At 34.6% G+C, this 72,089-nt stretch overlaps 3 protein-coding genes and 1 pseudogene across 3 annotated transcripts; 2 read left to right on the top strand and 2 right to left on the bottom strand.

Annotated features, from left to right (window-relative positions):
• Window positions 1–1,548: 1,548 nt before the first annotated feature.
• On the bottom strand, window positions 1,549–13,657 carry LOC128236910 (uncharacterized). Its single transcript, XM_052952043.1, has 3 exons — window positions 13,455–13,657; window positions 9,419–10,053; window positions 1,549–9,152 (listed from the first exon to the last, which is right to left on the bottom strand). The coding sequence occupies exons 1-3, from the start codon at window positions 13,649–13,651 to the stop codon at window positions 7,306–7,308; spliced, it is 2,679 nt and encodes an 892-aa protein (XP_052808003.1). The 5' UTR covers window positions 13,652–13,657; the 3' UTR covers window positions 1,549–7,305.
• An 8,780-nt stretch (window positions 13,658–22,437) lies between these two features.
• Window positions 22,438–24,318, top strand: LOC128237952 (THAP domain-containing protein 1-like). Its single transcript, XM_052953527.1, has 4 exons — window positions 22,438–22,740; window positions 22,916–23,036; window positions 23,748–23,891; window positions 24,233–24,318. Exons 1-4 carry the CDS (start codon window positions 22,438–22,440, stop codon window positions 24,316–24,318), a joined length of 654 nt encoding a protein of 217 aa, XP_052809487.1.
• A 4,592-nt stretch (window positions 24,319–28,910) lies between these two features.
• On the bottom strand, window positions 28,911–30,433 carry LOC128237951 (uncharacterized; annotated as a pseudogene).
• Window positions 30,434–40,194: 9,761 nt separating this feature from the next.
• Window positions 40,195–55,992, top strand: LOC128238754 (uncharacterized). Its single transcript, XM_052954991.1, has 3 exons — window positions 40,195–40,544; window positions 49,131–49,765; window positions 50,370–55,992. Exons 1-3 carry the CDS (start codon window positions 40,339–40,341, stop codon window positions 55,331–55,333), a joined length of 5,805 nt encoding a protein of 1,934 aa, XP_052810951.1. The 5' UTR covers window positions 40,195–40,338; the 3' UTR covers window positions 55,334–55,992.
• Window positions 55,993–72,089: the final 16,097 nt, after the last annotated feature.

The raw sequence follows: 72,089 nt of genomic DNA, 5'->3' as shown, positions 1-72,089 counted from the left end.
AAACAAGGGATACTCAGCAGGGAATTAACATGACAAACACTCCTTAAACTAGGCCTTTAAGATCAAGGTACCAGGACGCATGTATTTTCGTACGTTAAAAAAATCAATCAGCGGATCATGATCATGCTCCCGAGGCGCTGGCATTTCTTGACCAATAATTACGTGCCAAACATGGTTTTTACGTAATTGTGAATAACAGGGTTTGTTTGAGCAGCTTATCAATAAGAATGTCCTCCTACGGACGACAGTGTTTTATATAAAGTTCGAAACTAACTTTTTTGCCAATAGTCTTCAAATAACTTTTCTCTAAAAAAGAAAATAAAGTGTAGCGGCTGAGGTTAGGAAAGGCGATTTGTTATACATATTTTATGTATTATATTTATTCATATTATAGTTTTATCATTCACTATTCAACGTTTTTTCATAATGAAATAAACATGATTTCGTTTTCTTTTCCTTATTTAAGACTTTTTTTCTCTTATAGTACACCAAATTGTGCAATTTCCGCAGTGGAAATTAAAACAAAATCCACATGCGAAAGGGGGTTACCCCCTCACGTACCCACATTCTCAAAAGGTGCGCCTAAAATATTTTCTGGGTAAAGCCCTGTTATGCACTATCCTTTACTTTAAGTGAATTACACTTACCTTTGCCTAGTCATATAAAGAACCTTAATAGATTTCAAACCTTGGCATTCTAGGTAGGGGAGTAGCGCCAGTCCCGATATTACAGACGGGTTAGCGCCGTGTACATTCTGCCACATTCATTAATAGTAACTCTTGTTCGGAATTTCATACTTAATAAGTTTCAATGGTTTGAAACGTCATGAACTGTTTGTGCCAAATATTTGACAATTGTGTGAGTCATTTCCCATGGATGTCCGGCATTGACAATATTTTTCAAACAACTGTTAACTTGTACTGGTCTCTACCTTTTATGGCACACACAGCAAAACGGAGTAATTCTTGTGTGGAATTTCACTATGGTCACATATTTTCATTTCGAGTTCCGTATTTACATTTTACTTTGAATCGTGGGTTAATTTGATACAAACAGTGCAGTATAAATTTCGACCTTTCACCAGATACATTTCCCGATCCGTCATCATTGATATTGCGTTGCATATAGCATTTCTTACCACACGGTTATGATGTAAATCAATTAATTATTCATAATTCAATTTAATTATCCATTGTTATAATCCAGTTGCATGCCTTTAAACCAACTTCGGAAATTTTACGATAATTTGTCGATTCATCCGCCATCTTGAATATTTCTCGAAATCCGGGTCCAAAAAAATGAGTCCAAATCCTTAGAATTTGCAAATGCTAAAAAACGACCGAGAAAGTCAAAGTTGTCGTACTGCAGTAGATATTACCCTTGTAAATTCTTAAATACTGGAGATTCATATTTTCTTACTTAAAACATCTATAATTGGACACAGATATTAAACAATTTCGTTTAAAATTTAAGGAATATATGTATGTTTGATATTGAGAATGAGAAATGAAATATTTCGTTTTAATAACACAATTATCGGTTCACAGTTTTATTCTAGTACAGTTTTAACAAGAAAGTACATACTATACAGACTATACAGTTTTATTAAAAAAGCAAATATGATTACTACAGCACAGTAAAAATCAAGGATACTCGGATATCATCAACAACTTGTACAAAACGATTAAATAGTTTTAAACAATACTGCAATTAGATATGATTAAATGTGATGACAATGATGGAGGCACTAATTAAGTATTTTTATGATTGTTCTTACGAACCTAGACAATCTAAAGTAATATTATTGAATATGGCTGTTAGATGTTGACAATATCTTGCAGTAACAACAACACGAGAATGAATTTATTTATAGATATCAATAGAACAGAACAGAACAAAACATAATTTTATTTGACATATACCCACAAGGTACATTGTCATAGAATATAAAAAGAAATATATAACGGCAATACAACATGTCAGATTAATACAGATTAGATACATGCAATATTAATATATAGATATGAATAATTTGTCACAAGTCAAAAAAAAATATGCAAAAAATAAAATATGACTATGAGCTGATATAATTTTATCATTATATGTAATGGAAGTTCGATGTTCTTTAATATAATTGGATAGATTAAATACAGTATTTTTGTTGTCTGGCTTTAGCATTTCTATAAACTAATACTCGTACATTCTTTCTTTGACATAGAATATTTCCTAAGGTAGTTCCTACTGATATCATTATAACAAAGACATATTAATAATATGAAATGAAATTCATCTTCTAGATCATTGGAAATACAAAAGGTACAATAACGTTCATTTCTAGGAATGTTGTTATTTGTTATTATCTTCGGTGAGGATTCTTAATGAAGGAGCAGACACTCTTTATCTAGTATTACAACATCGTGGTAAAATTTCAGTTATTGTTAAAAGTCTTATGTACCTTTTAAATCATTATACAAGTTTAGAACGTGTCATTACCCCACGTTTGCTTAAATGTATCAATTAATGTTTCTCTGAATAAACTGACTAATGTGTTAACATTATAGAACAGTGGGTTATCAAAATAATATGCAAAGCCATGCTTGCTGAGAATATTTTTACCACCAGAAAATAAATTACGTTTACAATTTTGACAGTCCTTAACAGACATATTATATATTTCCTAGATTATAACATTATCTGTTTCAACAACTTTGAACCAATACTTTAAAATTCTAACATATCGTAATATATACAGTTGATAACGGCCTATTTTCCCATTTATCTTTACCTTTAATATCAGTTTTATACATTTTTAGCCAAAAAGCTTTTCTGTAAATGCTATCAAAAGCCTCTTTAAAATCTACAAATACACAATACAAACGTTTATTTTCGTTATTTTTTTTAATAAAACAAATGTTGTAAATTGTTGATATAGCCTTTCTTAAACCATACTCGGCATCTGACACCCATTTGCTTCATCACAGAAAGATATTATTATTTTGTTAAGTATCGTCGTAAACAGTTTTGACATACAACTAACTATGGTAATGCCTCTATAATTTTTTACGTCAAGTTTAGCTCCCTTTTCATATCAAGGTATAACAATTCATTTAGTCTGGCTATCTGGGAAACAACCAGTGTTGTCATTGTTTAAAATTTCATTTTCATTGTTTAAAATAGCATTAAACATATCACACAGTTGTAAACCCATACGTTCTATGAAATATTCATTTAACAAGGCATCTGGCCCACAAGATTTGATACTATTTAATGTCTTAACAGCTGCTTTTATTTCATCAACGGTTATGTCTCAATTTAAAAACAGTTTAACACTGTCACTTGTATTTGAGAAATCGTTATTTCTAATAAAAACTTCGGCTCCAACATTTTTGGTTTGTAACATATCATCATCTAATTCTGAAAAATATTTAGTAAAATCATGCAACGAAATATCATTACTACTGTTCCGTTTTGCTTTTTAAAATATGTCGAAAAGGCCTTAGTTTAGAAAATCGTAATTGCTCAATTCCTTTGCCTTAAGCAGCTTTAAACAAGTTTCGCTTACGTTTTACGAGCATTTTATAAACACTTTTCAAAGATCACATTTGTATTCTATTTGTGTTCGTTTAACAATGATTATACATGTTCGCAGCATCAAAGTAAATACATTTTGCTGTTATACAATCATCATCAAACCATTGTTGTTTTTACGATATGAAATGTTGACGAAACATGTTTTTTTCTTTATATATATTATCCTTTTCAAACAAGGGATCAGCAATACTGTAAATGGTTTGTGTAAAGTCATGTATTATATTATCAATATCAGATCTATTTTGTACATTTACATTTTCCGCTAATATGTTGAACATTGATAATTTAGATATAAATCCCGCTTTATATTGAGATTTTAATTACCACACCACTGCTTATCAAAATTGCACTGCGTTTTTCTTTTGTCGCAGTAAGAATTGTTTTTATTGAAAAAGCTAGTGGTCAATGAGCACTCCATTTACTTGATGGACACATATAACATCCGATAATATCATCAAAATTAAATTGCTTGCACAACAGGTAATCAATAACAAACGACCCTTTTCGAGATGCAAAGGTTACTGACAATGACAATTAATGACATACAATTATTATCATTGCCAATTCGGCCGTTACAAATACGAAATCCCGTGAATTTTCAAAGATCAAGAAGCCTTAAGCCAAATGTATTGCAATGTTTTTCAACAGAGGCCCGTGCAAGGGGTACATCTGCAACATAGTCATCATTATTAATAGCATTAGTAAATATATCATACATAATAAAATAATTTCTAACCCCAATCACCGACCAAATACACAGTTAAAATTCGGTCAAAGTCATAAATGTAATTTTGTATCAAATTAAAAGGCAATGTTTACTACTTCGTTAGCAGGTAATCCTTCACACCATTAATAAACAGCACACAAATAAACATCAGTTTCTAGATTGTAAATGTAGTTGTCTAGTTTTTACCATATATCAATATTCAAAACTAAAGTACAATTTATCACCTAAGAATTATGTACGATATTGAACATTATGATCAATGTAATTATTATTATCAAGGGGAAATTTATGATCATGTCAATCATGACAAAGAAACAAAACATTGCTTACAATACTATAAGGTAACGTTTGTTTTCAAAATCCAATTAAATTAAAAACATTTAGCAGTTAAACATTCAACAATTTATATATACATTTCTAGGATAGAGCATTTTTCAATCTAAAATTATAATTAACAATAATTTGAAAAGTAAGTTGTGGTGTAATAGTTATTGATTAATCCAATATTAAAAGAATCCATTTCAATCAATTAAAACATAACTCTATAGATTATAATATCATTTTTATTTTGTTAACTGTTGATTACTTTTGACCTCTAAATAGAATATCTACTCCTTACCTAAAAGCCAAATCAAACTGTTTCATTTCCCCTAAAAAACAGTGCATAACAACACCAACAACAACAGTATATGTACTATAAATATAGACAGAGAGAAATACAGGCAGACAGCCAGGCAGGCAGGCAGGTAGGCAGTCAGCAGACAGACAGAAGAGTTCATTTCAAACTTGTACAAAGTGCATCGTCCATAAACATAATTTACATAATACAAATTAATACCAGAATAATAAACCAACACATTAAATCAACATATAAACATTCACGTGTCAAGTGATTTAACATAATTTAAAGAAGAAAGAAAACTAACTTAGAACCCTCTGGCGAATATATATATATAAACTGCACATAGACAAAAATACACCATTTCTCGATAAGTACTCATATCTTTTGAAAATGGATAAATTTGTAATAGTGATTTTATAGCCATATAAGAATATGTTCGAAATTAAAATGTTGCTTTTAAGTTACTGTTAATGTTTCTGAAATTCGAAAATTCTTTTACTCACCCTGCAAAGAAGGGTATACCACTTTCACCATCCATTAGTTTCCTAGCATGATTCTCACATTAAGAGAAAAATACATAATATTGTTCGGATTTCAGTTTAGTGAAACCGAATAATATTTTATACTGTCAAGGGTTCTTGAGTGTAGAGTCTGTTACATGTATACTTCTTAATTAAGATTTTTGAAGAATAATTCGTAAAAGTTATGTGGTCCTGTAATTACGAGTTTTGTATAATGATCTGTGATATCGTCTTTGAATCTGAACGCTACCCCATTTCCATACAAAAGTATGTTCTTTTGTAAACAAACATCATATGAATAACTTAAATTCTTATCTAACAACCTATTCAATAATGGCAATACGTCTTTAAATTTGTTTAAATTCATAAAAAGTGGAAAACTATTCACAATATTTTGATCAATGGCTACATCGAGTCCAATTCTACCAAGGTTTTTTTCACAGCTCTTTAAAATATAAGGTCTTACGGATTCCAACAAATATAAAACAAAATAACTCTAGCGTGGTAATACGGCATGTGCATAATAAGCTCTCTTTTCGATAATATTATGTAAAGGGCATGGAATTTGGGGAATTTGGCCGTCGGACAGTTTGTTTCTTTTTAGTACCACACAAAAAATCCATGTAAATCATTTTTCAATATGACATAAAATATTTCAGGTTGGCACCTTTCTTGGTCACAGAGTATTTCAAAAACAAACTTATAATTCAAAAAGTTGATTTTTAACCAGTAACTTTAAAATCCCCTTTTCAGAATAAGATTGCGATATATTTTGAGTATGTGCACTTTGCAAACAAGTAATAATTGAATATTCACTTTGAGTAAACGCGCGTTTACCTGTGTGGACATTGGTTTTGAAATTATTTAATGAGATGGCAACCCCGTATTGTTTCTTTAGTAGACGAACTGAATATATGATTGGTGTCTGGCCAAACATGTCTTTTCGTTGTATTAAGATGTCAAAATTGCCATAAAGCATGCGTATGATCCAATTAAGCGTGTTAGTATGTCCATTTTGGATAAGGAAATGTAAAGGATTTCTTCCAAAGCCATCATTTAACAAATCCGGAAAACGAGAAATCCACTTAACGATTATAGCCGACAGCGGTTGTTTGGTTGACTCCTTTAATATAAATGGAGATTATTTTATAGCAAACCAAAAAAAAACTTCGTTCTGATTTCAGGTATAATTCCCCCCAGGAACCTGCTCTACAATAAAGACAAACGAAGTTATATTTTGGGAAACGATAGCCGAATGCAAAGGCGTGTATTTGTTGTCACATTTCAGTGCTAATATGTCAATCATTTGGTCAAATACCTGGTGTTGAAGAAACTGAATGTTGCCGCTGCAAGCAGCAAAATGAGCTGGTAAGCACCCGGTTGTAGCTTCGGTAAAGAACTCTAAAGCTTCTTCGTTGTTATCAAATCTTAGATTTTGACCTGCGATGATTTTCTGAAGCCAAAGACTCGATTGACACTCATAACCTTTAAGTAATACTTCACTCTGCTTATTAAGCTGACGTTTATCATTGATACCCGTGGCAATTCCACAGATTCAGTTCACCAAATTGTAATGTTGTTCAATGATATATTTCACAATTTCGCTTCGATCAGTTTAAAATGCTGTAATCAATGTGGTACTTCCTCTTCCATACAGACAGGTCAGTGTTGAGCCTCCATCAGAGGACAGGATAGGTTTCATAATGTCAATGTGATCCCCTCGACTTGCTGCATTAAGTGCACTTTCACATGACAAACTACGCCACACATCAAACAGACTAACTACCTCTACTTCCCTTCCTTGCATTCGGAAAGATCCATTGGGAAGACAAGTCAGCTCTTTATTACACTCCCGGCATTTTTTCGGTTATATTCAATTCATTGACTAAGTACGACATCAAAGCAACATGCCCCCCGTCCGATGCGAAATGAAGACATAGCTCATAGTCAACGATTTCTTTATTGTGTAGATAAAACTCTTTGACAGTCACAACACAACCGTACTTGCACGCAAGATGTACAGGCTTTAAATTGAAGCCATTCAATATGTGATGTGTGTAGTTCCCGAAAATGCTCGTATCTGTCAAAATGAAGTTTACAATATGTACATGCCCATTTTGAGCGGCAATATCGAGTAATCCGTAACCCCACTGTTTAATAAGCGTAGCACTTTGAACGTTTGCACGTTTTGTTCCGTGGTAAGATTTTACTCTAAAATTCACATCAGCCCCATGATCACAAAGACTTTTTAAAGCGGACAATTTCCCCGTAGCAGCTGCAATGTACGCCGCAGTAAAATTCTCGCTACTAAGCTCTTCAGTGTTGTTGTAATAAAAGTACAGAACACTAGGTATATTTGAACAGTCAGTACGTTTCACGCATCGTATCAATGGTGATTCAGAAAAGTTCATTTCCATGTGCCTTCTTTGTTCAAGTGTTATGTTCTTAAATTGATCTATCAATTCATCAAAATTTTCGCTGTTCATTAAATGTATAGCTAAATCGACTATATCAATGACTATATTGCTACCTGTTGCAATTACGCTCAGTAAATACATAGCATTCATCTTATGACCATTTGCTCGACGTATTCTATACGTTTCAGGAGACTTAGTTTCCAACCATTCAACAACAGAGTGGTGATTAAACGAAAATGTATCATTTTCAGTTATAAAAAAATGTTCAACCTTGTCGAATTCATTGTTAAGGCCTCCTTCATCCACTGTTGAAATCTTATTATAATTTGTTATAATTTCGATTATATTGTGTTTTGTTATTGTCCAAAAGGTAGTGGCTGTGACTTCAAGAATAATTCTTGCTAATGCAAATTCCTTTCCAAATATTCTTTCAAACTGGTCATTATAAAATCGGTTAAGATTTCTTAAGTTCCCTTCGGTAAAGTTGTTTGATTCCACCATATACTTCGCTATAATAAAGCTCGCAGTTTGTTCAAGAATCTTGTCATTTGTAATGTTCAAATACGACTGGATGTCTCTCAAATTTCTTTTGTCCATACTTCGCAAATATATCACATCAAAATCAAGTAATAACATTACGTTTTCTTTTGATCTTCGACTGGTCATTAGCAGCTTAATCCAATTTGGAAATAAATAAAATCTCTTCCGAATAACTTCAAAAACAGGATTGTCATTTGTATCTCTGTTATTTGCGCACTCGTCTATGGCATCAATAAGAATCACTTTAACAGCCGAAGGTTTAAAACCGCTTTTATCAAGTTTATCTAAATGATGTATTAAGCAATTCTCAGTACATCCGAGTGGGTCTACATTGCATATTTCGCTCATGCGGTAATGCTCTAAACATTGATCGTCGAACTCCAATTCTGGTATGAAGTGGAAAATCATTGACGTAAGTCTTTGGATAAATAATCCAGGCTTTTTGGTAAGAATAACATCAAATTTGCAAAGATGGAAAGCAACTAACATTTCCCTCAATCGATGACCTTGGCTGTTTTCGCCTGCGCACACAGTATGAGCGACAAACGCGGATTTCCCATAACCCATATCGGCCTCTAGAACAAGACCGTTCTTGGAAGCATTCATATTTTGCAAACTATGTTCAGTCAAATTAAAAAGCCATTCTCGTCCCACTAATTCTTTGTGGCGTTTTAAATAAGTCTCCAGTCTCAAAGGATTTCGAAAATCCCCTTTGATGTCTTCTGGCAAACACTCTGTAAAATGAAAATTTTATTATGTTAATCATTATGTTACATACATGCACTTATGTTTTGAAAGTTTATGTCTGTCTTAACACAGTGGATAAGATCCGGATCCGGATTCATATCCTGCTGCTTGTGGATTTTTTTAATTTTTGTTTCTTTCATATTGTTACTTAGTGCTGGTTTTGTAATGGAGGGCCATAAGAAATAGTTATTTTCAAAAGTTTGAATATCGTAAACTTCGTAGTTACTGACCTAAGAACTACATACAGTCTTACCTCCAATCTCATTCCTCATCCAATTCATCGTCAATATCCCCTGAATTAGGTTTGAATGCGGATAGAAATGTAATTGGTGGAAAACACAAGCAATGTACACTACAAAAAAGGAACAGAAGAGTTTCCACTGTATACTGAATTGTTTGTTGACATCAGTTAATTTTTCTTTTATCTCTTGTAACATTTCTTCTATTTCGTGTTTATACTCGGTTAATTGGTCATTTTCAAGGTCACGAATATGCTCGGAAAGGTCTGCGATATTAGCGATGCCAATATGTTGTGAAAAATCATTGTGGCGAACAAGCGTTTTGATTGTCGTGAACGTTTTAGTCTTCAAGTTATCGTCACAGTCCATTATATTATGGCATAACTTATTTCTACATTTCCTAACAGCATCTGCTATTGGTATCAGACTTCTTGGAAACTCAATACATCGCTTCCAAATGTTGAAGGAAACTGTCACGTCCTGTAGATTGGGGTTTGTTTTGTCGAAGTCCTGAATCATAAACACCTCGGCAATATGTGTTGGGTCGATTGGCCATTCCCATGATTTAAGTTTCGACCATATGATGTTCTGAGGATAAAGATGATATTTCAAGAGTTCAGTCCTCCAATCCTTGCAAGTTTGACACCAACTGCAACGATTACAGTAAGCATTAGTATACGTACGTTTATAACTTTATATTGTTACTGCAAAGGAAGTTAAATTGATAGTCTATTTTGTTTTGAAAAGGGACATATCTGACCCCACAAACCTTTCTTGTTGATAAAAATGATCATATACACCTCAATTACAAGTTAACTTAGTGACATGGTCAATAGGAGATTATTACACAGTTGCTACAAATTACATTTATGTTTTGTACGAAGTCGTACGTGGCTTCATTTCGGTCATTTTGTTACATAAATGTGGATTTGTTTGTTATGTTTTCATCTTTCAGTTATCAACAAATATATTGAAACTAGAGATTGTTTCCTAGCCAAAAACGTGTCTCGCATCACATCCTCATTATGTGAACTGTACAGTAAATTCACAAATATCACAACCCACAATGACTTCTGGCCGGTGGTTGCTGAGAAATAGTTTGGTGGACAGAAAATAACATGAGAAAATATTTTCAAGCTAATTGCTGGTCAAATAATGACCAACAATTATTAAAGGCGCACATAATAGCATGATGCAATTTTTTTTTAAATTTAATGCATGATCGTTTTAACTCATTAGACTTTAATGATAAAAATAAAAAAGATGATTTAAATACAGATTAGAACAATATTATATATTTGTTGGCCCTGTTCAAGTGGGTTATTCGTAGCCTGGTAGCTACTAAGTATTTTGTACCTTAATTATATGTGTTTTGTACCATTTAAGTCAAAATGAGTGTAACATGATAAAGCATTCAAATAAAAACAGAAAATCCTTTTGCATCATTGTGCGCCTTTAAGTCAAAATTGAATATGGCTGCTATACTCGCACATCTTAAAGCACATCAAAACAAATTTTATGTCAAGCACCATGCCTGCTCAACAGTGGCTGTTTTCATATACATTTTTATAGACTTAAACTCAGACTCAGTCTATACTGAGACTATTTTAAAATTCGTATTCACTAACGTTTTATTCTCAGACCCAGCTCGATAATGCAAGCGGTATTTTTATTTATAAGGTCAGCAGGTGCTCGCAGGTATTGTTTACATGTTTGTTTACGCCCATATCATACATTTTTGTATAAATTAATTGACATGCTTATCATAAACTGACCTATTTGATGTTAAGAGTTCTTATTCTCGTAGATACTTTTTAATGTACTGGCAATGTGATAAACTGTGTGTGAAGTTGTGATAATTGTAGGATTTGTTAGCAAACAGTCATCGTTGGATAGAACAGCAGAGGTAAGACTCTGAGAGTTTTCTGTTATGTATGAAGCTGATGCAACATTAACATAAGAAGACGAAAATTAACTGAAAATGTAGGTTGTATTATAAGTTAAACATGAACAAGTTAATACGTTGTTATATATTCTGCATTTTTTTAAACGCTAAACATATACGGGCTCATTGTATTTAGTTAAAGTGGTATTGGGTACGGTCTCTTTTATTCTATTATTTACCACCTTTACTGTATGTATTCAGTTTAAAGCTCTTTTTGTTGTATTGAGAAAAGAAAAACTATACTGTGTCATTGATCTGCATACTCATTTCAGATACTGCCTGTTCATGGAGTGCAGCAATAATACGGGCTTTATGCGCGTGGCTATTGATCCAATTGACTGTTTTCAAGGAGAGCGTGTTGATGCATTTTCAATAATTTTGAATGCAATATATAACTTAAGTTGTTTATAAAACGTTATGCTATGCTATTTGTGTGTAGCGATGACATTCTTAACTCTTCACCACGTCACTTTTATTTTAATTTGTATGGGTTTTTATTATTATTATTATTATTATTAGTCGGTGCTTAGTCCTGGGCGCCGACTATATTTGATATGGCACAAAATGGAGCTTTAACTTACGGACCAGATACAATTTGAGAAGAATGATTTTGATATTTTCCACGTTGCAAGATAAAATGTTAAGTACAGTGTATTTATTTAAAAAAAGTTTTTAATTATAAAGGACCTGAATGTTTTTAAAAAAATATTGATTTCAAAATATATACAAAAAGCTACAGAAACATGCTCAGAAGCAAAAAGTTTAAACATAGAGACATAGAACACAAATTCACAAACAAGAAACATAGAACAGCACACAACTGTTTATCAAGACCAATACCAACTTCTGCTGACTTGATGCTATGTATTATTTTCGTATTACGTTCGTCTTTATGAATATGTTTGTCATAGCTATAGGCATTTATATGCCGCTTTTGCCAATTGAACAATTACCGTGAGTCGCCCATTGGGCTATAATGGAGACCTTTCTGTGTCGATTTATACGCTCTAACGGCCTATAAGAGAGCTCGTTCCGGTTATGCTCCTCTAAGAAGCTGGATGTCTTGTGGACCAAGCTTTTTTTCACGTCAAACATTCCTGAGCGACTATGAGCTTCACCTAGAGCCACCACTTGGGAAACCATCCACCCAATCTCGATTTTGGTTTGGACGACCAATTCGTTTATCCATTTTATTTAGAAAAAAATACAATAATTCTTTATTATGGTTTGTTAATATTGTTTGAGATATACAGGAAGAAAGTTTCTTGCTTCCTCGGCATAAACACCACAAATTAAATAGAAAAAAGATCCGAAGATAATAATAACGTTGAATCAGATCTATCGAAATCGATCGTACACTTGAAGAATGATTTTACCGTAGACAATAAAAAATCAATCTCGCTTATCTGTTTAATATTGCGTATTTTTGTTAAAAAAGGTTTTATAGGATCTCTAATAATATAAACAAAGAAAAGTTATGAATCGATGAAAATATGTGTGACTTAACACGTAATTTGGCGATGTCATTCGAACATACCTAGTTAATATATTAATGGCAGTTCCAGAGGAAGCATTTCGTGTTTGCTGTTGATTAAAAGCATGACGCTGTCAATAAATAGCACACATTCCTAGTTTATGCATCATGTTTAGTACTAACATTGGGGACACAGAAAGTGCCGTCTACGAAAGTACATTAAAACATAAATAAATGTTGTTTTTGCACATACATACACTACGTACGCCAAAGAATAATGTCTGGGTAAAGTTCCGCAATAGAAGTACACGTCCTCACAAATCCCTAAGAAGTTTACATACAGATCAATGACAAACATATGCAGAAGTGGTCATTTTGAGTCAGTTTTTACAGGGTACAAAACAGTTACGTCAACCTCTATCCTCGTGATTGAAAGCATATATAATATCACTACAGCGCTCGTGTATAATAATATCAATAACTCCGGCTCGTTAATTTGTCGTCTCACAGAGATTTTTTTTAGGTGTTTCATTGAATTGCAATCAAACCCATTCCGTTTAGCGGTTATAACTGAAGACTTAAAATTTGAAGAAAAAAAATCAGCAGTCGTTTTTGATTGAAGCATACTTGCCTTCTAAAGTCGTTCTTGTATTGTTGACTGCACTGGTCGATACATGCACGCTGTACTCCTAATGTCTGAGATATCTTCCCGTGTACATCTGTCAGTTTGCTTTCAGTAAATGATCCTACGTGTTTGAAAACTTTGTCTGTAACAATTGAGCATGAAAAGTGATTCCGCTTTCGTTTATTTCTTAAATAATCCCTCATGTTAGCCATTTTGCTTCACTGTTAAAGCGTATATTGAACAGAATTGATAACCTTAACAAACCACAATCGATATTAAAATTTTACAAATATAGCTATCTATACAAATTCTGTCACGTTTATCTGTAATTAAATATCTAAAACTAGTTATCTGATACCCTGTATTCATGAACGAACTGAATTATAATGTGTGTTTAGGTTGCAAAAATCTCCCCATTTTAGGTTACATTTAACTGAGTTATAAATTGTTTAGAAAATGATATAATTTTGCTTTAAATAATATTAAATAATATTCAAATAGTACTTTCATTACTTAAATTAACAATTAAGCGTACTTTGCATTTGAAGTCCAATCTTTACGAGATGAAGTGGTACAGGTAACGTTGGTTGGTGGTGGGATAACGCTAGATCGTGGTTGTAAACACGATCAGGGGAAATAATTTTCATAAAAGTAATCGTGAAATTGAAATGTTTTTAACAAGGATAGATGCAAGATTCTTGTTATAATTGAGGTCATGTATGCATTTGGTTTCCTCTACAGTGTTGCATATTTCCCAATCATTCAGGAAAGACACATGTTACATTAAAAATATGATCCGCGAGCTTTACAAGTTAAAATTAAGCTTTAAAAACAGGACAACAGAATGATAAGACAGTTTTTTCCGTAGAAATATCTTTAAAGTAGCGTATTTTGATAATATTTGGTATAATAAACGTGTAATATTGTAATTGAAGGTGACATTTCAGAAAGTATTGTATTGCTGTACGATGTGATGGACCTTTCAATTTTATTTTTTGAAGCAATACTCAAATGTTTACTATGACACTAAGTCTGAAAATATTTGCTGTATCTAAATTATAGCAGCTTATATAGCAAGCAACATTGTAATAATCTACATTGCGTCAGAAACAAAACAGAAATTTCAGACAATAACATGTTTCTATTGCTGCTTATTGTAGTCTATTACTATTTCTTATAATCTTTTAATTGTTTAACGCTTTAGGCGTTGACCAGTATGTACTGTGAAACTGGAGGCATTCGATGGTTGGTTGATCACTTGCTGAACGTCCCGGACGCTGCTTTAGGCCATGGTTACACTGCTGCGATATACAGCCATGTTTTATAGCACATTTAAAGGTCACTGAAAAAGAAGCTACATACAATAAGTGTATTAATAGGTGATTACTCAAGTAAAAACGGTAGAAAATGCAAGGTCAGAATGTGTCATTGCTTTCAAGATTGGTAATACTATCTTGAAAACACAAACCTTAGAACGGAAGTATATTATCGTAGACATAACTCAAACATCACCCCTTATGTAAATGCAGAAGCCATGTTTATCAATTATCAGAATGTAAACAACTACATTTTTATCTCAAAATTGTATTTACACGTATATGTTTGTGGAGAAGTCCTCGGACAGCATGCTTTGCAGAAAGTTTATGTAACAAACGCAAAGAACAATGCATGGACTTCTGAGTTCGAATGAAATTTTCCAAATGTGAAATTTCTGTTTATTCTATTTTTTCCATATCTCAAGTACTATAAAGTATAAATGATGCTTAAGCAATGAATCTGCATTATGTTGACAACAAATGCCATCTTCAAATTATGTGTTTTATGCATTCTGTACTTAAATTTACTTTTGTATTGTTCATTGACATTATAAACAATTAAGAAGCAAAGCCTCTAATTCATAATGGACAAATACGCCAGTTCTGTGCAAGTTTTCTAAGATATGTTCATAGCAAACCTATTTTATTTCAAATCATGGCTGGTTTTGTTCTAATTCTGTTACAATATTAACACAAAAAATAGTTGGTTGGGTTATGTGGGTTACAGAAGTGTTGGGTTGTGGGAGATACAGAACTTTTGATGTGTGCGGGATACAGATGTGTTATACGGTGAGGGATACAGACGCGTTCGTTTGGGATACAAAAAGTATATGTCGATGTAGGGTACACATTTATTTGTCAGTGTGGGATAGGGAAATGTTGGACGGTATGGGAAAGATATGCGTTGGTCTGTGTGGGCTAGAGACATGGTGGTTGATGTGGGAAAGAGACCTGTTGGCCGGTATGTGATGCAAAGGTGATGGTCGGTGTGGACTAGAGACCTGTTGGTCGGTGTGGGGTAGAGACATGTTTGTCGGTCTGGGAAAGAGACGTGTTGGTCGTTGTGGGATACAATTGTGGTGGTCGGTGCAGGAAAGAGACGTGTTGGTCGGTGTAGGATGGAGACATGTCGATCGGTGTTGGATACAGACGTGTTGGCCGGTGTAGGATAGAGACGTGTTGTTCGGTTTGGGCAAGATACATGTTGGTCGGTGTGGGTTAGATAAATGTTGGTCGGTGTGGAATACAGACATGTTGTTCGGTGTGGGATAGAGACACGTCAGTCGCAGTTGGATACAGACGTGTTGGTCTGTGTGGGAAGGAGATGTGATGGTCGATCTGGAAAACGGACATGTTGGTCAATGTGGGATACAGACGTGTTAGTCGGTATGGGATACATACGTGTTGGTCGGTGTTAGATAAAAGCATGTTGGTCGATGTGGGATAGAGACATGTTGGTCGGTGTGGGATAAAGACATGTTGGTCAATGTGGGATACATAAGTGTTGATCGGTTTGGGATACAGACGTGTTGCGCAGTTCGGGATAGAGACATGTTGGTCGGTGTGGAATAAAGACATGTTGGTCAATGTGGGATACATAAGTGTTGGTCGGTGTTGGAAACAATTGTGTTGGTCGGTGTGGGCTAGAAACGTGTTGTTAAGTGTGGGTCACAAACGTGTTGGTCGGTGTGCAATTCAGATGTGTTGGTCGGTGTGGGATAAAGACATGTTGGTCGTCGTTAATACAGACGTGTTGGTCGGTGTGGGAAACAATTGTGTTGGTGGGTGTGGGCTAGAGACGTGTTTGTCGGTGTGGGTTACTAACGTGTTAGACGGTGTGGAAAACAAACGTGTTGGTCTGTGTGGGGAACAATTGTGTAGGTCGGTGTGGGAAAGAGGCGTGATTGTTGGTGCGGGATACAAACGTGTTAGTCGGTGTTGGATACAAATGGGTTGGTCGGGGTGGGATAGAGACGTGTTGGTCGGTGTTGGATAGAGACGTGTTTGTCGGTGATGGATAGAGACGAGTTGGTCGGTGTAGGAAAGAGACGTGTTGGTCGGTGTGTGAAACAAAGGTGTTGGTTGGTGGGGAAAAGAGACATGTTGGTCGGTGTAGGATACATCCATGTTGGTCGTTGTTGGATACATACATGTTGGTCGGTGTGGAATACAAACGTGTTGATCGTTGCGGGGAAGAGACGTGTTGGTCGGTGTGGGATTTATACATGATGGAAGATGTGCGATACAGACGTGTTGGTCGGTTTGGGATAGAGACATGTTGGTCGGTGCGGTACAGAGACATGTTGGTCGGTGTGGGACAGAGACATGTTGGTCGGTGTGGGATAGACACATGTTGGTCGGGGTCGACAGAGACATGTGGTCGGTGTGGGATAGAGACATGTTCGTCGGTGTGGAATAATGACATGTTGGTTGGTGTAGGATACAGACGTGTTGGTCGGTGTTGGATAAATACATGTTGGCCGGTGTAGGAACGAGACGTGTTGGTCGTTGTGGGATACAGACGTGTTGGTCGATTTGGGGTACGTTTGTGTTTGTCGGTGTGTGATAGAGACATGTTAGATTATCTGGGATAGAGACGAGATGGTCGGTGAAGGAAAGAGACGTGTTGGTCTGTGATGATACAGACGTGTTGGGTTATGTGGGATTCAGAAGTATTGGTTTATGTTTGAAACGGACGTGTTGGTCTATTGGGGCTACATATATTTAGGCTAGGTGTGATACAGAAGTGTTGGATAATAAGCGTTAAAGGAATGTTGGGTTGTTCGGGATACAGAAGTGCTGGGTTAAGTGAAATACAGACGTGTTGGTCTGTGTGGGACATAGACGTTTTGGTTTGTGTGGTAAACCGAAGCGTTTGGCTATTGGGACAATGAAGTGTTGGGTTATATGCGAAACAAAACGGTTGGGTTATGTGGGATACAGACGTGTTGGTCTGTGTGGGACACAGAAGTGTTTGGTTATAAATGATACAGACCTGTTGGATTACTAGTATTTGGGAAGTGTCATTCTGTGTAGTAAACAGAAGTGTTGGAAAATGTAGGATACAGACGTATTGGGATAGGTCTGATACAGACGTGTTGGTCGGTGTGGTATACAGAAGAGTAGGGCTATCTGGGATATATACGTTTTGTTTTATGTTTGATCAGAAGTCTTTGACTATGTGTTGGTTATGTTAGATATAGAAGTATTAGGTTATGTTGGTAATAGACGTGCTGGAATATGGGGATACAGCCGTGTTGGGTTATGTGGTATACAGAAGTTTGTGGTAAGCGGGCTACAGAAGTGTTATGTTAATATGTGGGATACATAAGTAATGGGTAATGTGGGTTACAGTAGTGGTGGGTAATCTGGAATACAGAAGTGTTTGGGAGTGTGGGATAATGACGTATTGGGTAATGTGGGATACAGAAGAGTTAGGTTATGTGGGATACATAAGTGTTGGGTTATGTGAGATTTAGACGTGCTGGGTTATGTGGGATACAGAGGTGTTGGGTTATGTGGGCTTAAGACGTGGTGGGTTATGTGGGATTTAGACGTGCTGGGTTATGTGGGATACAGACGTGTTTGGTAATGTGGGATACAAACGTGTTGGGTTATGTGGGATTTAGACGTGTTGGGTTATGTGGGATTTAGACGTGCTGGGTTATGTGGGATACATACGTGTTGGATTATGTGGGATACAGACGTGTTGGGTAATGTGGGATACAGACGTGTTATGTTATGTGGGATACAGAAGTGTTGGGTTAGGTGGGATACAGAAGTGTTGGGTTATGGGATACAGAAGTGTTGGGTTATGTGGGATTTAGACGTGGTGGGTTATGTGGGATCAAATGTGTTGGGTAATGTGAAATACAGACGTGTTGGATAAGGTAGGATACAGAGGTTTTGGGTGTCGTTAGGTTGTATATAAAAGTGTTGGGTAATGTGATATAAAAAGTGTTGGGTAAAGTGGGATACACAAGTATTGGGTAAAGTGGGATACAAAAGTGTGTGGTTATGTTGTAAACAAATGTGTTGGGTAATTTGGGACACATATGTATAAGGATAATTCGGGTAACAAAAGTGTTGGATAATGTGGGATACAGAAGTGTTGGGTAATGTGGGATACAGAAGTGTTGGGTTATTTGGGATACAGAAGTGTTGGGTCGTCTGGGATACATCCGTTTTGGTTTATGTTTGATCAGAAGTCTTTGACTATGTGTGGGTTATGTTAGATATAGAAGTATTAGGTTATTTTGGTAACGGACGTGCTGGAATATGGGGATACAGCCATGTTGGGTTATGTAATATACAGAAATTTCGGGTTAAGCGGGCTACAGAAGTGTTATGTTAATATGTGGGATACATAAGTGTTGGGTAATGCGGGATACAGAGGTGTTGGGTAATGTGGGATACAGACGTGTTGGGTTATGTAAGTTACAGAAGTGTTGGGTTATGTGGGATAGAGAAGTGTTGGGTAATATGGGTTTTAGTAGTGGTGGGTAATATGGAATACAGAAGTGTTTGGTAGTGTGGGATACAGAAGTATTGGGTAATGTGGGATACAGAAGAGTTGGGTTATGTGGGATACATAAGTGTTGGGTTATGTCGGATTTAGATGTGGTGGGTTATGTGGGATTTAGAGTTGTTGGGAAATGTGGGATACAGACGTGTTGGGTTATGTGGGATACAGAAATGCTGGGTTATTTGGGATAGAGAAGTGTTGGGTTATGTGGGATTTGGATGCGGTGGGTTATGTTGGATACAGAGGTGTTGGGTTATGTTGGATACAGACGTGTTGGGTTATGTGGGATACAGAAGTGTTGGGTTATATGGGATGGAGAAGTATTGGGTAATATGGGTTTTAGTAGTGGTTGGTTATGTGGAATACAGAAGTGTTTGGTAGTGTGGGATACAGAAGTATTGGATAATGTGGGATACAGAAGAGTTATGTTATGTGGGATACAGAAGTGTTGGGTTATGTGGGATTTAGACGTGTTGGGTTATGTGGGATACAGAGGTGTTGGGTAATGTGGGATACAGATGATTGCTTATGTGCGATACAGAAGTGTTGGGTTATTTGGGATACAGACAGGATGAATTATGTGGGATACAGAAGTGTTGGGTTATGTGGGATACAGAAGTGCTGGGTTATGTGGGATAGAGAAGTGTTGGGTTATGTGAGATTTGGATGTGGTGGGTTATGTTGGATACAGAGGTGTTGGGTAATGTGGGATACAGACGTGTTGGGTTATGTGGGATACAGAAGTGTTGGGTTATATGGGATAGAGAAGTATTGGGTAATATGGGTTTTAGTAGTGGTTGGTTATGTGGAATACAGAAGTGTTTGGTAGTGTGGGATACAGAAGTATTGGATAATGTGGGATACAGAAGAGTTATGTTATGCGGAATACAGAAGTGTTGGGTTATGTCGGATTTAGACGTGTTGGGTTATGTGCGATACAGAAGTGTTGGGTTATTTGGGATACAGGCAGGATGAGTTATGTGGGATACAGAAGTGTTGGGTTATGTGAGATAAAGAAGTGGTTGGTTATTTGGAATACAGAAGTGTTGGATTATGTGGGGTACATAAGTGTTGGGTCATGTGGGATACAAAAGTGTTGGATTATGTGGGATACAAAAGTGTGTGGTTATGTTGTATACGAAAGTGTTAGGTAATATGAGATACAGAAGTATTGGGTAATGTGGGATACAGAAGTGTTGGGTTTTGTTATATACAAAGGTGTTGTGTAATGTTGGACACAGAAGTGTTGGGTTATGTCGGATACAGAGGTGTTAGGTTTTAAGGACACAGAAATAGTTGGAAATGTGGGAAACAGAAGTGTTGGGTAAAATGGGATACAAGAGTGATGGGAAATGTGGGATATAGTAGTGTCGCGTTATGTGGGATACAGAAGTATTGGGTAATGAGGGAAACAGAAGTGTTGGGTAATGTGGGATACAGAATTGTTGGGTAATTTGGGATATAAGAGTGATGGGTTATATGGTATACAGAAGTTTTGGGTTAAGCGGACTACAGAAGAGTTAAGTAATGTGGGATATATAAGTGTTGGGAAATGTGGGATACAGTAGTGATGGGGTATGTGTGATACGGAAGTGTCGGGTAATGTGGGATACAGAAGTATTGGGTAATGTGAGATACAGAAGTGTAAGGTTATATTGGATACAGAAGTGTTGGCTTATGTGGAATACAGAAGTTGTGGGTTATGTGGGATACAGATATGTTGGGTAATTTGGGATACAGACGCGTTGGGTTATGTGGGATTCAGAGGTGTTGGGTATTTTGGATACAGTAGTGTTGGATTGTTTGGGTTACAGAGGTGTTGGGTAATGTGGAATACAGAGGTGTTGGATAATGTTGGAAACAGGAGTGTTGGTTAATGTAGTACACAGTAGTATTGGGTTATATGGACACATATGTTTTGGGTTATGTGGGATATAGAGGTGTTGGGTTTTGTGGGATACAGAAGTGTTGGGTTATGTGGGATACAGAAGTATTGGGTTTTGGTTATGTGGGATGCAAAAGTATTTGATAATGTGGGTTACAGAAGTGTTGGGTAATGTGGGATGCAGAAGTATTGGGTAATGTTGGATACAGAAGTGGTGGGTTGTATGGGATACGGAAGTTTTGGACTATGTTGGATACAGAAGGTTTTGTTTATATGAGATACAAAAGTGTTTGGTAATGTGGGATACAGAAGTGTTGGGTAATGTTGGAAACAGAGCCGTGAGGTAATGTGGAATACAGAGGTGTTGGGTAATGTGGGTTACAGAAGTGGGATACAGAATTGTGAGGTTATGTTTCAAACAAAAGTTTATATCAAAGAAACTATATATCAAATAAATGTCAACGTTGTCAATAAATTATCTTTTTAAGTTGTCACATTAACACATCTCTAAAATAGACTTATTGCGCAACAAATTGCATAAATGATTTACAACTGCATATATATATATTCGGAGTCTTTTTGAAAGAAAGATTTTCGACGAATACCCATCTTCATGTGCGAACATGTCAATATCTTCTTCGTTTGTCCGACACCGTGTTGGATATGCCTTTGAGAAACGGCTCTATAAATCATGGTGGCATTACTTTGTTTAGACCTGTGTCAGTTATGTTAAACTATTCAATTGCGTTTACATTTTGTTCAGCAAAAATCTTCCTGGAGTCGTTTAGATAAAGGTAAACACGGTCGGCATCTTGAAACTGGTTCATGTTTTTGGTCACACTATGTAATACAAGAACTTGGCATGGACTCAAATGCGATGACCACTTTTCAAGTCATTTTATTAATAGTTGGAACCCTTTTCATGCGTTGTTTTCACACGTTTAACATGTGTTATTCTTTGCTTTACCTTCTTGTATAAAGAAAGGCGACAATTTAACCTTACCCGAGATAAAATTCACATTGAAAACAACAAGCAGGTTTCAATAATGATATCTGAATGAGCACCGAAGCCAACAAACAGGATGTATCATTTTGAAACTTCAAAGGGGGCATTTGCATCGATGACATGAGCATTGAAGACGAATTGTGCTATGGTAAGTTAATTGTCCTTTTCAACGTAACTGCGGTACTGAACGTAGCGCTTGCACAAAACGTACCAGGGGTGGCAAACGTCATTAACAACAAAAAAACGAAACGTAAAAAATGGTGAAAAGTTGCTCTGTTTTCGGAGGCACACATCGCGCAAATTCTGTGGCGAAAAAGAAAGGAATTCGGTTTTTCAAGTTTCCTAAAGGTTCGCACAAGCGAAGGAGCTGGATTAAAGCCATGAACAGAAAAGACTGGATCCCAAATGGAAACTCGTTCGTCTGTTCAGCACACTTTGTTTATGGGTGGCATAGTTATGAGGCTGGGGATGCAGACTATGCTCCTAGTGTATTTAGCTACAAGGAGACCGCCGTCGACGAGAAGCGCCAGGAAAGGGCATTCAGAAGAGATATATCTATGGTTATTGCTTGATGGTTAAATAAAAACAATTTTTTGCACATCGAAAATGTCATGTTTATTTACATGATATTGTCAATATTGCTCACTTTTATATAGGTATTATTAATGGTAAAAAATAGACAGGATATTACATTGATTTGGTTTTTAAAAAACCCATATTTGAATTATCATACAGACATTTGAAGCTGCTGCAAAGGCCCACAAGGAAAGGGAGGACAGCATTCTGCATATATCAACTGCGATGCACACATACTGTGGAGATGGCAAGAGTGATGTTGACGAAGTTGTCCAGACAGGTTTCATTGAGTACCATGATGATATTTCCATCACATTTACATAAGATAAAGGTGCTTAAATTCACTGCTATTGTTTCATGGATTAATTATACTTTCTGAAAGGATTATTTTATGACATCAGTGTGTTTGATTTCATTAGAATGTGTAAAAAACAAGCGTTTTTGGCCATAATTTGAATCCATTACCATCGCTCATCTCAATGGTTATCCACACTAACATGAAAGCTGCAATGCAGCATGACTGTGTTATGTTGCAAGACATTATATAATTACATTACTTCTTACTTTTTCATTGTCATAAGAAAATGAAGTAATAATAGCTTTAACTTAAATTTCAGTATTTACTCTAAAATGTGTAGTGCATGATTAATTTCATTGCAACATACTGGTTATACATCATTTGTAAAATAATCGGTTTAAAGCTCTCATAGATTTACCATTTTGACTTTTTTATTTTTTGTCTTTGAACGACCATTTTTTAATTGATGTTTTATGCATTTTTCTTTCTAACGGGTTTAGCCATAACACATTAATTTTCGAACAGAAATATGAAAATCTAAGCTCTAATTTTTATGTCAGCAATCTTGTATCATTGGTTTGTAGATATTGTAAAAACTGTGAGAGTGCAGCTTTAAAGCTGCATGTGAATAATAAATAAGCATAGCATTTCAAGTATATACATTTCTTCGAATTAAGTATATATATTCCACAGGCATGCAGTGTGACACAGACTCCCTTATAGAGGAAAACCAACAGCTGAGGGAGGAGAATGAAAGATTGAGGAAAGAGCTGAAGATGATGAAGTGGGGGGTCAACATAATTAAGGATGATGACAATACCACAAGATTTTATTCTGGTCTGCCAACCTTTGCTGTCTTCATGTGCTTATATAGGTAATAAATGAGTCATTCAAAGGAAGCATTACAGCATTTAGTTATCATTCAAGTTATGAATTATCACCCTTTTCTGGTGTGGCTGCTTATGAATTTACTATACAATTGTTGAAAATAATTATTTAACATTATTATACTTAAATTATTATTTTTTAAATATTTTGGTGAATATCGGCTTGCATGCTTGATGTTTTGCTAACATAGGAGTACCAAGCATAACACTGACATTAGCAACTGCCAAGTTAAGCCATCTCATTCAATACAAATATAATGAAATAATGTATAAATTTTCCTTTCACCTAAGGCCAAAAAAATGCAATATTTGAATGGCGCCAAAACCCCAGTGAAGTACAGGCAGAAGCCACAAAGTTCAAGTTTGACTTTGATTGATCAACTGGTTTGCTGTGCTTTTGCGACTGAAAGTTGGACTCTTGGTTCAGGACATTGCTGATAGATTTTCCATATCAAATTCAACTTTTTCAAATATCTTTATAACTTGGATCTGTTTATTACATGAGGAGATGAAAGTTATTAATGTTTTTCCCTCCAGAAATATTATAAATGAAACCATGCCAACAAGTTTTAAGAAATTTCCAAATGTGAGAATTATTTTAGACTACATACAGAAATATTTATCCAACGATCTTCTAGTCTAATTAATCAGAACTTAACTTTTTCAAATTATAAGCATCACAACACTATGAAATTTCTTATTGGCATAACACCTTCAGGTGTGATCTCATTTGTTTCTGAAGCTTGGGGAGGGGGGGGGGGGGGTAGAATTTCTGACCAGCAAATTGTAATAGACAATGGTATACTTGGTTTATTAGAAGCAGGCACTGGCACCGGATTTTCAGACTCAATCATTTTTTTTAAAAATCCAAAAAAATCTCATAATTCCAAACTAAAACCAAACACCGAAAATGTGAAATAATATTGAAAACTATTTTTTTTTTTATAAATATGCACTTTGTACTGTATAATATACTAACATGGTATTGAACATTTCTCTACCCGGGTCACGTAATCATCTGATTACTCAGTTCAAAATAACTTCTGCAGATAAACAGCCATCAGAATTTAAGAATATGATATCCATCTTTCAAATACCCCACCTTAGTCTGCGAACAAATTCGCCGATCATGCGATTTTTTTTTACTTTATTCCAATTTTTCTGTTTTCCTAGTTTTTCTACCACCCTTGACTTCCGGTTTTATTACTGTTTTTCGTCCAGTTTGTAACATGCGATTTGATTGGTCGAATGAAAAGTCCTCATTGGCGGCGTATTTAAAATCTCAAATCGTTAACAAATTCAAATTCTAACATTTTGGCCCTTTTTATCCGTTAACAAGCAAACCATGAATGAAAGTCCACATGAAATATGAAGTTGCAATGATGCAATGCAATGGTTATATTGATTAAGGCATATTTATAACCGAAAACAACGCTCACTTTGCACTCAACATAACAATACAGTTCTTATATATTGCTAAATTTTTACTGTTCGAAACGGAGTAGAATCAATAAATATAATGAAGGAGCTCTGTTGTCCTTGGTATTTGAGTGACTAACCACTAACAGTTAAAGGGGTAGGCATCCGGCGCACCCCCCCCCCCCCCCCACACACACCCCGCAAAAAATAAAAAAAATAAATATATAATAAATAAATTAAAAATAAATACATATTCCTATAATAGGATAAAAAAACGAGAGCATAATCTTCTGATGTCTTTTCCAATGTACTAGTCAAAAAGGGTGAGAGTGGTTTGGTGGATTAAGATGTCTGCCTCAAATCCAAAAGTTATTTGGTTATATTCAACCTAGTGACAAATGGAACATTCTGATGACCTCTTGAACGTACACAGTACTGGTTTCCAGGGGTGTAGCTAGCCCTCTATTCATGTGGATTCATAATTGTGCTGGGGGGGTATGAAAAATTTGAAAGCAATGGAGCAATCTGGTGTATTCTGGACGTTCTTAGCCGCTTTAGGACTGGTTAATGGACAGTTTAAGGATAGTAAATCAACAAATTTATTTCCTCGGCAGATCTTTTCTACAAAATAGCAAACAAATAAGGTTCGATAATGTGAAAAACACTCAGATTGTCTTACAGAAGTCTAATTTTCTGTTCTTTTTGCCATTGAACTGTATAATTTCATACTTGATGACAATGTGCATATGTCTGTTACATCATGTAGTCAAAACAAGCATAGTGATTCTGTAGCTGTGGCTGAACTGTTTTATTTTTGGCAGAAACATGTAGATTCAGCCGTGTATTTCGCGTATAGGCACCCTGATTTCTACATTCCAAGCAGACTTAGACTGTTAAGATATCAACTTTCATCACAATCAAGCAAATTATTTTATATGTTTTCTTAGATAAATCTTGCTATATAGGTTTAAGAAATATTACAACACAACTACATTAACATCAAACATGAACTAGTTATAGTTACTTAAATACGACTAAATTTATCTCATTATTTCATTATTGTATTCTTAAATTCTATGATACTATTGTTTGCAGGCATTAGACTGAACTCAACATATTGATGTTTATCTCACATTTTTTGCAATATTTTCATTTTTTTAATTATATACTTGTCCATATATTTTGTCAATGGAATAACAATTTGCTAATATTGTGCTTCATGTACAACAAAATATTATGTTTTGCACAACAATGTGCTAATTAAATGCAATTTAAGGCTCTTAAAATGCTAAAACCCCATGAGCTTCAGGGGGCTTCGCCGCCTTGGCCTCCACAAGGGCGCCGCCCTGGACCCGTAAGGGGGCCTTTCGCGGTCCACTTAACCCCCCGCGAAAAAGTGGCGACAACTTTTAAGAAGCGAGGGGGAACCCTAAAAAGGTAACAAATCACTTAAAGTTCAATATAGCTAATTTAAAATGACAATACACCACTTAAAGTTCCAATAGAGCTCTATAATGGAGTTTATTCATAAGAAGTTAAAAAAAGCTTTATTTTGCTGAAAAGCATCAGTAATACTTGATACTTTTTAGGGCGCCTCATTTAAAGCAGGGATCTTCAAAGTTGCATTCAAAAAATGATTTTGCTTTTGCTCTATAGTGATTTAAAGCTGCACTATCACAGAGTGAATGTCTGGTAAACAGTGATATAAGACTGCTAACAAAAGATTCGAATGAAGTTTTTCATGTTTTTGTCTGCGTTCAAGAAGTGTTTGAAACAAATGCAATTACACAATTAAGAATTCATGTTGAAAGAAAGATAGGACGTGTAAAAAATTTCCGTTTGTTTGATGGTGTGCTACCTTTATCTCTTGCACCAATAGCCTCAAAATGTTTCCATTTAGCATGTTGGTTAATTTAGATGTTCCAATTGTTGATAAAGACTAAATAAACTAATTAAAATACTTAAAGTGACACTCTACTTCTAAATCAATATATACTGGTTAGCGACCCCTTTTCGGCCGGAAATGGAGGTTTTTCCTATGTTGCTCTTGACACAAGATAGCTATTTCGATAAAACTTTACACTCAGATAGGTCGGCCCTTCTGACAAAAACTGTGTAATTTGTTTTTAAAAATAGCAAGGGATTCCGAATATTCCCACGTGCAAAGTACCCCTATAATTTCGCTAAAATAAGCACCCTACTGTACCAATTATTCGCCCACTCCATAAATTCGCTGTTCATACGATGTTTTCATATATTTCTCTCTAAACTATATCTTTAAACATTTTTATTTTATTTGACAAGTCTAGCGACCGTTTAAAACGACAATTGATCAATAAATATAATATGTTAACTATTACATACTGTTTATGTATGTTTAAAATGATACAGCATCTACTCGGTAAGCCACCTCTTTGCAGAAATTGAAAAAGCTACCGGGATTCCTTCTTAAAACATGACCTACACTACGTATGGTTATTTATAGACTTCCGAAGAGGGACAACGCATGTCCGTACAAGAATGTAATCATTAATTCAAATTTGAGTTGCTTCCCTTAGACGAAAAATTCAGCGATTACTTCACCGTTTTCAGGTTTTACCATTTGCTTTTTCTAAAATTGAACGTAAAATACAGCAATTTTTGGTATTTGTATAATTTAACACCGGTTTTTTACTTTATAATGACAAATCAATAACGTCGTCTGATAGTGCAAGGTATAATGAAAATTAAAAAATCCTTACAGGGCCTCATGCAAATGAGCGCGCGCGTGATGACGTAATCCCCGCATTCAACTTACAAGGTCAGAAGTGTAAACAATGTTTATTTGGGTCAAATTCCCCATACTACTTACATTTGAACGCAAAATACAGCTGATATCTGTCAAAAATGATGCCGCAATGAAACGCCATACTGATTTGTGTAAAATATTTCGTTTTGACTGCTTTTAACTGGGTGGGCGAAAAAGTAGTACGGGCGAATAATAGGTCGCTAACCATGTAAATCACACATAACATTTTGACTGATAACTGATTAAGATTTACTGTGATCTAGTCTTTCTTCAATAAGGTTGGAATAATGTGCTTTCTGCACCGTTATTTCAAATAACACTCAGTATATGTCATCAGAACCATTGTTTTCGATAATATATATCCTTGCTGGTATACTAAAATATTTGAATTAATTGTGGTAAATCTTATTTGGGAGTAAACATGTATCTCTAAGAAAAGAATCTGTATTGCATCATTTTACAAGATCATTTATATGTCAGAAAAATACCGAAGACCTTAAACATGATAATTAGTTACCAACTCACTGTACATTGTTCTTATTTTTAAAAGTATGCATTGACTAACAGAAATGTGTGATATTGTATAGATGATTATTATCTGTGGAATGTGATTCTTTGGAAAGGATTGATTTAATACTTGTTAGTTAATAAACCTGTATGAGAACGGACATGTTTTGAGCAGTTTAAGACATCAAATTACGATGATATTTTCCAAGATGTTATGAAATATTTGGAATGGTAACAAATATAAACAATTCAAATTTATGCTGATGACTTTATAAAGTTATTGTAAAAGCCTCTCAATTTCCTTAACATGTCAGAAACAAAGTTTGAATCAAAGTAAATTCTCTGGACAAATAAATTGTTCTTTTGAGCACCAGTCCACACAACAAAGTCAGACCATGGAAGGCCTGTCACTGCCATCTTCCCCTGCACCTGGGCATAATAATGATGAGTCTTGCAGAGTGCTGGGCCAGAATCTGAACTCTGCATGTAAAAAGATGGAATGCTCAATAATCTTCCACTTCTGACATAAAAATTTCTCTTTTGTCAACACTGTAGGGGCATTTAAGTTCCAAAAACCCTTTCTGGCAATCACAAGGCATTGACTTGTCTACGATAATGTCATCACAGCTGGCCCCGAGATATGTGGCATACGGTATTAAAAGCAGACCGGTTCCCATAACTTCTACTGGAGTCCCTGAAGTCTCCTTGAACTTAATATAATCGGCCCTGGCAGTATCCTCATGGTCTTGGCCCCACTTTACCTGCACAGGAAGATTGCTGTATCTGAAATGCAGGGATTGTTATTTCATTTTTTCTTAATTTGATATTTATAATAACTGAATAGTGGTGGAAACACCTTCATAATGTAAGCACATGCACCAGCATCAATGTCAATTCTTTTCATGCGTGTAGGAATGAATTCCAAAGAAATCAAATTAATTAAAAAACGTATTGGTTCATTTCATAGATGTTAACTTAAATTTGTTTGCTTCAGTTGAAATGGGTAGCATGTTATTTGTTATATATTAAAGACCATTATGTAGCACAAACTTACTTGGTGAGCGATGATCCATTTATTATATCTGCGATAAGGTGATTTGGGGACTTTCCAGCAGCCATTACGCGGCAAAGTTTGAACTTGTAACTCTGTGAAGCAAGCACCACAGTTTGTTTGTCCTCTGCCCCCTTGTTCTAGCTTCAATGGTGACCGCTAGAGAGTCATCAATGACACGAGGTGGCACTGGTAAATAAATAGATACAGTTTTATACAACAAGCTATTACAATAGTACATAATAATTATTACCTTATGGTTAACAATCAATTGAATATTATCAATAAAAATTAATATTAAATGCAGACCATTCATGGTATTTGAATGATATTTCTTTTTACACTACCTCTCCAAAACGTACAATCAACCGATGGTGGAAGCGGATGGACTTAAGAGTGATTACATAAGGATGCAAATTCCTTCACCACTTAGACAAATTAATAAGCTAAGATATATCTGGCGAAGTGAACCAGTCCATTGTGCCCCGTTGTAAATTTGTCATGTTGCTTTATAAAAAGTTTTCAATATTAATTTAAGTTAAAAGCACATATACTTGCAAATGAACTATATGTGTATAGTGTGAGTAAGTTATCTTGAATGCATACTGTTGTCTGGTCAGAATATCATGGCACTGATATTCTCCAAGATGGGATCAGGAGTTGTCTCCACCTCCATCTCCTGTACTGCTGGTGGCGCACTGTCTGGAATTGGTGCCACGTGTGCCATACCTATTGTAAAAATTCAGAATTATTGTCTTTGTAAGAGATGATTTTTCAGAGATTGAATCAATTTAGGAAATATCTCTACCTCAGTGTGTATGTTCTATTAAATTAAGTTTACAATCATGTTGTTTCCATTTTTGGCCTAAAATGTTCAGACAATCAGAGCTATTAATAATGTACACTGCAATTTAATTTGAAATCCTACCAGTTTGGGGAAATACGGTTTTAAGTTCCTTCATCTTCTGCCTGTAAAATTCTGCATCCAGTTCCCTATCAGAAAAGTGTCGGGGATCGAACTCCACACAACCCTTAGTGGAGACAGGATGAGGAGAAGGCAATCTCGGCTTGCTCAAATCCAGTAGGCTGATGCGCTTTGGATCAAGGGTCATCTTTCTAGGCACATTCCATTCCGCCAATTTAGAGGTGCATGCCACGTTTTCTCCATGAAGACTGGCTGTTTGCCTGTAATCTTTAATGGCAAACAGAAGCCCACCAATTCGGCTGCATGATTGCGCTAACCTGAAATTTGCAATTATAATATCCATATTTAATAATGACTGTTACAAGTATAATGTTTCTTTAGTGAAATTCAAATATATGCAAATACAATAGCAAATATGCATCAATTCAGTTACAAACAATAATTGCATGATATGCACATATTTTTTTCTTATAAAAAGTCAAAACGTAGACCTGTCCTTTTTGTCATGTATTTATATTTGTATTCATGCACATGTATACACATGTACATGAAGATTATACAAAAGAATGGCACATACCCTACTGGACACTGTCATAAAGCATGAACTGCTTCTTCGTTCTTGAAGCAAACATACACAGTGTATTGGGTTTTCTTCATGGATGCCAACACCTTGGCCCTTACATACAGGAACTCATGATCTATCTGGAAAGAAACATAAACACAAGTAAAATGACTGGATAATTTAATTATTGTAAACAGACAAGGGACTATGATTATTTTTGCACATACTATAGACTAAACAATTAAATTACAGGTTGGGAAGAGTAACCCTATGTTGGGCTTGAAATAAGTTGAAGTATTGACTTCCTCACATTTTTATACACCTGGTATTTTTCATCATGAATAATAAATATATTTATACATTGAATGAATAATATATATAACACAATATGTATTCCCTTATTTTTTTATATTACCACTGAAAGTTTGATGTCTTGAACATCGCCGGCATGGAAATGGAGAACTGCTCTGTCAAGAGCCTTAAATAATGTTAGGGAAGCCGTCTCCTTTTTTCTTCCGATCATGAAACGATACAACCCGTCGAACTTTATCTCGGGCAACGTAGCGAAGTCAGTCCTGTACATTACTCCATCATATGGTGGTAAATTCTCCTTCCCGGAACAAGTTGGCATTAGCTGATTCTTTGATTCAATAATTATTGTTTACAAAACATCGCGGGCCGCCATATTGTTTTGTATACGTTAGCAACGTTGCCACTCCTAGGCAGTTGTGCGCATGAGTGCATATTTGACTGAAAGAGACTATTGGGAAATTGAGCATGGTGGCTCCACAAACAAGTCTAAGTCCAAGTCTTGTTTGTTTCAATGGACGACGTATAAACTAACAAGAACTTTTTCCGAAAGTTCTTTGCCTCGTTTGAACATTTTACAACAAATATTCGGAAGCCATCTGATCCTGAAATTTATAATGGTTTTTAATCATGTTATAAAAAAAGTCGCAACGGCACACAATAAAAGAGTACACTATTTTTTTAGCTTATCAGTAGGACCACGCATTTCCGCTACATAGGAAATAAACGAATGATTATCTTTTTTCTGAACTAATCGTCAAAGATGCTTACTCAGTTGACAGACGAGTTTTTTGGTATATAGACGCTTCAACTGAGACAATCCAAAAGTCTCTTCTCGACCAAGAGGACTTCCTCAATGACACGATATAGCTTTTACGTTCTATCAGAGTAATTGTAAAAGTATTCCTTAGATTAAAATCTTTTAAAAATAAATATAAAATGACACGATGTGATACGACTATTGAAATGATACATTCAACACATTTTCAAAATGTTGTTAAAAATTATTAATACAAAATTAACTGGGCTATCTAGAGTTGTATACCACTCTTGCTTTAAACAGTAAACTATTCTAGCTTTGAACTAAAAAAACACTCGTTAAAATAACATCTTCAAAAACATCAGCAGAACCACAATCACTCGAAAGCTTTCTTACATTAGCAACCCAGTTATCCTTTAATATTACAATTATGTATGTACAGGGTACTGTATAAAGTCATTTTTGCGGCAGAAACCCATGGCATGCACATCCGATGTCAAATCCTAGATGCACACAACCCCTGATTTCTTTGTACTGAAGAATCTAGATGGGAGAAGGGTTCAATAGTGATGGGAAGTGCCAAAAAAAGTGGGTAGGCAGATCAACCGCACACAAGGCACACGCGCACGACGCCGGTAACAGCAGACGGCAGTTCCTGACTTCGCGGATGGTTGCACATGTAAGATAAATGGGAGCATTTAAACGTATTAGATAATACTCAAGTTAAAACTAATGATAAAGTCTACATATTAATCATTTTTAGGGTAGGCAAACTATAAGCCTTCAGTTTTGGACCTTCAGTTTTACCTAAAGAAATGAAATCCAACGTGAAAAAGCTGAAAGAGTATTTAGGGGAAGGTATTCTGTTTGGAAGAAGCAGAAACTCCCTGCATGAATTTCCTCCCCTATACTAAAATGAAAACCTATCTACCACCTCTCGTACTGATTTCTTTGTCGTTATTTTAATGGTCATCTTCGGGGTTGGTAATCTATCATATTATTTTGGTATCATTTGAAAGGGTTTTGTGTGCAAAAAATGTTCGAAGTTTACCCAAAATAATATAACAAACTTGTTTTGGCCTTAAAATATTGCAAAAGATCGTTAATATCTAATAACAGTTAAAATAAAGAGAAAATTAACAAACTGTAATAATATTATGTAAGATGCACTTTCGATAATTAATTTTACACATAAGTAATCAGCAAGTAAATACATTTCAAATGATATCAACATTGTATAGACTTGTCTCCAGGCATCAACATGTAACATCCATGTTAATGAAGCTTTAAGAATACTAGCTTATTTGTGATTCGGATTCCTCAAGTCATATCTTTCATCATACAGTATTGACTTTGTTCAACGTGTATGTCCGTTTTTCATACTTTGCTCCAATCAGTTGTCATTCAACCAATCAGTTGATTGTAATTTATTAATAAAAAATAAATAATAACACCTGCTTGTATTGTCTAATGGAATAACTGGAACGTTTCCATCAAAATACATCCGAGAGGTTGCATTATTATATAACTAGACTATGCGGGGAAATGGTTTTGCTCCCCCCCCCCCAAAGAGTAACTTTTGTAGACCATAATTTTATGAAAGTGTATCATCTTACAAACGTTTTAAGACATCTTTACTCCTTAACCGTTGAGGCGTTTTGAAATTACAGCATTTTAAAGTTCGTTACCAAATAATTTTAAACTTTCGAACATAGCTTTCACTTGTAAAATACTACCGTTTTATAAAAGAAACAGTGTAAAACTGTTTTAATTCAATAATATATGACGCAATTAAAAACACACCAATAGATTTTCAGCTTAAAAAGAAGATGTTTCATGGCTCACTATACTGTAATATACTTTACTGCAAAACTTGCCATATTTTATGACTAAAAACAAGCATCAAAATAATCTGCACCGATTTGATGAGAAATCTTTAAAAAGACATTAAACTTCAGACAGTACTGATAAATAAGACATACTGCCAATTAAAATTTTCACATTTATATTACGTTGCATCATCAGAAAAGTATGTTGCCTGTTTACACATATTAAATATATAATGCCCACAATGAACATTCATCGTCATTTTGCAATCCTATCTATACAGTGATCCCTGTTCATGGCACAAAAGCAAATTACAAATATTATTCAGAAAAACAATCTCATATTCTGATAATTGCTCATGTAGAATACGTTACGTTATAATAATACGTTACAAATAATTTCTAAGGTACACCGGACTGGATTTATTAACTTCACTCTTTTCACATCACAACTCTAATCTGTTAAGCAAGATTAAATTGGAACAACAAAATGAACGACCTTTAAATCTCAAGATATAGACAAAAAATACTAATCTGCATATAAAATACTTTACTTCAAATATATTTTACTCCTAGATTTTTTTATGTTAATGGACTAGAAATATCAATTATATTCTTAAACGTGAATACGTTTTGTATCTGTCAATTGAAGTTTACGTAACCAATGTTAAAAAGAATATCATTAACCATGCAACGTTAACGGGACTAAATAATTGTAATTGTACACAATATGATTAAAAACACACAGTCTAGAAATTTGCTGTACACCCCCGAAAAAAATGTGCTCCTTTACATGTTGTTCTCTTACATTACATTAAAACAATTTGACATTTGTTAACAGTATGTGTCATATACGTGACAAATTGTTATGCTCATACATCTTACCAATTTCGCATAATTTACAAAAAAAAATCTACAAGTTTTTACAATCATACATTATAGTTATTTTTTGAAAAAACATTCCGCAATCAATAAAGTCAAGTAGCCTCATTTAATGTTCGTAATACTTCTAAAGATGTACTCTTACTCCCATATAAGATTTACCACAAATACTACAAATGTTTTAATAAACCAAAAAGGATGAAGAAATGTCGAAAACAATTGTTCTTATGAAGGCTACCGAGTCTAATCTTGAGTACTCACCAATCTCAGAAAACTGCGTGTTAAGATATCAAATACACTGTTACAATCGTGTTGTCAGTAAATACTATTTTCCCAAAATGCAATATTGAGTAAGTAGTAAAAGGTTTATAATCTATGTTTGTTACCCATTTGTGTGTATTGATTTTGAATAAGAGTGTCACTTTGACCGATATAGCAACATCCTGTTCTAGTCTATATCAGATTTTTTTAAAAATACGACGTCATCGTTTTTTTCCGAGTGACTGTAATTTTCTTCTTCAATAGTACACAAACTTTTAATAACTTCTTGTGAACCAATCTTACCTCATTTCCACACGCTTTCGATCCAACTTGGCCCTTTTATCCAACCACTTCATACCATATCTTGAAGTCGTAGTAGGTCTAGTATTTTCTATGGAAGTGTTGCCAGACGTACAATTAATAGTTGACCTGGTGATCATGTATTTTAAGGGGTGCTCTACAACTCATGTTGATACTGTTATACGAGTCTTGAGAGTAACCTTGAGGATCTAGGTTCTTTTATGCAGAATGTGTCATATCTCAATTTGTTCACCTGTGTATATTTTAGTTTACCAATCAGCAGACAAAGCATTCGACTCCTTCAAGAAGGTGACCAAGTTTAGGCAAAGAAGCTATATGAAATTGGTATAAGTCATTTTCTAGGATTTAAAGGGGCGCCATTGTTGTATCACACCTTGTGAAGCTATGAATGGTTATTATCACTGAACAAATATCTTCTCCTTTGTTTTGATCAATTTCATTTCCATTAAAATATCGCCGATTGTTACCTACACCAGAGTGAAAAAAACATGGAATACCTCGCTCAAACCACTAGCTCATCTGGAGATCTAACAATGGCCGTGTTAATGCCCACCTCTTGTTAGGGTTAAAACAATGCCTCGTGAAATATTTCAACATTGGCACCTTCAAGACTTGTAAGATTTTTACATATTTCTCTTAGAACAACAGGGTCTCAAAACCTTTCTGCAAAGTTGTCAGTTTTCCACTGGTCGAAAGGTAGACAAGACATTTAGGTTATGTCATTATTGCCCGTTAAAGCCATCAAGTCCGTAGGAGTTCTTGTTTCGGGACCAGATATCAAGAATGTTGGCGCAGTTCCTTTTTTGCATTCAACTTACTTGAATAAATCAGGGTAATCAACCAGCTTTCCGAATGTATCAGGTACTAATGGTTGGCTTTGAAGTGTTTCATTGCCGACAAATATATGTGCAACATCCTCACATGGTTTAAAAAGGCTTATATCAGCAGTTTCCAAGGACCATGAAACTTGATCAAAGGAAAAGGGCAGTTTCGTTCACAATTGGATTGTTAATGAACTCTTCCATAGTTGCCTTGCCCGTTCCAAGAGCACAATTCTAAAATCTAATAAACTTATATAACAAAATTTATTTTTTTCACTTATTTATCAATTGATGTTTATGTTTGTAAATTGCATTTTTAATGAATTTTAAGGCTGTATTGAGTATAAATTAAAAATAAATATTTCATATGCCTTTTTACAATTTTGTTGAACAAATACATATGTTTTTTTTTATATTACTGTATTTCAACATTTAATTGTTTGCAACTCTATTTAATCTAACCCATTTTCTACATGAAATTTACCATTAACTTTCAAAAATCTTTTGTCTAAGTAACGTTATTATGGTTACGTAGGTTTTATCACTTGTTCAAATTAGCAATAAAACCAGAATGTATTGTGTGTATTACTAAAGTGATTAATTGTGTAAAGGGTTTTCATAATTTACCAGCATCAATCGCTTTTATGCAAAATATAACTAAAAGTAACGTAAATTACACACGCGTTATCTTCACAATCATAAGAAAGTTTAGGGATATCTTTTTGATGAAATCGTCTAATACGTATTTAAAATATGGCATACCTCTTTCATCAAGCAAAATAACATGACTTTATTTGTATAAGCACTCTGTGTAACATATTATTTCTATAAAAAAGTTGCTTGTTACGATTTATCAGTAACGTAATTTACACCAATTCGCGCGGTATGAATGATAAGCAAGCCTTCATAGAACTTAAGAACGCTGATTTACCAACTTTTATCCCATAACTGATCATTATACATGGAAGAAATAGTAGATATAAAACTTAAAAGTAACTCCTTAGGGTAACGTAGTTTAAAAAATTGTTACTCACTTAAGCCCCCTCCCTTAGAGAGTAAACATATCTTATTTTGTGGCGTTTTCCCCCTGGGGGAAGGGAGCAGGATCAATAGGCAGCTTAAGATCTAAACCTTGTAATAGCCAGCCCCTCATTGGTCCAGACAGCCATCGACGAAGCAAAATATCAATCATATTCACTTTCGTCTTTCTCATAATCTTAATCTAAATATTTATAGAATGTCACTCTATTAATAAATTCATTTATTTATCATTATTTATTGCTAGAGAAATGGTACTCGAGTAATTATTATTGTTTTGCCTTACGTAGATTGTCATGTATTCCGGCTTTGAATAGACGATTGCATGTGTTTGACTTAGTAAGTCGGAATACATGGTTTGCATGTAAGTTTGACCCCAGTATGTTATATACTGGTACTTTACGTTACTTTTCGTAAAAAAAACCTCACTAACATTTTGTGAAAATAGATTATTAGGGTACCAGTTAAGTATGCTGTATCAAATTAATTGCCAATACAAAATGGGCGATAATTCAACTTTAAAAGAAATGAGCGACAAATTCCCTAGGTAAGATGCAATACCAACGATGTCACTGTCAGATATAAGTTCTATGCATCCTTCCATACCCAAGATAAAGTCCTCAAGAACTTTGTCACAAGGCTGATTGAAATATTTGCTTATGAAAGTAAAACTATCAAATAACAATTATAATGGAAGCTTTCGTTTATATTTTGGTGAATTGATTCCATTCATGAGCCAAGTCCTATGCATGCATTTCAATAACTACTTTACAAGCTTCAAATATCTAATAAGAAAAGAAAAGCTTTTGTTCATGTTTGGAGAAATAAAACTACATGGGACGTGTCTTAACTATCAAATTGTTAAAAAACCTTACACACTCACAAAATGTATTTCAATTGTTAATGCGACTCACTGCAAAAAGAATCTAGGGATAAAAAAGAGTTTGTCTACGTCGAGAACACGGTTTATAACCGTGATAGATTTAAATGCCAAAATCAATGAGAAAGAATATATGACATGGCTTATAAAGAAGTTAAAGAATTTAACACCGATTGAATGGCACATTGCAAAGAAGTAGGCAAACAGCGCTACAGAAAGTGAATCAAAAGAAGGATTGAACGTTAAAGGGGAGGTATGGGAGGTTGACTGTGGGTTGGGATAATAAAAGTGTGTGTACTCCTTCTTGCATTTTAAATATCTTGAATATGATCAAATAAATTAATTTATGAAAACAAGTATTAAAACTGTATATACATGTACATTGCTTTTATAAATAGTTTCATTTATTTATCTCTAAGAAGATTAAACTTAATTTTTGAGAGGTATAATGTTTATAGTGTCTGCATCTGAGCGTTTAGCATGGCGCGTCAAGAAATGTGAAGAAATTTTTAAGGGTGTTATATTGAGAAAAAGCAGATATAAATATTACATTTAAGGGAAGCCATAAGATATCTGAAATAATGTCAAACCGATGATTGACCAATGACGGACACATGACGCAAATCATATAGGCCCGGTATCCGTCCGATAGGTTGCCGACAAGATATCGACCCGACTTGATGTGCAAAGCGATATTGGATGTATATCGTTAACGATATCTATCCGATTTATAAAATATATCGGTCCGATATATATCCTATGTGGGATTAGTAACTGGGAGGGTTCAACATTATGATTTGTTGGCCAGTGGTCAGATAAATAAGAAAACGCTTATCACTTCTAAACATTTAGGATGGTAATGTGTACCAAGCACCAGAATGAGCATAGCACTTGATTCGTATTTAAATGCTATAAGTCAAATCCAGACATTGGAAGACTGAAGAAACAGCGTGATATACCAGAGATCCAGGTGCGATACCCTAGCTCTTTGCGAAGATACCTCTTGGTATTAAACGTGCTCGGTGTGAATCACTGATGCACGGGATACAACTTTGCTGGGTTGAACCAGTGCTGAGCGCTCCATTTTCCCAAGTACTACTCTTTCAATGCCAAGCGCTAGACAAGGGAGCTACTGGTACTATTATAACATCTTTCGGTTTGACGCGGCCGGGGTTTGAAAGCCCGACCTTCCGCACGCATAGTGAATGCTCTACGTTTGAGCTATCGGAACGGTCTCTTAATATTAAAAACTATATGTTGATCTATATACCAACGATTTCCATTTTTTATCTAAGAAGTTATTCGTTTAGATATTTTTTTAAAACAAAAGGTCATAATTGCAGTGTTATTTTCATATCTTCTTCAATTGAAAGCTAAATTACATACAACATAAAAAACTAGTACTGACACATGGAACGTAATTTTATATTTCAAAAGGTTATGTATTTCTCTAGTTATTTCTCTAGACTAAAACCCCAAAGATTCCGGCAACTGCTAAGGAACTGTTTGCAAAGCGCTATGCTCCGCCTAATTATCGAAATCATAAGCATTATATTGAGTCAGTGGTCGAGTTAGTACTTCCCTTGGTATTTCTCATCTTTTTCTGTTTGATAAATGATCGTGTGAACCTCGGGGTTTTATCAAGCACTATCTGAGACATTTTCATAGATACATTTTTAATTGTATTTGTTTCCCTAATCATTTACTGGTACTGGGCCTTTAATGTTTAAAATGATGTAATTTGCATTTTGAAATAAGTCCATTGAACATATTGATTCCCAATACAGTATGAATGCATTGATCATTTTAATTGCGAATATCATATTTCAAACGTAGATCCCAATGTTGAAGACATTTTGTCATTTAAACTTTGAAAGAACGTGATAGCATGACAATGGCTCAATACAATAGTTTATATATCCTCAATATAAAAGTATTTGGACTTATTTAAACTTTTTGAACATAAAATTAAAATCTGTCGTGCTCATGATTTTAATCATGTTTGAATGAAACCAAGTCTGGATATAGTTACAGCATACGAACAAACATGGCAACTTTAGACACACTTTTGAAAAATAAACAGAGTAGGAATTCTTTGTCGTGTCTTCTTGTAACTAAAAATGTTGGTAAATCATTGGAACAATTTACCAAGGACAAACTTCAACACATTCATGGACAAATAGTGATAAAATTAGGCGCACAGAATGCGTGCACTGATCAGTGCAGTCAACAGTTCAAAAACAATTTCAACAGGTAAGGCTATACCTTAGCTGCGTGAACTTTTTTAAACTAGCTTGAACGTGACATGATCGATATGTGTTTACTTTTTAATTATATTCTACCATAAAAGCGTTGAGAAATCCCAATTTGCAGTGATACACTTACTGAGTGACATTAAAAAATTTCAAATTTTGTCTTTCAAACACGCACTGAAACAGTACATAGTTTTTAGAATCATTTGATGTCTGTTTTAAAGAGACTCGCTCATGTTTTGCTCCCCCCCCCTCCCGGTTATGCATCTGAAAAACTTATGGTATAACTATTTTACGCTTTGTTTCGGAATTGTTTAACGAAATATACTTTAAATATTACTATTGTATCCAATCGGTACGAGATGAAGTTGTGGAGATAACGATTGTTAGTGGTGGGATAACGCTAGATCATACTGGTAAACACGACTAGAGGTAAGAAATTTCATTGAAGTAATCGAAAAATGGTAATGTCTTTTTATTTGGTTTCCTCTACATATCGCCGTTTCCCCAATAATTTGGAAAAACACGACATTTTATATTGCAAGTATCAACCGCGATCTTTAAAAGTTAAAAACAGCAAAAAAGACCATTAAATGGCTCGACAGCCATATGTATTGTGTGTTTTGATTACGTTTGCTATAATAAACGTATAATATTGTCATTAAGGTTGTCTTTTTTAAACAAATATTGCAACTCTGTAGTACAAAGGTGGTCAGTACGTGGTTAAGATGGTGTAAATTTGTGAAATATGCCACCAACAATGTATTTAACTCATAAACCCACTATATAGTTCAGTTTTGGTTAGTCCATCGAGAAGTCGCAACAGCATTTTCGTCACTAAATCAGTATATAACGCTAGTATCCGGGTAAATTATCGATGCGAATCGTTAAAACTTTACATCAATTGTTAATCACACTAAGCCTGATGCACAAATATTGTCTTAATCCAACACACTAACATAAAATGGTTGAACTAAACAAAACTGGACTAGGTTGTGTGACGATTGTGCAAATATTCGTTAATAAATGTTTTTAAGGTAAATGTTTTGGTAGAGACATTTGTTGGCTATGTAATAATGCTGGTTTTACGGATTGTGTTCTTGAAAAATAGCCTTAATTAAAGTCATGTGGAATACAGACAGTTTTGGAGCTGGAAACCTTGTTAATGTATTATGTTTATAGAGTGGGTTTATGAGTTAAATACATTGTTGGTGTCATATTTCACAACTATACACCATCTAAACAAAGTGCTGGCCACCTTTGTTGTAGGATGTGATGAACCTGTGAGATTCTGCTGGGAAACGCTGGTTGTACGGTGTTTTTGAATTCTTTTTTTTTCAGTTTTCTAACATATTTCGTTCACTAAATCTGTACATTATTGCTCTATACTAGAAGACAATATATTCGCCAAGTGTCCCAGATGTACGCATATAAATGCATGACCTATGTCTATTGCCTGCCCCAATGAAACATTCTTACCCGAATACATGACTTATTTTTAATCATAGAGTTCTTAACTCTCATATTTTTTTAAAAACAAAGTTTTAGTTTAATAATATTTTTATTGATCTTTTCTGTAAACAGTATAAGTTACATACAATTTACCCTTACACTTACAATCAAATCAGACAAAAACAACAAATGGGTTGCACCACAAGTTATTACAAGAAAACAAAGTAAGTCTCATCTTAACACAACACGATGAATCACTTGACTGGAAGACCGTGCCATAGTTATCCGTACCATACATCTGCCGGATCATAGGATTCTCCGCATTGTCATAATTCAAATTGCGTCAGGAACAAACCACATCAATTGAAACCGATCACAATTTCATGTTTTTATTGTTGCTAACGTTAGTATTTTAATATTAAAAATGTTCATTTGTTTACGGTTAAGACTGTGATTAACATTGACAGTGAAACGAATGGCTTTTGGTGGTTGTGAAATGACCTACTCAACGTCCATGATGCTTCTTTGGGCCTTTCATGTACTCCAACATCGGATGCGGTTGTAGATGCAATGTAAACGGATGCAGATATTGACCGTTCCAATGATGCGAGTCAGGAAATACACACACTCAGTTGCTTGAATGGAATGAAATTGTTCCTTTTTTTCTTTAGATCTATCGAAGGGGTCACTCCTAACAACGATATAACATGAAACAACTATGGAAAGATGATATAACCATGCTGATTCACTGACATGTTTTTAAACAGGAAAAAAATGCATGCTACACTGAGTACTCAGTTCCCAGCAAACATCCGACGCTCGACAGGGGTTTCTGGTAATGTCGTCGCCGACCAAAAACGACAAATTCCCACGTCGAGGCGACGTAGTAACCATTAGGCGTAGACGTCCGTCCCAATTTGATTTACGACGTCGTCACGACGTGGGATACTCGTCGTGCGTCTGTCTTAATGAATTTTCATCTGAAAAATATGGTTTCCATAAAACTGAATCGCACTGAATAACCGTATTATTTAGGTTAACATTTTGTGTTCCATAACCTTATATTTATTACCTCCCGTGAGCGTAATTCACATGATTTTACATTCATTTGTTTGAAACTTCCATTTTAAATATCTCAAATATGATAAAATATAGTTTTTTTTTATGAAAACAAATATTAAAACTGTGTATAAGTTGCTTTTGGTAAATAGAGAATCATAATCTAATCATTATATTTGTGGACTTTTCTACGTCAATAACGGTCGTAATTACGAAAACCTCGACGTCGGGTTTGGACACCGTGGAGAACCCACGTGACTTATTTGGTAAAGTGCACGGCAACAAATGTCAACAAGTCAGATTCAGGTAAGGTTTTTAAAGATAACTTTCTTAGTATTTGGAGAAATTTTGTGAAATAAAGACCATACACCCCACATATAAGAGCTCTGTCCACGGTAATAAAGAACTTTCTCTAATATTCTAAAGTTTTCCTGAAAATATTGACCAACTGATTTCTCAGAGTTGAAATCTAAGGCAAAGTACACGGCTTTTGACAAATCTATCGCTTTACTTCATGTTAGCCAAAATAATTCATACACAAATCTTATTTTAAGCAAATTTTATGTATTTCAAAGTTTTCAGCGTGTATTGTTGAACTTCTTATAGTTATTTCAAAGGCGAAAATAAACAAAAACCAAATTGATAAAGTACACGGACATTTTAGGTTTGATAAAGTACACGGTCGTTTACAACCTTCAGTGTATATACTCATTATTTCACTGACTGGTGCTAAAACGAGTTATTTTAAATTTATTTATTATTTCTATTCTTCAAATTCATTATTGAACATTGCTCCATGTTTGAAAAGACGCATTGTAATGGAGTGGCAGTGAAAGAATGAACGCGTTTTAACAGTTAGACCGACGGAGTCGCCTAAATGATGGGCTCATTTTCATGAATCATGGAAACATGTGTTATCACACTAAAATTCAGTCCCGTATTTTAATAATATATTCGCAATTGAAATATAAAGGGGTTGAAGTTTTTGTAAAGGGTGTTCCACTTCTTTTTCGTATCGTATATGTAAAACGTGTTTGTATTAATGGTAAACAGAACACATAACTGCTTAATAACTCTTCATTTTGTCAATTTTGAGAACGAAAAGTGTTTTTGTACTTTTAATGTCTTCGATTGCTAGCTGATTTGATAGACTTATGATTTTGTGACATATGTTTCATTTCAGAATATGAAGACTCCGACTTTATGCAAAGAATGCGGAATGGCATTTCAAAAAAAAACAACATCTAGTAGACCACGATAGAAGGCGTTCTGGTCAATTGCCATCTTTTTGCGGGAAAGTGTTTTCACAGACACAGGTTAGTTTTTAGTTTGTTTGTTTTTTCGCAGAGAAATAAGAATATACTAACAGTCATACTTTTATTATGACTCCCCTCGTGTAGAGGTTAAGATTTGCCGTCGTCTGACTGTTTTCAACGTTTTTTAGGGGTTGCGTTTTTCACATAATAATGTGGTCCGTGTTTTAGTGGACAGGGTCGTTTAGTTTTATGATGCTGATTACACGATCAAACACTCATTGCGTGGCAGTAATATAGTGTTTTTTTTTATAAATTATATTCAAGTACTGACATTGCCAGCATTTCTCGCTAACTTGTGACAGTACATGTCCTTTTTTATAGGTGCAGCAATCACGGTGAGACAAAGTTGCACGTTTGCAAATATTGTGGCAAAACTGCTCTTGCAAGACTTGAAGATACACGAAAGACGCGAAAGCGGCCAATTGAAGCTAACCTGTGAAGTGTGTCGGTTCAAAATGGGTGACACGACCAATCTCAGTGACCAGATTTCTACTAGACACAGGGGAATGACACGTCACAAATGTCTACAGTGTCGCTCAGCATTCAAGTTCAAATCTGGACTCAGCAGGCACGTTAAGGCGAAACACACCTAATCAGGACACATTGAAAGATCACAATGGTCTAGTTAGAAGTGCATTCCAGTATGTTGCCGAGTTAAAATGACGTTTTGATGAGTTTAACATTTTATTAAGATAAATAGCAAAACGTACTCTTACCAAATGGTGCTCTTTCAAAATGTTCGTTTGTCTTACAGTAGTGAAAAAATTGCTGTGTAAAATTAGTATGAACACGGATTGAGCATAAAACATTTTCACAAGGTTCAGAGATGCATTGTTGTCATTTTCCCATTGATGTCCTATAAACACTTAACTGCATGTATCTTATATAATTCAGAAAGCTTTGAAACACAAATATTTTGTAATCACAGTTCAGCCTTTAGTCTAGAACAATCTAATGTTCCATGCTCAGCTCTTATCTGGATGTTCAAGTCTAAGTTGGTAATATAGTGTGCTCTCATTCCTCCTTGCTGTTTCCCATCTAACTCCGAGCCTCCATCTTTACATCTTTACTCCAGAGTTCCTGTCTGTATTGTTCGAACGTCCGCAGTTTTACTGATGTAGATCAGATAATATTTGTTCAGACTGAACCAAATAAAAGTTTCAGCGTTACCTGAGAGGTATGAACAATATGCTTTAAATGTGGAAATACATATAAACTAATTGTGATGTGCCTATTTTATTGTTTTATATCACATCAAAATAGGAACATTCGTGAAATTTATAATCACCACAAACTGGCCGCTAACTACAGAGATGTTTTATTCGCTGTCAGTCCAGATTATAATTTATAAGTAAAACTATCTGATTTTTGAAGAAGTGTATGTATGATTCTGTATTGATCTGCATATTTAAAAGTAATCGAACTTATAATGGCAGACTTTCTCTTAAATTATCCCATAGACTATCTTTCAACTCCTCATTAAATATGATTTCTAAATATTTAGTTATTTAGGTGTGCGTTATAATGCAAAATTTATTGATACAACTTAAATAAAAACTAAACACTATATATACATTCTGGCTTCACGAATAGAAAACGCTTTTATAACTATTAGTTTGTAAACCGCACTCTACTTTCAATCATAAACTAAAATGACCGTGTACTTTATCATCCTAAAATGTCCGTGTACTTTATCAATTTGGTTTTAGTTCATTTTTACCTTTAAAATAACTAGAAATTAAACAAAACACGCTGAAAACTATAAAATACATACAATTTGCTTTAAATAAGATTTGTGTATGAATTATTTACGGCTAACATGAAGTAAAGCGATAGATTTGTCAAAAGCCGTGTACTTTGCCTTAGATTTCAACTCTGAGAAATCAGTTGGTCAATTTTTTCAGGAAAACTTTAGGATATTAGAGAAAGTTCTTTATTACCGTGGATAGAGCTCTTAAATGCGGGGTTTATGATCTTTATTTCACAAAAATTCTCCAAATATTAAGTTATCTTTAAAAACCTTACCTGAATCGAGACTTGTTGACATTTGTTGCCGTGCACTTTACCAAATAAGTCACGTGAGTTCTCCACTGTGTCCAAACCCGACGTCGAGGTTTTCGTAATTACGACCGTTATTGACTAAGAAAAGTCCACAAATATAATGATAAGATTATGATACTCTATTTACCAAAAGCAACTTATACACAGTTTTAATATTTGTTTTCATAAAAAACTATATTTTATCATATTTGAGATATTTAAAATGGAAGTTCCAAACAAATGAACGTAAAATCATGTGAATTACGCTCACGGGAGGTAATAAATATAAGGTTATGGAACACAAAATGTTAACCTAAATAATACGGTTATTCAGTGCGATTCATTTTTATGGAAACCATATTTTTCAGATGAAAATTCATTAAGACAGGCGCACGACGAGTATCCCACGTCGTGACGACGTCGTAAATCAAATTGGGACGGACGTCTACGCCTAATAGTTACTACGTCGCCTCGACGTGGGAATTTGTCGTTTTTGGTCGGCGACGACATTACCAGAAACCCCTGTCGAGCGTCGGATGTTTGCTGGGAACTGAGTACTCAGTGTAGCATGCATTTTTTTCCTGTTTAAAAACATGTCAGTGAATCAGCATGGTTATATCATCTTTCCATAGTTGTTTCATGTTATATCGTTGTTAGGAGTGACCCCTTCGATAGATCTAAAGAAAAAAGGAATAATTTCATTCCATTCAAGAAACTGAGTGTGTGTATTTCCTGACTCGCATCATTGGAACGGTCAATATCTGCATCCGTTTACATTGCATCTACGACCGCATCCGATGTTGGAGTACATGAAAGGCACAAAGAAGCATCCTAGACGTTGAGTAGGTCATTTCACAATTTGTATTCGGGTAATAATGTTTCATATGGACAGGTAATAGACATAGGTCATGCATTTATATGCGTACGTCTGGGACACTTGGCGAATATATTGTCTTCTAGTATAGAGCAATAATGTACATATTTAGTGAACGAAATATGTTAGAAAACTGAAAAAAAAAAGAATTCAAAAACACCGTACAACCAGCGTTTCCCAGCAGAATCTCACAGGCCCATCACATCCTACAACAAAGGTGGCCAGCACTTTGTTTAGATGGTGTATAGTTGTGAAATATGACACCAACAATGTATTTAACTCATAAACCCACTCTATAAACATAATACATTAACAAGGTTTCCAGCTCCAAAACTGTCTGTATTCCACATGACTTTAATTAAGGCTATTTTTCAAAGAACACATTCCGTAAAACTAAGCATTATTACAAAGCCAACAAATGTCTCTACCAAAACATTTACCTTAAAAACATTTGTTAACGAATATTTGCACAATCGTCACACAACCTAGGAAAAATAGTCCAGTTTTGTTTAGTTCAACCATTCTATGTTAGTGTGTTGGATTAAGAGAATATTTGTGCATCAGACTTAGTGTGATTAACAATTGATGGAAGCCTGGCACGAGTGACAATATAGTTATTCTATGATCATGCTTGAAATACGATCTTACACTGAGATAAGCAAATTTTCTGTTTCGTTTATGCTTTTCGATGATCTATTTCAAGACATTTAATGGTTGTGTTTTTCGCTGTTTATTTAACTTTTAAAGCTCGCGGATCATACTTTTCATATAAAATGTCATGTTTCCCATAATGATTGGGGAAACGGCGACATTGTATAGGAAACAAAATACATACATGGCATAGATATGAACAGGAAGTCAATTTTCACATATACATATTCCTGTAAAGAATCATTACTATTTTTCGATTACTGTTACGAAATTGCTTACCTCTAGTCGTGTTAACCACCATAATCAAGCGTTATCCTCCCCAACTTACCAACGTTACCTCCACCACTTCACCTCGTATCGATTGGACACGGTGATAAACAAATCATGTTTTAGTTGGGTGCGAACCGACGCCGGTACAGCCAAGGAAAACATAGGAAACTGACAACAAAACCTTACGCCCACAACCATTCATACACAAACATAAGGACAACTTTACCATTAAGCCTTTTGTTGAATCGCGTGACGAACTCTTTTCAATATATTGGTCTTCACAGACAAAATTTGAGCATATATAAAGATTTGTTGAAGGGTTACAGCCGTCAGTCTCTGAATTTTAACATTTCCTATTGATTTGCCACACTTTATTTCGTCGTACAAAAGAAGTACAATTTGATAAAAACATGATCGAGGTCCTTTTAACATGAATTAAAGATGGTACAACCATTTGTCGAGGTGGAAAGATGCTAGAGTTATTAACCTTTCCACACTAACAACAAATCTTTAATTCCTTTTTTTATGCAGTAAGATACACATTTAAAATCCAGAGTTTGTACAGTACATCTATGAAAGATATTTTGCGTGACGATAAATCATCCAGGTTGAACGAATTTTAGAATTTTGAAAAGAATGGCCGTTATAATTTCTGTGAAGTTTGTTTAAATTGCGGTTATTATAAGATCCTTGTTATGTGATGTTGCGTTTTCTTCGAAAGATATGTATAATCATGACATCATCTTTAGAAAAAGCTACACACGAGACTATGTTAATTTTAGTATAGGTCGATCATTGTAAACTTTCATTGTTTTATCCTTGAATTGTGGTAACTTGTGATAAGTGCAATTAACGATACTTGCTACGGAAGTAGGTTTCTTTGAATACATATTAAATTTGTATTTCATGACACAATTCATTTCAGGTGGTGTATTACATGCACAACATGGAGGGCGGAGCTCCTTCGATCTCATGAGTTTCATCGGAAGATCACGTGGTCTGAACTTCACTCATGGGAGTGGCCAAAAGATCCGAAACACATTGCCGAGGTTTTCATGATTCAAGGTTTCACCAAAACAAACCTGAATTTAGGAGACGTGACTGTTTCATTAAACATTTGGAAACGATGTTCCGAGTTTCCAAGAAGTCTTATACCACTGGCGGACGCAGTAAGGAACTGTCGAAATAAGTTATGCCATGATTTATTCGAATGTGATGAAAATTTAAAGACTGAAGTGTTCACGAATATCAAAAACCTTATTCATCACAATGATGTATCACCATTTATTCCTGATATCGGTGGCCTAAGTGGATGCATTCGAGACCTTGAAAATGACCAACTGAATGGTTATAACCTTGAATTAGAATACATTGTGAATGAACAAAATGAAGTGAAAGGTAGATTAACTCATGTCGAATCACAAGTCAGAATGCTGTCAAAACACTTCTATTTGGTGGTGTCCGTCGTTTGCGTTTTCACCGTATTGTATTTCTGTTCGCATAACACATTACCGCCGAGGATATTGACAATGCCCTGGTCGAGACCGTCTGAGATTGGAGGTAGGACTACATTATTTTTAAATACACCTTTAAATTATGATTACTTGAACTTATGTGTAATACTAGACATAATTTAATCTCAAACCTTTTTATTTCATTGAGGAAAAAGATAAGATACGCACGTTTAATACAGTGAACTATGCAATTTGCTCAGTCAACACAGTTGGCACACTATATAAATATAACAGTATTGAATCTTCATCCAATTTGATTGGTTTAGCAATGGAAACGTTCGCCTTAATTTATATTAAGTATGATTCAAACTATAAAAATCAATCTGATTTTGCCTTGAAATATTCATTTTTATAACCAGTTTTCTTTGCAATCGGAATGACTGTTATCGTAAGCATATGTTCTTCAATATTTCATTAAAGATTTTCCATATGGTACTGATTAAATGATAAGAGTTAAAACTCCTAACGTGATTCGTTGGTTAAATTATCAATAAAAACAATGTGTGATAAATCTTTGGTTCTCGTAAATTGTTTGAGAAGGACACTTTTTACCACTTTATTCACATAGATTTCCTACACTGGAGATGTATTAAACATTTTATTGACGTCTCAAGTGAACTGCGTAAACAAAACGTTTATTTTATTTTCAGAGTGCTTAACAGAAGAAATCTACGGAGACTTTCCAAATCCCTTAAGGTTAGAACCTTATTTAAAACGCCACAACAAGTTGGTAGGACGAGAATGGCTCTTTAATCTGACAGAAAATAAAATTGAAACTATGAATACTTCCATGCGAGGCTTAGTCCTGGAAGCTGATATGGGTTACGGGAAATCAGCTTTCGTCGCCCATACCGTATGCGCAGATGAACATAGCAAGGGTTTTCGTTTAAGAAAAATGTTAATAGCATTTCATGTTTGCAAATTCGATGTTTTATTAACGCAGAAGCCCGGGCTCTTCATTCGAAGACTTACATCAATGATTTCGCATTTTGTACCCGAATTAATGACTCAGCTATTGACTGAAAGGCAATGCTTTGAATACTACAGTGGTGAATTCTGCAATGAAGATTATCTAGGATGCATCGACATTTGCTTAATTAATCCGTTGCAAGCGTTATCGAGAAATGATTTTACAACTTCTTCGAAACTGATCATTATCGATGCTATAGATGAATGTGGGAACTCAAAGGACGCAAGCAACAACGCAATCATTGAAATAATTCGGAAACGTTTCCATTTATTTCCAACTTGGATTAAACTGTTAATGACAAGTCGTAAGCTGAAGCCACATGCACAGCTTATGTTGGATTTTGATGTGATTTATCTGCATACTTTAGAGAAAAGAAACCTACAGGATGTACACTCATATTTGAACAGTACAGAAATGAATAGGCTAGACATGCCGTCGACTTTCCTTATTGCACGGTACATGTTTGATTCAAGTAGGTACAACGACTCGAATATAAAAAACCTTGACAGATTTTATTTTGATCAATTTGAAAGAATTTTCGGGGACGAATTTCAAAATGCAAGAACAATATTTGAAGTGACAGTAACTACGTTTTTAACAAAAACAAAACATAATATTTTAAAAGTCATTTCGGATTGTTTTACAATACACAAAGACACCTTAAATGATGAACTCGAAAAGGTTGAGCAATTCTTTATAACTGTAAATGACACTGTTACATTTACCCACCAGTCCGTTGTGAATTGGTTAGAAAACAAAGCTTCTAAAACATTCAAAATACAGAGAAAGAACGGCCATACAATCAATGCTCAATATTTACTCAATCAAATTGACAACATGTATATTATCGACACGGATATTGTCAACCTTGCAATACACATAATGAACTCTGAAGCAATTGAATTAATTGATCGATTTGAAAATATAAGCCATGATCAAATAACGCTGTTGGAAAGGACCTACTCTGAATCACCCTTGATACGATGCGTGAAACGCCCTGACTGTTCAAATATACCGCATACTCTGTATTACCATTTCAACAAAACTGATGAGTTGAGTAGCGAAAATTTTACTGCGGCGTACATTGCAGCTGCTACGGGGAAATTGTCCGCTTTAAAAAGCCTTTGTGACCATGGGGCTGATGTAAATTTTAGAGTGAAATCTTACCACGGTACGATGCTTGCAGACGTTGACGTTGCCGTTCAAATTGCTACCTTGATGAAACAATGGGGTTACGGATTACTCGATATTGCCTCTCAAAATGGACATTTTCAAATTGTTAACTTTATTTTGACTGATAATACTTTTTTCGGCAACTACACATATCACATATTGAATGGCATCAATTTAAAGCCTGTGCATCTTGCGTGTAAGTCTGGTTATGTTGATACTGTCAAGGAGTTTTATATTTACAACAAAGGTAGTGTTGACTGGCAATGCCTGTATTTTGCAGCAGACGGAGGACATTTGTCTTTAGTGTCGTACTTAGTGAATGACTTGAACATTACTGACAGGTGTCGGGAGTGTAATGAAGTTCTTACGTGGCTTTCGGAGGGGTGTTCCCGAATGCAAGGAAGGAAAGTAGATACAGTGTGTCTTTATGACGATTGGGGTGATCTATCATGTGAAAGTGCACTTCATGCAGCAATTCGAGGTGATAATGTTAATATAATGAAAGCGATTATTTCCAATGATGGTGGCTCAACGCTTGGTTGTTTGGATCGAGGAGGGAGACCACCTTTGCTTGTTGCAATTCAAAATAATCGTAAGGATATGGTGAGTTACATCCTTGAGAATCACAAGATGTTTGCAAACATAAGTTATTCGTGTGGAAATGCAACTGAGATCAAAGATAAACTCCAACTTAATATATATGAAGAAAATCTACTTAACTCGCAGATATGTAAACCGGGTTTTCGACTCGAAGATGTTGTAGCAGAGCAAGGAGACTTTTGGACTTTCACAGATTTTAATGAGCATGGAATATATTTAAATTTCTTTACGCGGGATGCAAACGGGTGCTTTACCGCTCATTCTGCCGCCTGCAACGGGAATATACGGTTACTTTATCATTTGATACACGATCAAAACACGGACATAATGACATTGCGTTGTAATAACATGTCTACACCATTGCATTCAGCGATACTTTGCCAAAACAACATATCTTTCCATTATATAAGAAATCATGTTGACAGTACTTACATAGATCTTCAAAGGTATAGGTTTGTATACATGTGGCTAGCGGTAAAACAGACGCCATTTTCATCAGACCCAAACAAACAGCCCTTATCATCTATAATTTTGAATATGTACTCCATCTTTCCTGATACCATCTATGAATCGGATCGCTTTGGGAGAAACCCTTTACATTATCTTATTCAGAACGGTCATTCAAATGTGTTAAATACACTTTTTCAGACACATGGGGATACCGTTGAAGCTTTGCTGTCTAAAACAGATAATTTGGGTCAAACACCAATTATGTTTGCAGTCAGAAGATTAAGTAAACGAAATAGTTTCGCTGTTTTCCACGAGCATTTTAATTTGAAGAAAGATTTGCAGTTTAATGCATTGCTCTTAGACCAGCGGTTCCTAACTCAATCAGAATATACGATTATCATTTCATTACAATTTGCACAATTGAGAAATTTATTAACCAGTCCGGTCAAAGCAAGAATTTTAGGAATATTGATCAAGAAGAGAATTTTTTACTTATTTCAAATGTGTTTATCACATGTAGTTGATGAGCATGAAAGGTACCAAACATACGTCTTGAAATCAATTTTGGAGAATGATTCTTTTGGATTATTTCTTGCGTTTTATTACAGGAAATTAGCACTTGATATCGAAACATATTTCATACATAAATTTTATCATAACGTACAAAACCATAACGTACAAAAAATCAAACAATTTGTTCCATTTCTAGTTTGTAACAATTGTGACAGTCTAATCAAAAGTTGTCTTATACATAAAATTATTCATAAATTAGTAGAATTCGAAAAAACTAACGGCTTTCTTTATAAGGAAATTGTTTACCCTGAAATAACATCTGTACTAAAAAATGTTTTTAAAAGGGTAAAAAGTTCTCTTTTGACACTCTGTAAAAATGAATACAGCCAAAATGTTTTAGATGTTGCAATTCAACAAAAGTCCGTAATGTTCACAACTTATTTTCTAGACAAAGGGGTTTCGCCTAGTTTTTCTCATGAATCTGTTTTATCCAAGGCCATAAAAGCGTCGGCCTCTAAGGAAGATCGTCAAGTCATTTTGTTCACTTTAATAAGTAATGGCACAGCTAGAGAAATAACATTTTTGAAATTTAATGATATTTTAACAATTCTAAACAGATCTTCAACGGAAGACACGAATGTTATATTTCGCGAATTATTACTCAATAATGTTGTTTTAAACGGCTCATTTTTGTTTTTTCAGGACAATGTAACGGATTCTTTTATTGCGTTTTATATACAAACATTTTATTCTTCGATTTCCAGGATTTTCATTTGCGATAACTATTCAACAAAGTTGTCTTTCATTCACTTGCTTGCACTTCACAACTTTATGTATTCAATTCAATCTGCTGCTATATATTTTGGAAAAGATATTCTGGACTGTAGAAACAAAGACAACTTCACACCAGCATACCTTGCACTAGTGTTTGGAAGAGAAAATAAAACGTTTGACTACATTCAATCTAACATTTACAATAAAAGAAAAATAATATATCCTGACAAATATGCGGAGCAATATCTTGTTTATAAGATTTCAACCACATTTAGCAATTCAAATAGTCTAACATATAAGGTTCAATGTCGAGATATGTTTTTTAGAAATCGTAGGAAGGTTTTTTACCATTACATTAAAGTTTACAATTGTTTAAAATCGTTCTCATTGTTTACTTTAGAATATTTTAAGGAAATCAAAATGAATAAAAAGTTGTTAAAGGCAAGAATAAATTCAATATCATTCTATTATTTACAAGAATCAGTGAACAAAATATACGTGTACAATAGTTCATTTAAGTTAGCAACAAGAAAACAAATCAAAACTTTTAAATTTGTTGTTTCAAAAGTATGTGTCTACCTTGTGAATATGGGAAAAATGGCTAGTGCCATGAATATATCGAGGTCGTTTATGAAATATTTAACACCAATAAAATATCAGTGGATTTTTGAGGAGAACATACACATGATTGAATATTTTGATATAAAAACGTGCTATTACGACACCGATTTTGCCTTTGAAACAGCATATTTATTTACGGAGATGTTTATATTGTCCTATAATGAAGCTATATTACGTAATAGTGTTTCAGCATTTTTGAAAATTGAATTTTCGGCCAACTTTTGGCTTTCTAATTTTACAACACCGTTTCTGTTAAAACGAAAAAACATGTCATTGTACAACTATAAACATCTCAATCGTTTGTATTTGCAATATCAATCTAAGCGGTTTTCCTACTTAGATACTATTTCATCCCTGCCAATATATAGTTTTGCAGTTGACATGAACCTCTTTAAAGAAAACGGATATTTAGAACGAATGCTATTCTCTTACAAGTTCTTGCGTAACTCTATGTCAGGATTCGAATTGAAAACCCTGTACTCAAACTTTCGGAAGTTGAGCGGTAAAAACTGAAGAAAATACTTCTGCTTAAACATTTTCTTTAGGTAACTACTTTAAGATAATATTGTTATGTTAAAAATTAAAAGTGTTGTGTGTTTTCTTTCTGTAATTTGTTGATGCAAATGTAAACCATACTGAATAGCAATTTCAACAAATTGGTATTTTTTCTCAAATGCTTAGTGCAAAGGAAGCCATTTAAAAGTAACTCATAACTTTGAATAAACTTCTGTTGTTTCTCTTTTGTATATATGTTATTGTAATTTGTATTTATTCAAAATGAATATAAATATAGTAAACAAAAAGGAACTATATAATGATTAACAATTCAGGTTTGTTGGCTTTTACTAATGATTACTTGGCCGCAATGCAAGACCAATCCAAAAGAGTGCAAAAACAACACCTGGTATGATTAAAATATAATTATATTCATTTAAAAGCATATGATTCACATTGAATAATATAACAATACACGTATGATCATGATCATTAATAAATATGATGTGATATTCAATATTGACCGAGACAAGTTCATAACTGTATATAATTTACCTTTAAAGCATGTATAATTGTCTGCATGTATGAACTTTGCTTTAAGTCAGAATAAGTGTATTTTGCTACTTGTAATTTCAGTTTTCATAGATTTGCATGTTACTGAAAACTATTATATTTGTTTATCGTATGTTGATGCTTCGTTTGATGGAACGGTAAACAGAAAAGCTCAACTTCTGTAATATTTATAAAGAAAGTATTATTTGTTTGTTACTAAACTAGGCTATTCTAAATAAATACTTTCTAATATGTGTTGCTTGAATGAATTAGAAAATGTTAGCCGATATCAAAACGCATATGCAATCATGCTGTACATAAGCTACTCCAGACGATTCGTAGATTTATACTACTGTTTTAATCACATCTTTGATTCAATCAATGATAAACTCCAACTTAATATATATGAAGAAGATCCACTCAATTACCAGATAAGTAAACCGGGTTTTCGGCTCGAAAATGTTGTAGCAGATCAAAAAGACTTTTGGACTTTCACTGATTTTAATGAGCATGAAATATATTTAAATTTCTTTACGCGGGATGCAAACGGGTGCTTTACCGCTCATTCTGCCGCCTGCAACGGGAACATACGGTTACACTATCATTTGATACACGATCAAAACACGGACATAATGACATTGCGTTGTAATAACATGTCTACACCATTGCATTCAGCGATACTTTGCCAAAACAACATATCTTTCCATTATATAAGAAAAAATGTTGACAGTACTTACATAGATCTTCAAAGGTATAGGTTTATATACATGTGGCTAGCGGTAAAACTGACGCCATTTTCATCAGACCCAAACAAACAGCCCTTATCATCTATAATTTTGAATATGTACTCCATCTTACCTGATACCATCAATGCATCGGATCGCTTTGGGAGAAACCTCTTACATTATCTTATTCAGAACGGCCATTCAAATGTGTTAAATACACTTTTTCAGACACATGGGGATACCGTTGAAGCTTTGCTGACTAGAACAAATAAATTGGGTCGAACACCAATTATGTTTGCAGCCAGAAGATTAAGCAAACGAAAAAGTTTCGCTGTTTTGAAAGAACATTTGAATTTGAAGAGATATTTTCAATTAAGTACATTGCTCTTAGACCAGCGGTTCCTAACTCAATCTGAATATACGTTTATCATTGCATTACAATTTGCACAATTAAGGAATTTATGGACCAGTCCGGTCAAAACAAGAATTTTAGGAATATTGATCAAGAAGATATTTGTTTTTACATATTTCAAATGTGTTTATCTCATTTAGTTGATGAGCATGAAAGATATTATACATTTGTTTTAAAATCAATTTTAAAGAATGATTCTTTTGGACTTTCTCTTGCGTTTTATTACAGGAAATTAGCACTTGATATCAAAACATATGTCAACCATAAATATGACGTACATAAAATCAAACAAATTGTTCCATTTTAGATTGTAACAATTGTGACAGTCTAATCAAACGCTGTCTTATACATAAAATGATTCATAAATTAGCAGAATTTCAAAAGGTAAACGGCTTTCTTTATAAAGAAATTGTTTACCCTGAAATAACATCTGTACTAACAAATGTTTTTGTAAGTTTAACAGTTCTGTTTTGACACTCTGTAACAATGAACACGGTCAAAATGTTTTAGATGTTGCAATTCAACCAAAGTCCGTTATTTTGACAACTTATTTTCTAGACAAAGGGGTCTCGCCTAGTTTTTCACATGAAACAGTTTTATCCAAGGCCATCAAAACGTCGGTCTCTAAGGAAGATCGTCAAGTCATTTTGTTCACTTCAATAAGTAACGGCACAGCTATAGAAATAACATTTTTGAAATTCAATGATATTTTATCAATTCTGAACAGATCTTCGACGGAAGACACGAATGATATATTTCATGAATTAGTAGGCAATAATGTTGTTTTAAACGGCTCATATTTGATATTTCAAGATAATTTTACCGATCCTTTATTTTGTTTTATATACATACATCTTATCGGTCGATTTCTAGGACTTTCATGTGCGAAACAAATTCATCAAAGTTTTCTTTTATACACTTTCTTGCTCTTCAAAAGTTTATGTATTCCGCTAAAGCTTTCGTTACATGTTATAATAAGGAACTTTTGGAGTGTAGAAATAAAGACAACTTCACACCAGCATATCTTTCCTTGGTATTCGACAGAGAAAATAAAACGTTCGACTTCATTCAATCAAACCTTCATCGTAAAGGAAAAATAACATATCCGGACAAGCATGCTAAGCAATATCTTGTGTATATGCTTTCAAGCGCATTTAGCAGTTCAAATAACGCACCAGGTTTCATGCCGAGTTAAGTTTATGAAAAATCGCAGAAAGGTATTTTATCATGACATAAAACTTTACAACTGTTTAAAATCGTTTTCTACAATGTATACTACATATGAGGCTGTACGGGCATATAGAACGATAAAACGTTCATTGAAGAGCGTGACACTTACTATACTATCTGCTTATATTTACAAAACTACCTGAATCCAATTTACATGAACAGTAATTCAGCTAATTTAGCAACAAAAAAACAACAAATACATACGTTCAAATATTTTGTTTCAAAAACGTGCGTCTTGTTTGTGAAACTAGGAAAAATATATTACCCAGTCAATTGCCTGCAGATCTATATAAGAAGTTGCCGATTAAATATCATTGGATTTTACAAGTAGACTAGTATAAAATAGCGAAGCAATATAATACAGATATGTGTTACGCCGACACTAAATTTGCCGTTGAAGCAGCAACTTTCTTTTCTTTGAATATATTTCAGTTGTCAGATTTTGAAGAAAGATTACGTGGTAATGTTTCAGACATTTTGAAACTTGAAGTTAGAGCAAACATTTTGCGTTCTAATTTTACTACATCTTTTCTGTTTAAACGAGGAATATGGAACAACAACATATCTCATGATCGTGTATATTTACAAAATGAATCTAAGCGGTTTTCCTACTTAAATTGTATTTCATCCCTGCCAATATATAGCTTTGCGTTTGACATGAACATCTTTCAAGAACAGAAGTATTTAACAGGTATTTTGTCTGCAAATAAGCGCCATATTTCGTTGATGTCAGGGTTTGAGTTAAAGCAACTCTTTTTAGAACGTAGAAAAGGAGATTGAAGAAAAAAAGACTAATCGTACCCCTTTTCCTTACTTTTTTGATGTGTTGACCTCTCATATACAACCGTTTTATTGCATTTTGTAATATTTTAAATTATATGCGTTTTAAAAGCTACGGTTAACAACCCTTTTTATATAACCCTCAACATATAATAGCTTCAACAAATTTATATTTTTTTAAATGTTGTTAATATACAATATCTTTATAACTTTCGATGTGCCCCATTTGTTTCTCAATTATTTATTGTTTGATGTATTTAATGTTAGACAAAATGTGTTTGTACAAACAATTTCATTAAAATGAAAAAAAAGAAACAATGAGAGCCTACTGAATAAAATTGTTTGCTTATAAGAGGTAAACAATGTTGTGACATGGACCAAAATATTATAATTCATCGATTACTACATAATGTTTAACAGCTTAGAAATTAATTGTTTTTCCGGTATAGGGTTTTCTAATAATTTCCAAACAGCAATACGTGTTGTAATTATTTTATCCAATTTTCACAAAGGCATTTTAACTTTTTTTGTAGTAATTCTTACAGCTTTTGGTTTGTTTATCTAGTAGATGCATATTTTAAAGCTTTGCATTTTGAAACATGCCACGTTAGTTTAAAGGGGCACAATATGGGTTGATGCAAAACTTTATTTTTTTTTATTTTAATGCATTATTATGTTCAACTTAATTGACTTAAATGCTAAAAAACAAGCATAAGATTTGTGTACCGATAAAAACTAATTTAGATATTGCTGCTTTTTTTACTGGGTAATTTTTGACCACATAGATTTTAATAAAAACACATATTTATAAATGCTACTATACACCTCTACACAAATCATATGCTTTTTAATAATTAAAGTCATATGATGCTGCATTATTTTCTTTTCATCAGCCTGTATTGTGCATCTTAAAAAGATAAGAATAAGTTTAAAGACAAAATGGGAAGCATTTTCGGTCAACCTGCCAATTCACAATACAGGATTTCTAAAAAAAAGAGAAATAGGTTAGTTTATCACCTTGACAAGTGGTTGTTATTATAACATGTATTGAACTGGTTTTCCAACCAAAACGTTTTTTCTTTCTTTGGACTTTTGATTAATCATGCTTTTTTATTCGACCCAGAATTTTAAACTGTGTAGTTTGATTTATTATTTGTTGGTATCGGAACAAGCGTTAATTTTAGATAAAAAGTTACACACAATGTTAATTTTTTAAACAATCTCACGGTTACGATATCTGAAAATTCTTAAAATAGAATTCCATGTAAAATATTTTAATGTTGACCTATACATCTATAAATTGTCTCTCAGAATATTACATTGACACTTAAATCCTGGAAATTCCGAAATCAATTTAATAATTGATAGATAGATCAATGGCATTCATCCTGTCCAGAAAAAATCTTCTCAGACCAATAATTCAGTACCTCTTTAAATATCATATCTTTATGAAGATTTTGACGTCATCGCATAATAGTTTGTGAGAATATAAACAAACGTATTCATTTTAAGATTTTGAAAGAACAATTTGCTACCTGACTTGCATTTATAATTTCATATATTTTTTTGGTTATTGTATACAAATACTTCCTTATACCTTTTGCTTGAATAATTTAGAAATATATGTCAATTAATAATAAAACGTACACATGTATATGTGTATGTGTTCATTCTGTATAAACTACTCCATAAGTTTCATAGATTAATATTACTGTAATATATTACATGTCTGTTGTTATTGTGTGCACATTATTTAGTGATTCTCAAGCTTTTTCTTTTGTACAGATTATTAGGTAAATAAGCAGATAATTTGTTTTATTTTGGTGTTTAGTAAATTGTATATACTATAACGAATGTATGTATATGATTTGAATTGAATGGATGTGAATGTGTTGTTGTTAGCATAGGATTGCTCTGTTTTAACATATTTGGCGCCGCACTGAAGTGCGCGCCTATTATGGAATTGGAATTTATTTTAGTTAGTGGTAGGAGCGGTTTTTAAGTTCGTTGACAGTTGGGTTTTACTGTTATTTATAATGATTAAAAAATGCAAATGGGTGGCGATTGCATGGATGTTAAAAATGTTATTTATGGTTGAATAGATAGTCTTCAATTTATCTTTAAAACATTATTTCGGAAGAACGACAAATAAGTTTAATAACTGTTCCCGATTCGTTTCCTTTTTCCGATTGGTTACCTGAAATATATGAAATATCATGTGCCGGAAATGTAAAATGTGTGGACCGGTAATTATGTGAATGGGAATAATTATGTTTTATGTTGTTTTGTTATGTTTACTGCATTGATACACAATGAGGTAATCTTTTTTTTCTTTAATCTAATCGATATTGGAATTAAATGTTCACCTAACTTTATTTGTTAATGTGTTGAAGGTGACATTAGTAAAATTTTATTGCGATTGTCCCCGAGTTGTAATACATACCGGATGTTGCTATTTTTAGAACCAGAAGGTATTTCCCCGCTATTCATAGGTCAATAATGGAATTTCTACATCGAAGTAGTTGGAAACTCGGGTGATGTTTTTATCATGAATATACGTTTAAAATAAGTAAACACTAAAAGTGCACACTGACATTTTATTACGATACACTTAACAATATGAGTCATTACAGTAAAACATGGATTATAAGTGAATTATACGCGTAGGAGAAGATTTTCTGTCGAAAAAACGAATGTCAACGATCGGCATGAAACTGGGATATTCGTATCAAAGGGCTGTGTATGTAAGTATCTTTGAGTAGTTTTGTACGTTGATGTGTTCAAAAATGTTTGTTTTTTTAATTTGTATTTGGAATTCTTAAATCATTTTTATTTGCTAAATATTAAGACAGCTTGTTAATATTTTTACATACATGTACTATACTGTAATTATATATTATTATAAATATACATGTTACATCTACTTATGCACCAGTCAATTGCAACCACGCCCCCCCCCCCCAGGTCGGTGGTATACCGGCGATAGCGGGGGGAAAGGACCTTCGAGGTGTCCCTGCAGTGCCGGGTGAATGCGGTGGTGGGGCGTGGTTACTATTGACTGGTGCATTAGCACCAGTCAATTGTAACCATGCCCCCCCCCCCCCAAGGTAAGAGGAATAGCCGGGACTTTGACTTTCGGTCCAGCCAACCCCAGGTAAAATCCTCGTCCTGCGAGGACGAACTGATGGTCAAATCCCTGCCATATGCCCCCGCACCCCAGGGAGCCTAGGTGAGGCATATTCTCCGCTATATTTTGCTCGAAGACAAAACCACCGCATTCACCCGGCACTGCAGGGCCACCTGAAAGGTAAAAACACGGCCCGTTTCCCCGGCTATCCCCGGCATAACCCCGGACCTGGGGGGCTATGGTTACAATTGACTGGTGCATTATGTACATGTTTCATATTTTTAAATGTACTTATGCACATTATTTATGTATATGATATGAGTATGTAATCTTTTATTTGATTGTTTTATCTTAGAAAAATATTAGACTTAAAATTTTGTTTAAAACTGATGTGTTTTGGTATGTGACATATTTTTAACATACCATTATACATGAACATGCCCATTATTTGTTTACAAACTGCATATTTCCTAAAAAAAAAACCTGTAAGAAAAGACGTACATGGTTTCGGGCTGGAAGCCACGACAGCTTTGACACTAGCGACATTCATTTGCTTGTTGTAGGTCTCGTTAAAACCCCGTACTGTTGTGAATCATTATAAACCATATGCACAACAACTACACATTAAATGATTTGTGCCTACCAACTTACTCTTGGCTAACACGGATATTAGTCCAGAATGTATAATTGATACATGTGCATTTGTCTTTCACAGTTTTAGTTTCTGCCGGTTGATAATCAGAAGTCTAATTTATTTCAGGTAGGAAAATGACTGAATATTACTAAGTCAACAAATTGGGGTTATGAAGAATTCCAGCCTGCATTAAATACTATGTTGGATCATTGAGACAGATTTGACATCCATGTCATCCACAAGGCAGTCACATCTGATAGAGATGATGTGAGTAATTCATATAAAACATTTTTGAGTTGGTGTTTGTTGTTTTATTAACTCACTGTATTCAATAATCAAGTGGTGGTGGTGGTGGTGGTGGTGGTGGTGGTGGTGGTGGTGGTGATGATGATGATGATGATGATGATGATGATGATGATGATGATGATGATGATGATGATGATGATGATGAATTTTATTGATAAATTTAGTAATTTTCTTTATATATTATTTACATGTATGTATCAGCTTGTTTTGTTTTTTAAATAATGTCGAGAAATATTAAACTGTTTATACGAGGGGTGTCCCAGAAGTTCGCGGAATAACGTCAATATTCGCAAACGCAAATAGATATTATCTTGACATGTATTGAGAATGTATTTTAAACTAATTGGTGTTTAGCGCTAGTATTTTTAATTTTCTTGTTCTTCGTAATCTTGACATACTTGGTATCCATAGCAACTGACCTACCCTTACCCTGAGCAAGCATAGTTATTGGTTATTTTATATCACTTAAAGGTGAGTTAATATTCCGCTTAATGAAGTGACGTTAACAGCATGTCTGGACGTCATTTCCTGAAAACTTCAACGCCATTGCTGTTTCCATTTCAATTTTGTTGTAACTTGAGTAACATCACTGTTTCAAAAGCAACGTCGGCATAACGTCGAGTTACGGAGTGCTGTGAAAATGTCCGTAGGCCTTCAGATGACGCCAGCAGAAACCCTAATATTGATAAGAAGGTCGACAACGCTTCAACTGTTCAGCAAAACGTCCTTATTGAAGTAGCATGAGCGATTCTGCAATGGTAGTTTGTCTATAAAAAACGACACCAGGGTCGGCCGGCCAGTTCAAGTGAATTCGAACAATGATCGGGTTATACACCATATCTTCAGTCGACATCTGCCCTTATGCAAACGACACAAAGGATTGTTTTGACCCTTGACAAAGAGTGTAACGTCGAGACAGTGCAGAAATTTATCAGCAGATACCGGAAATGTGTGAACGTGCACGGAGATTACATCAAAAAAGTTAACAAAGAACTCGTGTTGTGACGTCAGCTGATGTTCACGACGTCATTTGTGCTCTGGGTGTTGCGTAATGGGTGGTTTCCGAATATCCAATAATGGGTTTATGTATATTGTAATCTTTTGATATTCATACAATAATGTTTCGAAATATTAAATATTGTCATGCTGATTTTTTTGTTCAAAATAACCAGTATTGCAAAATTTATTATACAATTCCGCAAACTTCTGGGACACCCCTCGTATTTTATTTTGTATATGTATGGCAGTATTATTATCTATACTAATAAGTTAGAAAGGCTTTAAAGTACATTTTTTTCCTTTACAGCACTAAACATTCTAGATGGGTAAAGAACCTGAAGGGGCATGAAAACCAAATCAGCATTGACTCAGCATTGAGTAATTATCATCTGTGCACACACTACAAGTACAAACGCATGGGAACAGACCAAGCTTCAAATGTTGAAGAGTGAAGACTTATTGTGAAAAATTCTAAATGTAAGAATACCATTGACAAAATAAAACAAATAGACATCGATTACCTACAGAGACTGTTTACATGTTATAATATTAAAAAGACAAATTAGTTGAGAACTTTCACTCTGACATTTTTGGAGTGGCATTACCGCCTACATGTACATAGTGTTCTTGTTTCTTTACATATTTTAATTTGAAAGTACATTCATTGTTTTTAAATCTGAATTCTGAGTAAGTATCATATGTAACATTCATTTATTTGAATGATTACATTTTATGAATAAGTCCAATAAAGCTTTATCAATTTTTTATCAACAAGAAAAGGGTTGATTTTTAAGCATTTTATTAGCTATAAAAATGTATGGTTACATGAAATTATGTATATTTTCTTCAAAATTGAACGGTAAACTATCATAAATCGTCTTTTAAATTGTTCATTAGACATCATAGAAATATTTAAAATAGGGATGAAAACCGGATAGCAAATTGGTATTCGGATATTCGTATCAACTATCCGAATACTATCCGGATACTCGTATGAAATTGTTGCCTAAGAATGTGTACACCTTGTTATGTAACGTTTACCCTCTACTATGTACACCCTTTATCATATCATATGATATAATAGTACACTTCAGTTGGTATCCGTCGTAAGCTTGATGTGTTTTTACTAATCTGTTTTACGTCATTATCGTTTTAAGTCGTAAACAAATACGTTACATCCATTGTGCGTCATATAAATGTGTCAAAATATTAATAGGCATACCAATGAGTTTTCTAGAATAATGTACATGTGCCCTTGGGATGTTTGTAAATGACGATACTCTGTAATGTACTGATTTAACACTTTTAATTCGCCTCAATATTCGTTATTGACTTATTGTTCATTTCATTTCCTTTTCATTGCAAATTTCAAAAAAGAAAGAAGACGTGAATACAGATGATTTCATTCATTTAATTTTTACCTACACACCTTTATTTAGACACAAACGTGTACAAACATAATAACATGTAATAACATAACATGCAAATAAATTAATTATAAAAATAATATACATACTACATACTTAGAACTAGACGCACTAAACGTGAGTAGTTACAAAACGTTCTTGCATTTACATGCAGTTATTTACTTTTCAGTATTCATCAATTATTCACACAGTTCCGAATACACTATGCTTTCATTATCAATGGCAATCACTGTTCATCATATTTCACTCAGTGTCACACTTCACAGAACGCATGTTAAGTCTGTTGCGCAACTTGTTCAGAACAAGCCCGGCGGACGAAAATACGCGCTCCGATGGCACAGATGTAGCGGGAACCGCGAGGAGGCTACGGGCCACGTGCGCGACCTTCGGAAAACGGTTCTCTTTGCGCCGCCACCACTCGAGGGCTGGTGTTGGATCATTCATCTTCTCGGCAAGGTACAGCTGAAGATCGTCCTCCACCGATGACTCCGGGGATGTGACCATGAACTCAAGCCGTGGTCGCTTATCAGGTGGGGCACAGTCACCGTCAACGTGCGAGCTGACCTTGAGAGGGACATCGTCAAGGCGGCCCTCCAGCATGGTGTGTGTCATTCGTCGTAGCTGCCTGGGCAGGAAGCTTAACTTCTTATATCGAGAGTCCAGAAGTGAGGCGAGCATCGGGAGGGACTCGGCAGTTTCATCTCGGCCTGGCTGGAACCTCTCCTTCATCTCATCCCGGAGAGTGGTCTTCATCGAGGCGACCAGCGCTGTGTCATTGTTGCAGGGCTGCAACACTGTCCCAACCAAACTATACACGATGGGAAACATCTCCCCGATGGATACGTCCTTGTCCTTACTCATGAAGGTAGGTGAACGGCCCAAGGACTGTGGATATGTCGGCAACGATGCCCCACTCGCCGTCTCTCAGAAGGAGATCGCGGTCGGCCTTCTTCGTGACGTCATCGTCAAGCATGATTTCAGTGACCACCCGGCGTAGCTTGACGAGGCGGCTACACATCAGCTGCGTGGAATTCCACCTCGTAGGGACGTCCTGGATGAGGCCAGTGTCGGTTGCTTCTCGCCCTCCTTCTGCTTCCGCTCCTGGCGACGGTGTAGCTCAGCGGTGACTGTCGTTGAGTGCTTGAAATGCCCTACCAGCTTTCGACACTTGCCCAGGACCTTGGAGACAGAAGGAAGTTCGAGGATAGGCTTGATGCAGAGCTGGAGGGTGTGGGCGAAGCAGGAGTGGTCTCCCCACTCTGGACAGAGTGTGCCGGCCTTCTGTATGTTGCGGGCGTTGTCATGGACGCAGCATTCCACCTTGCCCGTGAGACCGAACTCCCTTACGCATTCTTGTAGGCGGGACGCGATGTTCTCGGCTGTGTGACGCTCTGGCATTGCTCTGGTCATCAAGACGTCCGAATGGAGGATCCATTCGGCGTCAAGGTAGTGGGCTGTCACGGCGATAAAACTCTCGGTAGAGTTGGACGTCCACGTGTCTGTCGTGAGGGAGACAGACGTCGCCTTCTCGAGCCGGGAGATGAGGTTGGAGCGTTCGTCTGCGTACTCTTCTCAACCCTCGCACGAACTGTCGGCCGGGTAGGTACCTGAAATATATCATAGTTTTGAATGGTAACCCTAACCCTAACTGCTATAACAGGAAATAGGTAGCGATGCTCATAATTGGACAATCATTAAGATTAGCACAGGAATGACAATATCAAAATGATTGCACGTGCTGTACATGTATACAATACATTTGTATAACACTTACTGTATAAGACGGTGCCGCCAAGGCCATCATATCACGGAACCCCTGGCCGTCGACGAGGCTGAGTGAAAGGCAGTCACGTACGACCCAGTCCGTCACCGCTCGGGTAACCCTCTCCGTCGTGGCAGCCTGCATCCTCGGAGGGGTGGAAACAGTGACGTCAAGTGTCGTCTGCTTCAGGTGGGTCTTAGATGGAGTTGATGGCGGACTGCACACAGGATGCTTCTTCATGTGATTCCTTAGATTTGAAGTCCCACCACAATACACAAGTTTCACACTACACAAGTTACACACAACACTTTTACCATCCTCAGTTTTAGTGAAATACTTCCAAACACTAGAAGTCACTTTCGGAGGCATAGTTCCAGTTTTGACAAGATTGCTCAATTGATAAACTTTGAAACGATGTTAACTGATTGGGAATAAAATAGAAATGAAACGATTTTTTTTCTAATAATTTTATTCAGACATCAATACTTGATTTATGCATATTCATTAAGATAATTGATTGGTTAATAATCTACTGATTGCATGACGTTACTTTGTGATTTGACAGTTAAATCGTATGGATTTATGCACATATCATATACGTCATCATTAGTTTAAACTTTATTTAATTTTACAACGATTGTGAAACAAGCTATAACAACTTATATTATTCACTTTCGTTGGCACGATGTTGCGCGAGAGTGTGGTCTTGTGTTGTGGGGGAAACCGGAGAACCCGGAGAAAACCCACTTGTCCGGCTTGGTGACCACTAACCAAACTCACATGCGCCAAGGCCGGGAATCGAACCCGGGTCGCCTTGGTGAGAAGCGAGTGTGCTAACCACTGCGCTAACCGGAAAACCTACGTTGTAATTTTTACGTCATCATTGATGTCAACTATTGCCAATTAGTGCCAATTAGCCACTTCAGAGACCATAAACAACACTTGTTTTCATAAACAGGACCATGAACCCTTCAAAAGATGCAATCTCGCGCCTTGTGCAAACAACCAATTAATAGCAGACGGTTTATGACACCCATCACGCTTCGCCAATCAGTCTGTGCAGCACCTGAAACAGTCTAAACGCTAAGATGTTTAAGACCTACACTAATTAATCGACCATTTTAACCGCATAATTTATACAAAAAATATTAAGAAAATTATACGAATATCCGAATACCAATTTTAGTATCCGAATACCAATCTAATATCCTGATATCCGGATATTCGGATATTCGCTTCCATCCCTAATTTAAAATGATTTCAGCATGTTGTCTTATTATTAATTATTTTTTATGAATTTATTAAACTGCTTTATATTTTCAAACATCGAAATACTACTCTGTTCAGAAGACTCACAAGATCAATCAAAATGATTTTTTTTTTGCATGTGTATCAATAATGCTGTTCGGTTGAACTTATGTTTTCTGTTAACTGAAGTTAATTTCACCAGAAACTGTTGTGTTTATTTTATAAGCTCTGATAATATGAAAAACAATCAAATATAGACAAAATATTTACTTGTCGCTCTTTGTAGCCCTTGGAGTTTGGGGTTGGGTGTAATGAAACTTAAATTACTCTTTTAATTCACAGTAAAATATCTTCAAAATTTGGATAAAAGTCCCATAGTGTACCATGATAATAACTATGTTGTCTGTGAAAGCTTTTATTAAAGTGTGTATTACTAATACCTTAATTCAGTTTAAATAATTATGGCCTTTAATGATTTTTGTTTTCATATAGATTTCCTGTTATATTGAGCTTCGTCAATTTTTTTGTTGTTTTGTATTATGTACAATTACTACTTCTATTTCCTAACTTAAAAAAATTGTCTCATTTGTCAAATTGAATTGGTACATATTTCATATAAAGTCGAAAAAACTCACACTATTTTTAAAGATGCACTCTTACTCCCAAACAAGACTTATCACAATTAATATTATTGTTTTGATTTTTCAAAATGGGTTGATAAATGTCAACAACAATGTTTCTAATGAAGGATTTTGAGTTCAATTTGCTAATAAGAACGAACATAAAACATGGTATTTCTGCCTTGTGATACTATAGTAGACCACAGTAAATCTTTTAGCAATCACCAATCATTTAATATTTGTCATGCTTTCTGCTATTATAAACAGGGTCACAAGCTTGTTATAAATCAGTAAACAATATTTCAGTAAATGCATAATTTAGTAAGTAGTTATTGTTTTATCAGTCAATTTGATGTGTGTTATAATACAATTATATCATATATGTATTGATTTCAAATGAGAGTTTCACTTTAAAGATGCTCATTTAAAGATAATGAGCAGACACACAAAAACTAGACACATTTGATACTAATTGTATGAATGATTATTGTTTAGGTGACCTCTGATTTGTTTTGGAGATATTCATAAATGGGTATTATTCTTTGTTGTCTTCAGTTTCTTACACATTTAAGGATTTTTATAATTGCTTTTCTGGAATATATTAATTTAATGCAAATGAAAACACACTTTAAAGTAGACACATTTGATACTTATTATATAAATGATTATTGTTTACATGTACTCTGATTTGTTATGAAGATATTCATAAAGGGGTGTTCTTCAAACTTATTTACATGTTGGACTTGATTTAGTATTACTTTTCTGGTATATATTCATTTAATGCACAAAGAAATTATTATAAGTGTTCAGTATCACTTTCATACATTGTTTACTATTATTTTGTGCATATTTGGCCTATTTATGCTTATATGTGCATTGTTGTATTTCAAAACCTTTGTGAAAAATAGAAACAGTATTATTTCTTTCATACATAGTCTGATACAAATTCAGTTTGTATGCATTATTTTTATCATATTTGAAAAATTTGCCATTGTCCTATAAGACACATGCTATTTTTGTGTTAATATCACTATCAACTAAAAACATCCATTTCAACTCTTCTTTACCATGTAAATGGAGAGGTTAACATTATAACTCCATTGACCAGTTTTTTATGCAATTTGTCCAATTTCTTACATTTAAGTATAATTACACAGCTAAAAACATGGCATGTTATGTTATAAATGCATTTCATCTAGTAAACAATGTTCTCTTTTTATATAACAGTTCAATAATTATGTTCTATTTATGTTTGTAACTTTCAGACGAAATGATAATGTTTATTAAAGTACTACAAAAAATGTTATTTCATGTCACTTCTTCATGATGAATTCCCCATATAATCAGGAAACCTATTCTTCCCTTCCAGTTATCATTCCATCATGGTGACTTTGCCCCCTTCCCCCTAAATGATGAGAACTGCAGTGTACAAGGACAATAACTATATTTCAGCGAATTGCAAGAGTTATTCCCTTTGTTCCTTTTCCTGTCCGTAGCATAACAAGAAAACCACTTTTTGGAATTTCATTAAACATCATTCAATGGTAAAGCACAACAAGAGGAAGTGCAGTGCACAATGACTATAGCTGTATTTCAGCTAATTGCAGAATTACTTTCTAAATACTCATGGTATTGAAATAAAACTTGGTATATGGATAGGTGGCAATGACAAAAAGTACAGTGCACAAGCACCCTAATTCTGTCGTGTTCATTAATGTACCACACCCCTAATGAAATGTTCAACTTGAAACTCTTCAATTTCAATGTTTTAGCCTATGTTGTTAAGCAGAATACTACAAATATTTTGAGAATTTCATGGATGCGGTTCGATGCATTGTAATATGCCTGTTGGCCTTGACATTTCTTGTTTTTCAACATATAACAAATGCATAAACTATTAAACGGCGCCCTTTGATGCTTTGCATCAATGGTCTTTCTTGTACTTATTTGAAATTGTTACTGAAAATATTTATTTCAAGACGACTTATGGCGTATTCAAGTCCAAACCTAGTGTGTAATAGATGTAAATATATTTTGTTGAACTCATATTGACTTACTTTAAGAATATAAATGTAAGTTTTTTACTATTTCTATGAAAAAACACTCTTTTGGCTCCGTTGGGTAATACATTTAAAATACAAGGGATATTGACATACAGTTTTACACTATCTAGTGTGAAATTGATCAGATCATTATCGATGTCACTGACTAACGTAAGAATTCGAAAAATGCCGATGTGAAACAATTCAGTATTGAATACAACTGTTAATTACCGGTCGAAGATTGCAGTCAAATGCACAGCTTTTGTTTGATTTAGATGTGATATTTTTGCCTGGTTTTGAGGAAAACAAAACGCACAGGAAATAAACTGACATTTTAACAGGACTGCAATGAACGTATTGAATGACATCAATTTAATGCCGCAGCATGTAGCGTGCGAGTCTAGAAATGTTGATACTGTCAAGGTGTTATATCATTACAACAAAGCGAGTTTTGACTGCAAATGCCTTCATTTTGCATCAAACTGAGGATATTCTACTTATAGTACGTGGTGAAAGAACCGAACGTGACGGACATATACCGGTAGAAAAATCAAGAGTTGACATGGCTTTTACAGAGTCTGAAAGAGTTTGCTTTATTTGTGTTTGAATTTGTTAAACCAGATGTTTTGAAAAGCTGTAAAAATGATCCTTAAATAAATATCCTCTATGTAGAACAAAAGTCACGTTTCTTAGTGAAAGTTCGGTTTAAAGCAAATCATACAAGACTGTATTGATGTAAACCATTAACAATGCAATGTTTGACGAAAGTCGACAGATATTATTATTAAATACCATTGACTTCAATTCGATGTTAGAATTTACTATAGGTTTTATCGAGCATGTTTTTATTACCTATCCTATATGGAAATTTGATATCATTTCCAAAATACCAACTGGCCATTAAAGCTTG

This window comes from Mya arenaria, chromosome 6, assembly GCF_026914265.1.
Source record: "Mya arenaria isolate MELC-2E11 chromosome 6, ASM2691426v1".
In the NCBI taxonomy this organism is placed as follows: Eukaryota; Metazoa; Mollusca; class Bivalvia; order Myida; family Myidae; genus Mya; species Mya arenaria.
Note: the sequence above shows the minus strand (reverse complement) of the source record. Positions and strands in the feature narration are given on the sequence as shown.

Bases quoted from the DNA above. Each gene is read 5' to 3' on its own strand.
- LOC128238754 (XM_052954991.1), top strand. From the start codon at position 40,339: ATGGCAACTTTAGACACACTTTTGAAAAATAAACAGAGTAGGAATTCT. The intron at 40,545-49,130 runs GTAAGGCTATAC...AATTCATTTCAG, and splicing joins TTCAAAAACAATTTCAACAG to GTGGTGTATTACATGCACAA. The intron at 49,766-50,369 runs GTAGGACTACAT...TTTTATTTTCAG, and splicing joins GAGACCGTCTGAGATTGGAG to AGTGCTTAACAGAAGAAATC.
- LOC128236910 (XM_052952043.1), bottom strand. From the start codon at position 13,651: ATGAGGGATTATTTAAGAAATAAACGAAAGCGGAATCACTTTTCATGC. The intron at 10,054-13,454 runs GCAAGTATGCTT...TAATCGTTGCAG, and splicing joins TACAAGAACGACTTTAGAAG to TTGGTGTCAAACTTGCAAGG. The intron at 9,153-9,418 runs GTAAGACTGTAT...TTCATTTTACAG, and splicing joins GATGAGGAATGAGATTGGAG to AGTGTTTGCCAGAAGACATC.
- LOC128237952 (XM_052953527.1), top strand. From the start codon at position 22,438: ATGGTGAAAAGTTGCTCTGTTTTCGGAGGCACACATCGCGCAAATTCT. The intron at 23,037-23,747 runs GTTTCATTGAGT...TATATTCCACAG, and splicing joins TGACGAAGTTGTCCAGACAG to GCATGCAGTGTGACACAGAC. The intron at 23,892-24,232 runs GTCTGCCAACCT...CTTTCACCTAAG, and splicing joins TACCACAAGATTTTATTCTG to GCCAAAAAAATGCAATATTT.